The following is a 72,089-nucleotide window of genomic DNA, read 5'->3' as shown; positions in this document are numbered from 1 at the left end:
AAAAAAGATGTCCTTTTCATTATAGGGGACTGGAATGCAAAAGTAGGAAGTCAAGAAACACCTGAAGTAACAGGCAAATTTGGCCTTGGGGTACAGAATGAAGCAGGGCAAAGACTAATAGAGTTTTGCCAAGAGGACACACTGGTCATAGCAAACACCCTCTTCCAACAACACAAGAGAAGACTCTATGCGTGGACATCACCAGATGGTCAACAACAAAATCAGATTGATTATATTCTTTGCAGCCAAAGATGGAGAAGCTCTATACAGTCAGCAAAAACAAGACCAGGAGCTGACTGTGACTCAGATCAGGAACTCCTTATTGCCAAATTCAGATTTTAATTGAAGAAAATAGGGAAAACCACTAGATCATTCAGGTGTGACCTAAATCAAATCCCTTATGAATATACAGTGGAAATGAGAAATAGATTCAAAGGACTAGATCTGATAGACAGAGAGCCCAATGAACTATGGATAGAGGTTTGTGACATTGTACAGGAAACAGGGATCAAAACCATCCCCATGGAAATGAAATGCAAAAAGGCAAAATGGATGTCTGAGGAGGACTTACAAATAGCTGTGAAAAGAAGAGAAGGGAAAAGAAAAGGAGAAAAGGAAAGATATTCCCATCTGAATGCAGAGTTCCAAAGAATAGCAAGGAGAGATAAGAAAGCTTTCCTCAGTGATCAATGCAAAGAAATAGAGGAAAGCAACAGAATGGGAAAGACTAGAGATCACTTCAAGAAAATTAGAAATACCAAGGGGACAGTTCATGCAAAGATGGGTTCAACAAAGGCCAGAAATGGTATGGACCTAACAGAAGTAGAAGATATTAAGAGGTGGCAAGAATACACAGAAGAATTGTACAAAAAAGATCTTCATGACCCAGATGATCTCAATGGTGTGATCACTCATGTAGAGCCAGACATCCTGGAATGTGAAGTCAAGTGGGCCTTAGAAAGCATCACTATGAACTAATCTAGTGGAGGTCATGGAATTCCGGTTGAGCTATTTCAAATCCTGAAAGATGATGCTGTGAAAGTGTTGCACTAAATATGCCAGAAAATTTGGAAAACTCAGCAGTAGTCACAGGACTGGAAAAGGCCCGTTTTCATTCCAATCCCAAAGAAAGGCAATCCCAAAAAATGCTCAAACCACTGCACAATTGAATTCATCTCACAGGCTAGTAAAGTAATGCTCAAAATTCTCCAAGCCAGGCTTCATCAATACGTGAACCGTGAACTTCCAGATGTTCAAGCTGGTTTTAGGAAAAGCAGAGGAACCAGAGACCAAATTGCCAACATCCATGGAATCATCAAAAAAAGCAAGACAGTTCCACAAAAACCATCTATTTCTGCTTTATTGACTATGCCAAAGCCTTTGACTGTGTGGATCACAACAAACTGTGGAGAATTCTTCAAGAGATGGGAATACCAGACGACCTGACCTGCCTCTTGAGAAACCTATATGCAGGTCAGGAAGCAACAATTAGAACTGGACATGGAACAACAGACTGGTTCCAAATAGGAAAAGGAGTACATCAAGGCTGTATATTGTCACCCTGCTTATTTAACTTCTATGCAGAGTACATCATGTGAAACACTGGGCTGGAAGAAGCACAAGCTGGAATCAAGATTGCTGGGAGAAATAATAATCTCATATATGAAGATGATACCACCCTTATGGCAGAAAGTGAAGAGGAACTAAAATGCCTCTTGATGAAAGTGGAAAAGGAGAGTGAAAAAAGTTTGCTTAAAGCTTAACATTTAGAAAACTAAGATCATGGCATCTGGTCCCATCACCTCATGGGAAATAGATGGGGAGACAGTGGATACAGTGAGAGACTTCATTTTTGGGGTCTCCAAAATCACTGCAGATGGTGATTAGAGCCATGAATTTAAAAGATGCTTAATCCTTGGAAGAAAAGTTATGACCAACCTAGACAGCATATTAAAAAGCAGAGACATTACTTTGTCAAGAAAGGTCTGTTCAGTTAAGGCTATGGTTTTTCCAGTTGTCATGTATGGATGTGAGAGTTGGACTGTAAAGAAAGCTGAGTGCGGAAGAATTCATGCCTTTGAACTATGGTGTTGGAGAAGACTCTTGAGAGTCTCTTGGACTGCAGGGAGATCCAACCAGTCCATCCTAAAGGAGATCAGTCCTGGGTGTTCATTGAAAGGACTAATGCTAAAGCTGAAACTCCAATATTTTGGTCACCTGATGTGAAGAGTTCACTCATTGGAAAAGACCCTGATGTTGGCAGGGATTGGGGGCAGGAGGAGAAGGGGACAACAGAGGATGAGATGGCTGGATGGCATCACCGACTCAATGGACATGAGTTTGAGTAAACTCTGGGAGTTGGTGATGGACAGGGAGGCCTGGCGTGCTGCGATTCATGGGGTCTCAAATAGTCAGACACAACTGAGAGACTGAACTGAACTGAACTGAACGATGTCCCTACTATAATCGAGACAGCAAAAGAGACACAGATATAAAGAACATATTTTTGGACTGTGTGGGAGAAGGCAAGGGTGGGATGATTTGACAGAATAGCATTGAAGCATGTATATCACCATATGTGAAATAGATCACCAGTTCAGGTTTGATGCATGGAATAGCGCACTCAAAGCTGGTGCACTGTGATGACCCTGAGGGTTGGGATGGGGAGGGAGCTGGGAGGGGCATTCAGGATGGGGGACACATGTACACCCATGGCTGATTCATGTCAATGTATGGCAAAAACCACTACAATATTTTAAAGTAATTAGCCTCCAATTAAAGTAAATTAATTAATTTTAAAAATAAAATAAAATGTCAAGTGCAAGAGGAACCTCAAGAAAAGGAACATTTTCAATTGTTCTTTCTTAAATAAATAAGAAACTTGGCTTCAGGCCAAATCCTACGTGTGATTTTTCAGGCAAGGCTTTACCTGCAAAGTGTCATGAGGAAAGGCTACCTTCCCCCCATAGAACTGGCCAGCAACTGGTGCATCTCAGACTCTGAATGTTGCTGCAGTAAAGCACTCAGGCACGCTGGTTGACTGTGCTCAGAAGCATAGCCATTTTGCTACCCCAGTGCCTCCACTAGAGGCTACTTGCAAGGCCTTTCTATTGAGGCCTCCCCATTTGCCTCTGCTAACACTTCATTGTGGGGATACAGCAATGCCTTGAGGACACTTTTTTGCACTCTTAGTAGTCAGTGTTTTTCCACCCTAGACATTCCTCTTCATCCTCCTCCCTGCTCTTAGGGGGTTCATAGAAGAGCAGGAGCCTTTTACTCAGTACTCCTCTGGCAGTGAGATGATTGCTCCTACCACACATGATATGTCCCCAGTGGAGAAAAACAGAACATTGGCAGAGTGGCTGCATTCTTTCTGGCATCTTGCTTACATTGTTATAGTCAGTAAATAAACCCATAACTATTGCTTTCATTTTGGCTAGCTGTATTAATCAACCAACTCTCTCTAGCTAAGCTCTTGATAATGAGTGGAAATAAGAGCACAGGTCAGGATGGACATGGATTATCTGGAGAGAGGTTCAATCCACTAAAGACAGGAAGTTAATACAGTATAAACCCTAATTAAAGTTAATTACATAATACTCCATCAGGAGAGGCCAATTAAAAACATAAACAGTGTACATTAACATTCCTTTAGACATTCATAACCTAATAACCTTGCATAAGCACTGGCCTCAGGATGAATAACTTTATCGCCAATCTCCATCTAATGAAAGAGGAAAGGTGTGCCATTTTTTGCTATGACATAGAGTGCTTATAAAATGTATTTTATGTGAACAAAAGGGGAAAACTCTTTAATGTTAATTTCATTTTCTAATATATGTTATATTTACTAATTATTAGCACCTTATTTCATTTTCTAAAATAGAGATGTATTTAAGTTCAAAGAGAATTTCTTGTTAACTTTCCAGCTCTCTGGTGGTCAGCTCGTTGTACAATACATTCAGTTCAGTTCAATTACTCAGTCTTGTATGACTCTTTGCAACCTTATAGACTGCAGCACGCCATGCCTCCCTGTCCATCACCAACTCCTGGAGGCTGCTCAAACTGATTTCCATCGAGTAGGTGATGCCATCCAACCATCTCATCCTCAGTTTTCCCCTTCTCCTCCTTCTTTCAATATTTCCCACATCAGGGTCTTTTTCAATGAGTCAGTACTTCTCATCAGGTGGCCAAATTATTGGAGTTTCAGTCTCAGTATCAGTTCCTCCAATGAATATTCACGACTGATTCCCTTCAGGATAGACTGGTTGGATCTCCTTACAGTCCAAGGGACTCTCAAGAGTCTTCTCCAACACCACAGTTAAAAATCATCAATTTTTTTGCACTTAGCTTTCTTTATAGTCCAACTCTCACATCCATACATGACTACTTAAAAAGCCATGGCTTTGACAAGATGGACATTTGTTGGCAATATAATGTCTCTGCATTTTATTAAGCTGTCTAGTTTGGTTACAGCTTTTCTTCCAAGGAGCAAGTGCCTTTTAATTTCATGGCTGCAGTCACCATCTGCAGTGATTTTGGAACCCCCCAAAATTAAATGTGTCACTGTTTCCACTGTTTCCCCATCTATTTTTCATGAAGTGATGGGGCCTAATGCCATGATCTTCATTTCCTGAATGTTGACTTTTAAGCCAACTTTTTTATTCTCCTTTTTCACTTTCATCAAGAGGTTCTTTCGTTCCTCTTCATTTTATGCCATAGGGTGGGGTCATCTGTGTATCTGAGGTTATTGATGTTTCTCCCCACAATCTTGATTCCAGCTTGTGCTTCTTCCAGCCCAGAATTCTGCATGATGTACTCTGCATAGAAATTAAATAAACAGGGTGACAATATACAGTCTTGTCATACTCCTTTCCCAATTTGGAACCAGTCTGTTGTTTCATGTTCAGTTCTAACTGTTGATTCTTGACATGTATATACATTTCTCAGGAGGCAGGTCTGGTTGTCTGGTATTGCCATTTCTTTAAGAATTTCCCACAGTTTGATTTGATTCACACAGTCAACGGCTTTGGCATGGTCAATATAGCAGAAATAGATGTTTTTCTGGAACTCTCTTGTTTTATAATCCAGTGGATGTTGGCAATTTGATCTCTGGTTCCTCTGCCTTTTCTAAATCCAACTTGAACATCTGCAAGTTCCTAGTTCACGTACTGTTGAAGCCTGGCTTGGAGAACTTTGAGCAATAATTTGTTAGCGTTTGAGATGAGTGCAATTGTGTTGTAGTTTGAACATTCTTTAGCACTTCCTTCCTTTGGGATTGGAAAGAAAACCTACATTTTCTAGTCTTGTGGCCACTGCCAAGTTTTCCATATTCATTGGCATATTCAGTACAGCACTTTCACAGCATCATCTTTTAGGATTTGAAGTAGTTCAACTGGAATTCCATCACCTCCACTAGCTTTGTTCGAAGGGATGCTTCCTAAGGCCCACTTGACTTCACATTCCAGCATGTCTGGTTTAGGTGAGTGATCACACCATCATGTGATCTGGGTCATGAAGATCTTTCTTGAATAGTTCTTCTGTGTATTCTGGCCAACCATCCTTAAGGTCTTCTGCTTGTATTAGGTTCATATCATTTCTGTCCTTGATTGTGCTCATTTTGCATGAAATATTCCCTTGCCATCTCTAATTTTCTTAAAGAGATCTCTAATGTTTCCCATTCTATGGTTTCCCTCTATTTCTAGGCATTAATCACTGAGGAAGGTTTTCTTATATTTCCTTGCTATTCTTTGGAACTCTGCATTCAAATGGGTTTCTCTTTCCTTTTCTCCTTTGCCTTTCACTTTTCTTCTTTCCACAGCTATTTGTAAGGCCTACTCATACACCCATTTTGCCTCTTTGCAACCTCTTTGGAGATGGTCTTGACTGCTTCCTTCTGTACAATGTCATGAACCTCCGTCCATAGTTCTTCAGTCACTGTGTTAATCAGATCTAATCCCTTGAATCTATTTCTCACTTCCATTGTATAATCGTAAGATATCTGATTTAGGTCATACCTATAAGTTCTAGAGGTTTTCCCTAATTTCTTCAATTTATGTCTGAATTTGGCAATAGGGAGTTCATTATATAAGCCACAGTCTGCACCTGGTCTTGTTTTTGCTGACTCTATAAAGCTTCTCTATCTTTGGCTGCAAAGAATATAATCAATCTCGTTTCAGTGTTGGCCATCTGGTGATGTCTGTGTGTAGTCTTCTCTTATGTTGTTGGAAGAGGGTGTTTGCTTTGACCATTGTGTTCTCTTGGTAAAACTGTTAGCCTTTGCCCGGCTTCATTTGCACTCCAAGGCCAAATTTGCCTGTTACCCCAGGTATCTCTTGACTTTCCATTTTTTCATTCCAGTCCCCAATAAACAAAAATACATCTTTTTGGGTGTGAGTTCTAGAAGGTCTTGTAGGGCTTCATAGAACTATTAAACTTCAGCTTCTTCAGCAGCACTGGTTGGGACATAGACTTGGCTTACTGTGATATTGGATGGTTTCCCTTAGGAATGAAGAGAGATCATTATGTCACCTTTGAGATTGCACCCAAGTACTGCTGACTCTTGTTGGCTATGATGCTACTCCATTTCTTCTACCATCACCAGCCACATCCACGACTGGATGCTATTATTATTATTATTATTATTATCATTACTATTAATTTTTTACCTTTGGCTCCATCTCATCATTCTTTCTGGAGCTATTTCTCCACTCATCTCCAGTAGCATATTGGGCACCTACCGACCTGAGGACTTCATCTTTCAGTGTCCGATCTTTTTGCCTTTTCATACTGTTTGTGGGGTTCTCAAGGCAAGAACACTGAAGTGTTTTGTCATTTCCTTTTCCAGTGCACCACACTTTGTCACAACACTCCACCATTACCCATCCATCTTGGGTGGCCCTTTACAGCATAGCTCGTAGTTACACTGAATTAAACAAGGCTGTGGTCCATATGATCAAATTGATTAGTTTTCTGTGATTGTGGTTTTAACTCTATCTGATCTCTGATGGAGACGAGTAAGAGGCTTATGGAAGCTTCCTGATTGGAGATACTGACTGAGGGGGCCATAGTTTACCGACTGAAGGCCAGCATAGTTTGGCCTCAGGTAAATAACAGGGAGGGAACACAACCCCACCCGTCAACAGAAAATTGGATTAAATATTTCATGGCCCTGTCCATCAGAACAAGATCCAGTTTCCCCCTCAGTCAGTCTCTCCCATCAGGAAGCTTCCATAAGCCTCTTATACTTCTCCATCAAAGGCAGACAGATTGAAAATGACAATCACAGGAAACTAACCAATCTGATCACATGGACTAAAGCCTTGTCTAACTCAGTGAAATTTTGAGTCAAGCTGTGAAGGGCCACCCAAGACAGATGGGTCATTGTGGGGTGTTGTGACAAAAAGTGGTGCAGTGGAAAAGGGAATGGCAAACCACGTTGGTATTCTTGCTTTGAGAACCCCATGAACAGTATGAAAAGGCAAAAAGATCGGACACTGAAAGATGAACTCTGCAGGTCAGTAGGTGCCCAATATGCTACTGGAGGTCAGTGGAGAATTAACTCCAGAAAAATGAAGAGGAGGAGCCAAAGCAAAAAGAACACCCAGTTATGGATGTGACTGGTGATGAAAGTAAATTTCGATGCTGTAAAGAGCAGTATTGTATAGAAACTTGGAATTTTAGGTCCATGAAACAAGGTAAATTGGAAGTGGTGAAACAGGAGATGGTAAATGTGAACATCGACATTTTAGGAATCAGCAAATTAAAATAAACTGGAATGGGTGAATTTAACTCATGACCATCATATCTACTACTGTGGGCAAGAATCCCTTAGAAGAAATGGAGTAGCCATCATAGTCAAAAAAAGAGTTCCAAATGAAGTACTTGGATGCAATCTCAAAAATGACAGAATGTTCTTGGATTATTTCCAAGGAAAACCATTCATATCCTAGTAATCCAAGTCTATGCCCCAGCCAGTCATGCTGAAGAAGCTGAAGTTGAACGGTTCTAGGAATACCTACAAGACCTTCTAGAACTAACACACACACAAAAGATAACCTCTTCATTATAGGGGGCTGCAATGCAAAACTAGGAAGTCAAGAGATACCTGGTATAACAGACAAATTTGATACAAAATGAAGCAGGTCAAAAGCTAACAGAGTTTTCAAGAGAGCACACTGGTCATAGCAAACATCCTCTTCCAACAACACGAGAAAAGACTCTACACATGGATATAACCAAATGGTCAACATCAAAATCATATTGATTACATCCTTTGCAGCAAAGATGGAGAAACTTCACACAGTCAGTAAAAACAAGACCAGGAGCAGACTGTGGCTCAGATCATAACCTCCTTATTGCCCAATTCAGACTTAAATTGAATAAACTATGGAAAGCCACCAGACCATTTAGATATGATCTTAAACAAATTCCTCAGGATTATACAGTGGAAGTGAGAAACAGATTCAAGGGATTAGATCTGATAGAGCGCCTGAAGAACTATGGACAGATGTTTGTGAAATTGTACAGGAGGCAGTGATCAAGACAATACCAAAGAAAAATAAATACAAAGAGGCAAAATGGTTGTCTGAGGAGGCCATGCAAATACTTAAGAAAAGAAAAGACACAAAAGGTAAAGAGAAAAGGAAAGAGATACCCACTTGAATGCAGAGTTCCAAAGAATAGCAAGACGAAATAAGAAAACCTTCCTCAGTTATCAATGCCTAAATATAGAGGAAAACCATAGAATGTGAAAGACTAGATATCTCTTCAAGAAAATTAGAGATACCAAGGGAATATTTCATGCAAAGATGGACTCGATAAAGAACAGAAATTGTATGAACCTAACAGAAGAAGAAGATATAAAGAAGACGTGGCAAGAATACTCAGAAGAACTAAACAGAAAAGATCTTTATGAATCAGATAACCATGATGCTGTCGTCACCCACATATAGCCAGTCATCCTGGAATGTGAAGTCCAATGGGCCTTAGAAATCATCACATCAAACATAGCTACTGGAGGTGATGGAATTTCAGTAGAGCTATTTCAAATCCTAAAAGGTGATGCTGTGAAAGTGCTGCACTCAATATGCCAGCAAATTTGGAAAACTCAGCAGTGGCCACGGACTGGAAAAGGTCAACTTTCAATCCCAGAAAGGGAATGTCAAAGAATGTTAAAACTACTGCACAATTGTACTCATTTCACATGCTAGAAAAGTAATGCTCAAAATTCTCCAAGATAGGCTTCAACAGAACATGAACTGTGAACTTCCAGATGTTCAAGCTTGATTTAAAAAGGCAGGTTAACTGGAGATCAAATTATCAACATTCGTTGGATCATCAGTAAAGCAAGAGTTCCAAAACACACACACACACACACACACACACACACACACACATCTACTTCTATTTCATTGACTATGCCAAAGCTTTTTACTGTGTGGATCACACAGACTGTGGAAAATTCTTAAAGAGATGGAAATACCAGACTACTTGATTTGCCTCCTGAGTAATCTGTATGCAGGTCAAGAAGCAACAGTTAGAACTGGACATGGAACAACAGACTGGTTCCAAATCGGGAAAGGAGTATGTCAAGGCTGTATAATGTCACCCTGCTTATTTAACTTATATGCAGATTACATCATGAGAAAAGCTGGACTGGATGAAATACAAGCTGGAATCAAGATTGCTGGAAAATATCAATAGCCACATACATGTAGATCATACCAACTTTATGGCAGAAAATGAAGAAATAAAGAGCTTCTTGATCAATGTGAAAGAGGAGAGTGAAAAAGTTGGCTTAAAACTCAACATTCAGAAAACTAAGATCATAGCATCTGGTCCCTTCACTTCATGGCAAACAGGTGGGGAAACAATGGAAACTATGTCAGAGTTTATTCTTTTGGTCTCCAAAATCACTGCAGATGGTGACTGCAGCCATAAAATTAAAAGACCCCAGCTCCTTGGAAGAAAAGCTATGACCAACCTAGACAGCATATTAAAAATCAGAGACATTACTTTGCCAAAAAATGTCAATCTTTTCAAAGCTATGTTCTTTCCAGTAGTCATGTATGGATATGAGAGTTGGACTGTAAAGAAAGCTGAGAGCTGAAGAATTTATGCTTTTGAGCTATGGTATTGGAGAAGACTCTTGAGAGCCCCTTGCAATATCAGGAGATCCAACCAGTCCATCCTAAAGGAAATCAGTCCTGGATATCCATTGGAAGGACTAATGCTGAAGTTGAAACTCCAATACTTTGGCCACCTAATGTGAAGAATTTACTCAATTGAAAAGACCCTATTGCTGGAAAAGATTGGAGGCAGGAGAAATGTATGACATAGGATGAGATTGTTGGATGGTATCACCAACTCGATGGACATGAGATTGAGTAAGCTCTGGGAGTTGGTGTCGACAGTGAAGCCTGACGTGGTGCAGTCCATGGGGTTGCAAAGAGTTGGACATGACTGAGCAACCGACTTGAACTTACTGAACTACATATCTAACTTATATTCTCCTTTTACAATATAGTAAGTTTGCACATTAAAGTAACTTTATTCATTCTTCAAACCACTCTATCCATGCTTATTTTTACAATACATAAATAAAACATAATTTTAAAACCAATTCTCATTACTAAATACTAAACTTTTGAATGTCAGTATTTTATAATCATTTCATCATTTTAATGTAAAGTCTACATACAATGTAATGATTTTCTGTCAAACATGAAGCTAAGCATTATAGGCAACATCTCTATAATGGCACAAAAATTGAGACGAAATCATTGACTTTCTTGCTGATAAGGAATCTGAGATTCTTTGAGTTTAGATTTGCTTCATCCACACACTCTTTGTTTTTTAATGTTAAACCAAACTTGTTCAATAGCATTTATAACAGTGAATCTTTATATGTAGTCATTGTTTGCATTTTGCTTTCTTACTAGCTTAACTATTTGAGTCTTCACTATCCATATGCCATATTTGTGGTAAAGATCCATAGTTTTGATTTGGGGATTAAAATCTCAACCATTCTAATGGAATAAGGGATTTGAGTGGAACTTCACCTCTGCACGTGTAAAAACATGTGATTGCAGATTTTAAAATTGTTGTCTTTGTTCACAGGAGCTCATGGTTGGAATATGATTCAAACCTTATCAACCAGGTTGTTTGCAGCCATAATTGCATGTTTTAAGGGAATCTTTGGGTTTGAACCTGAGAACGTGTGAAGCTGAGGGTGCTACAGTGATCCTGTTACCCTGTGGAAATGGGAGTAAAACAAACATAGGAATCATTGAGCTGAGACAGAAACAAAGCACCCCTTGCACTGATGATGGAGCCAAAGTCAGTCAGTTCAGTTCAGTTCAGTTCAGTCACTCAGTCGTGTCCAACTCTTTGTGACCCCCATGGTCTGCAGCACACCAGGCTTCTCTGTCCATCACCAACTCCCAGAGATTACTCAAACTCATGTCCATTGATTTGGGGATGTCATACAACAATCTCATCCTCTGTCATAACCTTCTCCTCCCGCCTTCCATCTTTCCCAAAATCAGGGTCTTTACAAATAAGTCAGTTCTTCACATCAGGTGGCCAAAGTATTGGAGTTTTAGCTTCAGCATCAGCCCTTCCAATAAACACCCAGGACTGATATCCTTTAGGATGGACTGGTTTGATCTCCTTGCAGTCCAAGGGACTCTCAAAAATCTTTTCCAGCACCACAATTCAAAAGCATCAATTATTTGGTGTTCCGCTTTCTTTATAGTCCAACTCTCACATCCATACATGACTACTGGAAAAACCATAGCTTTGACTAGATGGACCTTTCTTGACAAAGTAATGTATCTGCTTCTTAATATGCTGTCTAGGTTGGTCATAATTTTTCTTCCAAGGAGCAGGAGTCTTTTAGTTTCATAACTAAAAGTTATGTCACCATCTGTGGTGATTTTGGAGCACAAAAAAATAAACTCTGTCACTGTTTCCATTTTTTCCCCATCTATTTGCCATAAAGTGATGGGCCCAGATGCCATTATCTTAGTTTTCTGAATTTTGAGTTTTAACCCAACTTTTTCACTCTCCTCTTTCACTTTCATCAAGAGGCTCTTCAGTTCTTCACTTTCTGCCATAAGTGTGATGTCATCTGCATATCTGAGGTTATTGATATTTCTCCTGGCAATCTTGATTCAAGCCTGTGCTTCATCCAGTCCAGCGTTTCTCATGATGTACTCTGCATAAGTTAAATAAGAAGGGTGAAAATATATAGCCCTGAAGCATTCCTTTGCCGATTTAGAACCAGTCTGTTGTTTCAGGTACAGTTCTAACTGTTGCTTCTTAACCTGGGTACAGATTTCTCAGGAGGCAGATGAGGTGGTCTGGTATTCCCATCTCTTTGAGAATTTTCCACAGTTTTTTTATGATCCACACAAAGACTTTTGCACAGTCAATAAAGCAGAAATAGTTTTGTTTGTTTTTTTTTTTTTTTTCTGGAATTCTCTTGCTTTTTTGATGATCCAATGGATGCTAGTAATTTGCTCTCTTTTTCCTTTGCCTTTTCTAAATCCAGCTTGAACATCTGAAAGTTCATGGTTCACATACTGTCGAAGCCTGACTTGGAGAATTTTGAGCATTACTTTTCTAGCATGTGAGTGAGTGAGTGAAGTCACTCAGTCATGTCCAACTCTTTGTGACCCCATGGACTACCATGCTCCTCTGTCCATGAGATTTTCCAGGCAAGAATACTGGAGTGGGTTGCCATTTCCCTCTCCAGAGGATCTTTCTGACCCAGGGATCGAACCTGTGTCCTTCCACATTGTGAGATGAGTGTAATTGCATGGTAGTTTGAGCAATTTCCTTTCTTTGGGATTGGAATGAAAGTTGACTTTTCCAGCCCTGTAGCCACAGCTGAGTTTTCCAAATTTGCTGACATATTGTGTGCAGCGCTTTCACAGCATCATCTTTTAGGATTTGAAATAGATCCACTGGAATTCCATCACCTTCACTAGCTTTGTTTGTAGTGATGCTTCCTAAGACCCACCTGACTTCTCATTCCAGGATGTCTGGGCCTAGGTGAGTGATCACACCATTGTAATTATCTGGGTCATGCAGATCTTTTCTGTATAGTTCTGTGTATTCCTGCCACTGTGTCCACCAAAAGTTCCTTTTAAAGATAACCTATTAATAGCTAATTTTTTACACTGAGCTTTTTCTCCTGCTATAGTAATTTTTTTTAATAACCAAACCAATCTTGTGACATAAATGTAATGCTCTTTCCATTTAAGAAATAAGGAAAATAAGGTCCAAATATTTTTTTTTATAATATGTAAATTTTCAGAATTCAGTTAAATGATGCAATCATGATTAGCAGTCAGAACACAGGGTCCAATATTAATCTCCACTGGTTCTTTTTTTGCAACTGTGATTTGCATACCTCTTCTGATGATCAAAAATGTCCTTGTGGATATAGAAATAAAATGTCATTATCTTTCTTTATAATCTACTTTATTGTTTTTTGATACTCCATTTTAATTTATACTTTTGGCTGATTCATGTTAATGTGTGACGGAAACCACCACAATATTGTATTTATCCTCCATTTAAAAAGAAAATTGAATTTAAAAACTCAATAAAAATAAAAAGAACACATTTGCCTAGTGCTTAATATACAGATCATCTTTGTGCTTTAATTTGTGACCTTTCTCATGGTATAGAATATGGTGATGATTGAAACCAAATTAAAGTTAATATGGAAAGCAGTTATACTTCTCATTATTTACATTTTTTGTGAAATAGCATTTCTTGGATATATTAACGTTTGTTATAAATAAAATATAATAAAATATTAAATCTTCCCCTCATCAAATGGACATATAAACTAGCCTGTAATAATGAAGCTAGCTAAAACAACAACAAAAGCAACAACAACAAAAATAATGAAGATAGCTATGCTGAGGATATGTTTAGATGTAAAATGTAAGTTGAACATTGATGACAATTTTTTGCAGTATTAGTAGTTTTGAATTACCTGTAGATTTTTTTCCTACTACTTAAAAATGTTGTAATTGCTTTAGTTTTTTTTCTGTCTTCACACACTTTTGTAAAGTTTTAGTTGATAATTTTAGGACTTACAAGGTAAATATTTTATATTAATAAAATGTTAGCTTTAGTAGAAAGAATCTCTATTCAAAATTCTTCCAAAGCAACATTTAACTACAAGTCACAAGTAAATTCATAACAAAGTTTTAAAACAAACCTTTGACATATAAAGAAATAAAATATAGAATCTGAATGAAATACAAGAATACATTTTCTTGTGTGATGATAGTGTAATATAGCTGTAATTTGCTTTGCAGTAAAGGATAGTATCGTCCTGCCACAGATATAATATTTTGTGCTTTTTGATAAGAAATATAAAGCTTAAAATACTTTCTTCTAAATTGAACCACTTAGAAAACATGCTGTGGAGAATCACACAAGTTTTGTAATAATTTATGTCTTGTATATCCCGAGATATTATTATTGAGAACAATAAAATGTACAATTGTAAGATCAATGAGGGTTGAGATCACTGTATTCTCATAAGCTAAAAAAGACAATCATTATGATAATTAGAGTATGTTAATTACTCTCTACCAACAACAACAAATGCAAATGATATACAGCAGGAAATTAACGGCAGTTACTACTCAACATTGCATGACTTTTCCATTAAGAATAGTATGAGATGCTGTTAAATTATAGAAAATGAGAATAATGATGATAGAATATTAAAGAGCTTTGGGTTTCCGGTCTGACTGTGCAGGAAATCATTAGGAATGATTCTAAGCAAGTGCTTCATTCTGTGTGAGTTCAGCAAGCTTGTAGAGTACAATAGGGAAATGTTCGTGTATGCTTTTGTTTTTACAAGATAAAACAAGACTGGGTATTCTGGCTCAGCTAGAAGAAGTTCAGTAATCTTTCATGAACAATACACTTGCCAAAATCTGTTAACACCATTTCACCCTTCTCTTTGAATATCTTGGACAGATGGAAGAATGAATATAATTTTCCAAGATCCCAGAACAATCTGAAGAGTTGATAGTCTTTGTAAATGCAAATCATTTTTAAAGAAAGGAAAATGATTATATGACTAAGAGTTAGATGAAACATAAACATGGTAAGAAACAAAGAAACTTTAACTTCTTCCTATGTGCTGCAAAGAAAGAATCATATTAACTTTTTTTTGGAAAGTTTTAATATGAAAGGAAACTGCTTTATAATAGACCATTTAATACACCATTATCTCTGTGTAATTCAGTCTGTCAAATGTGGTACAATTACAGCAAGAATGAAATCTAGAAAGGGTGATATTAAACATATTTGAAATAATGTATAATTGTAAAATATATGCTATGTTCTGTGGAGATTAGTCTGCTCACAAAGATGAAACTGTATTAATTTATTCAAGCAAGAGGATATAATTTAGTGTAACAAAGTTACATGAAAATAGAAATGTTTGGACAAGGGAAAAAGGAGAGTATAAGGACAAACAGGATATTTGTATCATTTTTACTTTTATCTATTTTGAAATTTTAAACAACTAATTGGATACATTTTTCCTTTGTGACGCAGATGCTCAAGAATCTGCCTACAATGCAGGTGACCCAGGTTGGTACCCAGGAAGATATCCTGGAGAAGGGAATGGCAACTCACTTCAGCATTCTTGCCTGGAGAATTCCATGGACAGAAGAGCCCAGTGGGCTATAAGTCCATGATATGGCCAAGAGTGGGACCTGACTGAGCAACAAGCATTTTCACTTTTAACTGGATGCATTAATATAAAAAGTAATCTTGGCTCCAAATAGGAAAATGAGTATGTCAAGGCTGTACATTGTCACCCTGCTTATTTAACTTATATGCAGAATACTTCATGAGAAATGCTGGGCTGGAAGAAACACAAGCTGGAATCAAGATTGCCAGGAGAAATATCAACAACCTCAGCTATGCAGATGACACCACCCTTATGGCAGAAAGTGAGGAGGAAATAAAAAGTCTCTTGATGAAAGTGAAAGAGGAGAGTGAAGAAGTTGGCTTAAAGCTCAACATTCAGAAAAGTAAGATCATGGCATGTGGTCCCATCACCTCTTGGGAAATAGATGGGGAAACAGTGGAAACAGTGTCAGACTTTATTTTTTTGGGCTCCAAAATCACTGCAGATGGTGATTGCAGCCATGAAATTAAAAGACACTTACTCCTTGGAAGGGAAGTTATGACCAACCTAGATAGCATATTAAAAAGCAGACATTACATTGCCAACAAAGGTCCATCTAATTAAGGCTATGGTTTTTCCAGTGGTCATGTATGGATGTGAGCGTTGGACTGTGAAGAAAGTTGAGCACCGAGAACAGAGGATGAGATGGTTGGATGGCATCACTGACTCAGTGGACATGAGTTTGGGTGAACTCCGGGAGGTGGTGATGGACAAGGAGGTCTGGCGTGCTGCAATTCATGGGGTCGCAAAGAGTCAGACATGACTGAGTGACTGAACTGAACTGAATCTTGATATATGTACTGATTATTTTGCTTAATCTAATAGAATATTTTACTCATTGTATTCTTAATCTGAAATGTTGTCTTTAAAGGTTTTTTTCCTAAAATTCCAGCACAAAATTAATATCCATTCATAGTGCTTTTATTCACTTTATCTGAGATCACTATATGCATTAGATAATACACATATTTTAATCTATAGAGCAGAGTTTGAAGTTTAACTTTTCACAGTGTTTAGGGACCTCATTTACATTATGAGAAATGCTGGACTGGAAGAAGCACAAGCTGGAATCAAGATTGCCAGGAGAAATATCAGTAACCTCAGATATACAAATGACACCACCTTTATGGCAGAAAGTGAAGAGGAACTAAAGAGCCTCTTGATGAAAGTGAAAGAGGAGAGTGAAAAAGTTGGCTTAAAGCTCAACATTCAGAAAAGTAAGATCATGGCATGTGGTCCCATCACCTCATGGGAAATAGATGGGGAAACAGTGGAAACAGTGTCAGGCTTTATTTTTCTGGGCTCCAAAACCACTGCAGATGGTGATTGCAGCCATGAAATTAAAAGACGCTTACTCTTTGGAAGGAAAGTTATGACCAACCTAGATAGCATATTAAAAAACAGAGACATTACTTTGCCAAAAAAGGTCCGTCTGGTCAAGGCTATGGTTTTTCCAGTGGTCGTGTATGGATGTGAAAGTTGGACTGTGAAGAAAGCTGAGTGCCAAAAAATTGATGCTTTTGAACTGTGGTGTTGGAGAAGACTCTTGAGAGTCCCTTGGACTTCAAGGAGGTCCAACCAGTCCATCCTAAAGGAGATCAGCCCTGGGTGTTCATTGGAAGGACTGATGCTAAAGCTGAAACTCCAGTACTTTGGCCACCTCATGCAAAGAGTTGACTCATTGGAAAAGACACTGATGCTGGGAAGGATTGGGGGCAGGAGGAGAGGGGGACAATAGAGGATGAGATGCCTGGATGACATCACTGACTCGATGGACATGGGTTTGAGTGAACTCTGGGAGTTTGTGATGGACAGGGAGGCCTGGCTTGCTGCGATTCATGGGGTCATAAAGAGTCAGACACGACTGAGTGACTGAACTGAACTGAAGTGAACTTTTACACTATTTAGGGTCCTCTTGTCCCTATGAAAACTTTTTTGTTTGTTCAAACAAACTAAGTTTTCCTAATTTAGTGCTGAGCTAATATCACAATCTCCTCCTTTGCCTGTTTTCCTGTTAATGCCTATTTGTTAGAGCCTGCTTTGTGGCTTCATTTGTGGAAAGACATTTTTTGCCTCTATTTGATTTGATTTGATTCTAATTGAAGTATAGTTGATTTACAATGTTGTGTTAGTTTGCAACAAAGTGATTTATGTTATTTTTCTTTATCGGTTGTTTCATGATATTAAATATAATTCCCTATGCTATATAGTAGGTCCTATAATTTCTCCACATACATAGAGGTGCATATATGTTAGTCCCAAACTCCTGATTTATCTCTCCATTCCTCTTCCCTTTGGTAACCATAAATTTATTCTCTATGTCTATGAGACTGTTTCTGTCTTGTAAATAAGTTTATTTGTATCCTTTCTAAAAATCCACAAATAAGTTATTTCACATATTTGTCTTTCTCTAACTTACTTCATTCAATATGGTAATCTGGGTTCATCCATGTTGCTGCATATGGCATTATTTCAAACTTTTTATGGCTGCATAATAGTCCATTGTACATAAATACCACATCTTCTTTATCCATTCAACTGTTGATGGGCATTAACAGATAAGTTGCTTTCATTTCTTGTCACTATTGTAGTGTTTCTGGGAACATTAGGGTGGATATATATTTTGGAATTATAATTTTCTCCAGATATATGCTCAAGAGCAAAATTGCTGGACCTTACTTTTAGTTTTTTAAGAACCTCTCTGTACTGTTATCTGTGGTGATTGTGTCAATTTATATTCCCACCAACAGTGTAGGAGAGTTCTCTTTTCTACACACCCACTCCAGCATTTACTATTTGTAAAATTTTAACTAAGGCTATTCTGACTGGTGAGGTATGAAACCTAATTGTAGTTTTGATATGCATTTCTCTAATAATTCGCAATGTTGAGCATCTTTTCCTGTGCCTATTGGCCATCTGTATATCTTCTTTGGAGGAATGTGTATTTAGGTCTTCTGCCCATTTTTTTTTTTTTTAATTAAGGTGCATGAGGTGTTTGCTTATTTTGGCAATCAATCCCTTGTCAGTCATATTGTTTGCAAAATTGTTCCCATCCTGTAGGTGGTCTTTCTGTTTTGTTTATGGTTTTGTTGGAAGGAATTTTAAAAGCATCTTGTGAAGTATCACATCAATAACACTATTCCATAACAAAGTTATTTTCATAGATAGACATACCCTAGCTAAATACAAGCTGCTGCTCACTACGCACAAGCAAGCTTACTTATTTTTCACAAAGTATCATTGCACTCCAGGTAGGCAATTCATTGCTTTGGAAATGTCTCAGAAACAAGCCCTTAAAATGTTTATTGCCCAGTAAACATACATTTCACTCCTGAGTGCCTTGTAGTTGTTTCACTCTAGCAGATTAAAAGCATTTTTTCTAAAATCAATATGGTACTATTTCAAAACTGTAGAATTTGTGTGTGTGTGTGTGTATGTGTGTGTTTTACAAAACTAAACATATCTCTTGATAGATGATCCAGCAATTATGAGTATTGGTATTTACCCAGATTAATTGAAATTTTTGTTCACATGAAAGTTTTTATATAATGTTTATAACAATTTTATTCATAATTGGCAAAACCTGGAAATGACCACAATGTCTTTAAGTAGATGGATGCATAAATAAGCTATGGTACATTGAGACAATAGAAAATTCAGTGCTAAAAATAAAGAACTGTCAAACCACAAAAAAACATGGAGGAAATATTCATGCATACTATTAAGTGAAAGAAGCCAATCTGAATGAGCTATATACCATATGGTTCCAAGCAATATGACATTATGGAAAAGGAAAAATTATGATAACAGTAAAAATAAAAGTGGGGGAAAAAGAAAGAGGTCAAAAACAAAGCAGAGTAAAAAATCTACCTTTATCTCTGACCTTTAATATACAAACAGTAAAACATCCACAACTCAATAAAGGTGCCTCGGCCCGACACAGTAGAAGGCAAGAAAACTCCCAATATCTGTATATCAGAAGAGGCAGATCTGAGGGACCAGCAGAAATGGTGTCTGAAGTTCATGCCCTCAGACCACAGCAGCAGAGCCCCTAGCTTCAGAGAATGCAGCGACTGAGAAAAATCAGCACAACTCCGGCTGTTTGATGCACCAGTGCCCATGGTCACAGGTAATGAGGCAGTAGCAGCAGACGGGTCTGGGGCCTGTCCTTCCAGCCTCTGAGACTCCCACAACCCTGAACCCACCCTCCCCATCCACAGGGGTGAAACTTGTATCTCAGAGAATCCAAGACACAATGAAAGTGAAAGCAAAAGTTGCTCAGTCTTGTCCCACTCTTTGTGACCTCATGGACTACACAATCCCTGGAACACTCCAGGCCAGAATACTGGAGAGGATAGCCTTTCCCTTCTTCAGGGGATCTTCCCAACCCAGGGATCCAACACAGGTCTCCCCCATTGCAGGCAGATTCTTTACCAGCTGAGCCACAAGGGAAGCCCTAAGTCACAACTGAAGATCCCTCCATTTCTATGACAAGAGTGGCTCTGGCAAAAGCAAGGCAGCAGCACGCCTGGTGGCCCAAGAAACAATGACAAGGGCACAGAGCCACACCTCTCATAGACAGTGGCTGCAGGGAAGTGCAACTCACAAACATAAACAGAGGCATCTCTGATAAGAGAAAAGAAAGACTTGTACGATAATGTCACTGTCAGAAAGCAAAAGTTGTTTTTCATTTATTCAGTCTTGTCTAACTTGTTGAGACTCCAAGGTGTACCTGCCCTTCACTATCTCACCCAGGGTTTGCCCAGGCTCATGTTCAATGAGTTGATGATGCCATCCAACCATCTCATCCTCTGTCCCCACTTCGCCTCCTGCCCTCAATCTTTTCCAGCATCAGGGGCTTTTCCAATGAGTTGGCTCTGCACATAAAGTGGCCAAAATATTGTTGCTTCAGCTTTAGCATCAGTCCTTTCAATGAATATTCAGGTTGATCTCATTTAGGATTGACTGGTTTAATCTGTTTGCTGTCCAAGGGACTCTCAAGAGTCTTCTCTAGCACCACAGTTCAAAAGCATGACTTTTTCAGGATTCAGCCTTCTATATGGTCCAAATTTCACATCCATCTATGACTACTGGAAAAACCATAGCTTTGACTAGATGGACCTTTGTTGGCAAAGTGATATTTCTGCTTTGTAATAAATTGTCTAGGTTTGTCATAACTTTGCTTCCAAGGAGCAAGCCTCTTTTAATTTCATGTCTGCAGTCACTGTCAACAGCAATTTTGGAGCCCAAGAAAATAAAGTCTATAATTGTTTCTTCCCCCCCCCCCCCCATATATTTGCCATGAAGTAGTAAGACTGAATATCATGATCTTAGATTTTTGAATGTTGAATTTTAAAACAACTTTTTCACTCTCATCTTTCACCTTCATCAAAAGGATCATTAGTTACTCTTTGCTTTCTGCCACTTGGCTAACCTGGTAGCTCAGCTGTTAAAGAATCTGCCTGCAATGTAGGAGACCCCAGGTAAATTCCTGGATCAGGAAGATCCTCTGGAGAAGGGATAGGCTGCCCACTCCAGTATTCTTGGGCTTCCCTGGTGGCTCAGCTGGTAAAGAATCCATCTGCAGTGTGGGACATCTGGGTTCAATCCTGGGTTGGTAATATCCCCTGGAGAAGGGAACAGTTACCTGCTCCAGTATTGCGGCCTGGAGAATTTCATGACTACAGTCCATGAGGTCGCAAAGAGTTGTACAAGGCTGAGTGACTTTCACTTTTTGCCATTAGGGTGGTTCATATCCATATCTGAGGATACTGATATTTCTCCCAGAATTCTTGATTAAAGCTTTTGCTTCATCCAGCCTGGCATTTTGTATGATGTGCTCTGCATAGAGATTAAATAAGCAGGGTGAAAATATACAACCTTGACATAACTCCTTTCCCAATTTTGAAAAACTCCATTGTTCCATGTCTGATTCTAACTGTTGCTTCTTAACCTGCATACATGTTTCTCTGGAGGCAGAAAAAGTGGTTTGGCACTTCCATTTCTAAGAATTTTCCATAGTTTGGTGTGATCCACCTAGTCAATGGCTTTCTCATAGTCAGTGAAGAAGAATTGGATGCTTTTCAGAATTCCTTTTTTTTTTTTTTCTATTTTCCAATGGCTATTGGCAATTTGATCTCTGGCTTCACTGCCTTTTCTGAATCCAGCTTATACGTCTGGAAGTTCTTGGCTCACATATTATTGAAGTCTAGCTTGAGAAACTTTGAACATTACCTTGCTAGCCTGTGAAATGAGTGCAATTGTGCAGTAGTTTGAACATTCTTTGGCATTTCCCTTCTTTGGAATTAAAACTGACATTTTCCAGTCTTGTGGCCACTGCTGAGTTTTCCAAATTTGCTGGCATATTGAGTGCAGCACTGTGACAGCATCATCTCTTAGGATTTGAAATAGCTCAGCTGGAATTCCATCACTTCCACTAATTTGTTTGTAGTAATGATTCCTAAGACCCACTTGACTTCAGACTCCAGGATGTCTGACTCTAGTTGAGTGACCACACCATCATGGTTATCTTGGTCATTAAGACCTTTTATGTATAGTTCTTCTGTGTATTCCTGCTGTCACTTGTTAAACTCTTCTGCTTCTGTTAGGTCCTTACTGTTTCTGTCTTTTATTGTACCCATACTTGTATGAAATACTCTCTTGGTATCTCTAATTTTCTCAAAGAGATCTCTAGTCTGTCCCAGTCTACTGTTTTCACCTATTTCTTTGCACTGTTCATTTAAGAAAGCTTTCTTACCTCTCATTGCTATTCTTTTGAACTCTGCATTCAGCTGGGTATATCTTTTCCATTCTCCTTTGATTTCCACTTCTCTTCTTTTCTCTACTATTTGATAAGCATCTTCAGACAACCATTTTGCTTTGTTGTAACTCTTTTACTCTGGGATGATTTTAGTCACTGCCTCCTTTGTTACAAACCTCTGTCCATAGTTCTTCAGGCACCAGATCTAATCCCTTGAATCTATTCATCACCTCCACTGTATAATCATATGGAATTTGATTTAGGTTATAGCTGAATGACCTAGTGGTTTTCTCTACTTTCTTCCATTTACATCTGAATTTTACAATAAGGTGCTCATGATATGAGCCACAACCAGCTCCAGTTTTTGTTTTTGCTGACTGTTTAGAGATTCTTCATCCTCGGTTACAAAGAATATAATAAATTTGATATCAGAATTGACCGTCTGGTTATGTCCATGTGTAGAGCCATCTCTTTTATTGTTGGAAGATGGTGTTTTCTATGAGAAATGTGTTCTCTTGGTCAAAGCTAACTCGGTTAGCTTTTGCCCTGCTTCATTTTGTACCACAAAGCCAAACTTTCCTATTACTTCAGGTAACTCTTGACTTCATACTTTTGCATTCTAAACCCTTATGATGAAAAGAAAATCCTTTCATGGTGTTAGTTCTAGAAGGTCTTGTTAGTCTTCATAAACTTTAGCTTCTTTAGCTTTAATGGTTGGTGAATACACTTCTATTACTATGCTGTGGGATGGTTTGTCTTGGAACTGAAGTGAGGGCATTCTCTCATTTTTGAGATTGCACCCAAGTACTGCCTTTTGGGCTCTGTGGATGTTTGTAGATCTTCTCCATTTCCTCTTGTTGATTTATAGTCTCATACCGTTATGCTCAGAAAAAATAATTTTCATGATTTAAATTTTCTTAATTTGCTCAGGTTTATTTTCTGTCCTTTTATATGATCCTGGGGAATATTCTGTTTGGTAGAATTTTCTATGTGTCTGTTAACCCCTTTTGTTTATTCTTGACAGTTGAGGACTGGATAGTTTGAATAATTTCAGTAGGCGTTGGGCTATAGGGGTGGACCCTCGCTGCCTGGTACCCGCATTGGTATGATTAAGGCAGAAAGTGTTTCCTCTTGGGGTTCACAGGCCAGATACAGCAGGTATGGTTCTGGATCAGTTAGCTTGAATGTTAAAGGATGGCTTTGGCTGAGACTTTTGCTGTCTTTAATAACTAGCCAGTCCCAGGCAGTTTCTCTGGGGCCAGAAAATTTTCTTTTAATATGAAGAAATTATGAAATGAAAAAGAATTTAAAAATGATGACTACAGTATCCTTCGTACATATATATGCATGCATGTGTGCTAAGTCACTTCGGTCGTGTCCCAGTCTTTGCAACGCTATGGACTGTAGCTTGCCAGGCTCCTCTGTCCATAATATTCTCCAGTCAAGAATACTGGAGTGGTTTGCCACTCCTCCAGGGGATCTTCCTGACCCAGGGATCTAACCTGTGTGTCCTGTGGCTCCTGCCTTGCAGGCAGATTCTTTACCACTTAGACATGAGGGAAGCCCACACATGTATATACATGTATGTATGTATACACACCTATATGTGTGTTTATGTGTGTGTATTACTTAAGTATCTATATATGCATACCTACCTGTGTGTGTGAGTATGTATATTCAGGTCATTATGTTCACAACACACCCTTTTCTTTCCATCTTCTCTATTGTCTCATATTTTCTTTTCCTTACTGATTAATTCATCAATGAATTGATATTTCATTTATTCTTCAAGTTTTACCACTAATAATATATGACCTTTACCAATGCCACCAAAATTGGTTTACTCCATCTTCTATGAATGCATAGAACTTCATCACATCTTCATGCAACTGGTTTGACAATCTGATTTGAACAGGTGTGATTATGCCTATGTTGCCAGATAGATTTTGAGATCCATGAAAATGGTGGGTCTTGTAGGATTTCATTACTTTACTTATAGCTAAATCAATTATTCTGTTTGTTTCATGTCATGTTCATTGGGATTATCTGTTGATTTTGTTTAACCTACAAAAGCCTTGACCTCACCCAGGATATATCCCAGCCCCTCTAAGGACAGGTGTGGAAATATGAATTTTAATCAATATCTCTGCTGATAGTTTGACACACTATATTTTTAGAGCCATTGTTTAAGCCATTCATTATAAATTAAATAGTATAAACCCAAGTTATACCATACTTTTACTGGTCTATGTAACATATTTAATAAATTAGAAAATATAGCTCAAATTTTATTTCTAACCAGCACATATACCAAATGATTTTCTTATCTCTCTGCATATATTATTTTATTGAAGCCATAGTATAATCCACTGAAGTATTTACTATTACTAATCATTTTACAGATGAAGGTAATGAAAGCATAAAATATGAAGCAATTTGCCACAGAATATGTATCTTTTAAATTTGGTCTCTTACTGTGTTTTTAAATATAGTTTAAGCTTAAAGAAAAAGCTTGAAGAAGAAGAGTTCAATTTGCACATGTCCACTTATACATGGATTTTTTTTTTTTTTTTTTTTTAATTTCAAATACTACAGTACTATGGACAGGGAGGCCTGGAGTGCTGCAGTTCATGGGGTTGCAAAGAGTCAGACACGACTGAGCGACTGAAATGACTGACTGACTGACTGACTGACTGATACAATTCAGACTTGGTTGAATCTTTGAATGTGAAATTTAAGGATCAACACAGATACAGGGGGCCAACTCTAAAGTTATACTCAGATTTTCTACTGTGCAAAGGATCTACTGAAATGTTGGTCGAAGATCATCAGTACTATCTATCTTTTAGTGCAGAGGTCCTCACCTCCTGGGCCACAGACCTGTGGGGTGGTGTGTTAGGATTTGGGCCACACAGCAGGAGGTGAGCAGGAGGCTAAGGAGCGAAGCTGCAACTGTGTTTACAGCTGCTCCCCTTGCTTGCATTATCTCCTGGGCTCTGCCTTCTGTTACATCCGGAATGGCATAATAGATGAAATATGCTTGAATCATCCTGAAACTATCACCAACTTCTCCTTTCCCACCATGTGGAAAAACTGGTCCCTGGTGCCAAAAAAGGTGGGTACTGCTGCTATACTGTATAGAAACTATATAGATGATTCATAGGTAGATGCTAAAGATAGCTAGGTAAATAGATAAATTATATTACCTGAAATGTGAAAAGTGATCAAAATTATAGCAGAACAAATAAAGGGCATGAAGTGTCAGTCATGTGAAAAAAAAATGCACTGTCTTCAGTCTTTTAGCTAATCCACAGACATACACATACTACTGTATAAAATAGATAATCAACAAGGATCTACTGTATAGCACCGGGAAGTCTGCTTAACACTCTGTGATAATTTACATGAGAAAATAATCTAAAAAGAAGGAATATATGGATACATATATATAACTGAATCACTTTGGTGTACATCTGAAGCAAATCCATCATTGTAAATAGAAAAAAAATCATTACTTCTTAGTAATAAAAAGCCTACTTATTTACAATAAAACCCAAACTACTAGTTATATATATATATAGCACTATATATATATATATAGTTATATAACTAGCACTATATATATAGTGCTTTCTCTAAATATTTCTGAGAATTAGATCTAAAATACTTCTAACTACTAATAGTTTCTATATTAATTAAACTAGGGAAAATTCTAAAGACAAATCTGGTCATAAATCATACTCATTGGCAGTTTATTTGGAAATTTTAATATTGAGGAGCTTATTCAAGATAGCTTTAATGTCTAATTCTGGATATGAACTCAGTCTCCAATGAATGTACAAGAAAATGACCAAGCTGTTCAGTATCTTATCTGAAAAATAATTTAATCTGAAGACTCAGCTATGCAAGTTTTAAAAACTTCCTTATTGGTAAAAATTACAATAAACTCTGGCTTGAATTCATTTTACTTTCTACAAGCAAAGCATTTCATATACATTATCACATATAAGCATCATAACAAACTGAAAAAATTAATAGTATCTAGAGATGAATATGCCAAAACTCAGAAAGTGGGAGTGGAAAAGAAATTATTGCCTTTGGCCTACATTTGGACACAAACAATATTAAAATCATAAAAATAATGCAATATTTCTTGCCCATTTGAATTTCGACAGAACATTTTCCTTTTTGGTATGTAGATGCCAGTCATTGTACCAGAGAAGCTATAGTCCAGATATGAACAATAACACTTTAAACATAAAAAGTATTATGCTCTTACTCCTCTAAAACAAGTCTAGATGGACACTTAAAATAAAATAACATGACTTGAAGAATAAAGAAACAGTAGGTGTGAATTCACCCAATTTCAAAATGTTATCCTAAGCACAAAAAGAAGATATCTATAGAAAAGTTGGCACAGAATATACCTAGAAAGACTACAAACTATTATTATCAGCATGAGATATGAAGTTTAGCCCTTCTGCTGACTTCAGTCATCAAACCCTGTTTGGATAGTGCATTCAATATTGATGTATATATTTCTCTTTCATGAACTATCCTGTCTACAATGTACTTTTAGATCTTGAGCTAACAAGTATCGTGAAAGCTGAACTTAAAATCTAGGGCAGGTTGGACAAATCTATTATATACAGAGACACAGAAAGCTCTTTGCTTCCAAGGGAAAAAAAATACATGATTTTATTTCATATGGCAAAAGAGATCTCTAAATGACTTTTACAAATGGGCCAAGGGGGTGAGCATATATATATATATATATATATATATATATATATATTTTTTTTTTTTTTTCCCCACTCTTTAGGTTTCAAGGTAATTGCTAGACAGCCTGAGGAAATAGGCTAAGCTGTTGTTTTATCTATTTACCTTAACTGGCATCCTCATGGATTCTGATATAAATAAGAAGGCCACTAGAGAGAAATAGATGAAAATAAGTGATATAAGAACTGTCAGCAGGAACTTCTGAGACTGCCTGAAAAACTCAGCTGTCAAGTTACTTGCATGTGAAAACAAGCAACTTCTGTAGGACTTTTGCTCTAAATATTTATAAGAATGCAGGTTCTTACTTGATGAAAGCAAAATAATAGGTCTTGTGCAAGACTGGAGAGAGAGAAAAAATCTTTTATATTTATTAATTATTCTAATATGAATGCTGAAAATTAGAAATAGAAGAACAAGATTTTTAGTGAAGTTTTGATAGGGTACATACTGATAGAGAAGGGCTTCCCAGGGGATGCCAGTAGCAAAGAATCTGACTGCAATGCAGGTGACTTTGGAGACTTTGAGTTCAATCCCTGGATAGGGAAGATCCCCTGAAGGTGGACATGGCAAACCAGTCCAGTAGTCTTGCCTGGAGAATCCCATGGACAAAGCACCCTGGTGGGCTACAGTCCATAGCCCTGCAAGGAGTTAGACATGACTGAGCGACTTAGCACATATGATGATAGAGATAACCACAAGGGCAGAAAACAGAGCCAAGGAAATGAAATACCTGTAAAACTGCTACCCAGATGGCCAGAAACATGAAATGGTTTCAATATAATGTTGAGGAAAGCTCATAGAACAAAATATGATGTACATTACAGGAGACAAAAGTAATGACACAAAACAGTAATTTTACAGAGCATTTCATAATATCTATGAGATTTTCTATAAACAATGGATTAAAAGTATGGTGGTAAAATATTCTTATAAATACTATGTCCAACAATGATTGTTGGTGTTTAGATTATGGCCTAAATGACTTATGTATATATTTATGTATTTGACTAAATTATTAAAGCTAGTCATTAAGCATCTTCTGGATATATATGTGGATTATGCTTTTAGATGCCCTTCAGTATGGAAATGTTTTTAATCATCTCAAGCAATCAACATTATGGAAAAATGTCAATAAAAGCCATTGAAGAAAAGCATTGCATTTATTAAAGCAATATATTTATTATCAAATATAGTGCTTAGCAAAAGAACCCAAAGCAAAGAAATATAGTATTAGTTTAGTATGCAGGGAATCAAAAAGTTGATGGCTGAATTTTTTCATAGTACTGTGCAATTATAATTTAACTTTATAATCATAACAAAATATTTTACTACTTTCTTCAGGAAATACAGACGGACTTGCAAAAATCTCTCAGTTTAGTACTGTATTTATTAACAACATGAAACATGATAATATAAAAATGTTATTTTATTATATGAATATTCTGGTGATATTGAGTTGACAAACAAAATATTCCATTTCTTATCATTTCAAGGCATTCTTTTATTTATTTAATTATAATAGCTGAAATAGAAATAAGATTGTAGAAAACATATATGCTAGTTAAGTATATGTTTCTACTTCACACAAGAAAAAAGCCAAGTTAAGTATAAAGTTTATAACTTGTAAATTTGTAATTTCCAACTGATAATTTTTAGTTTTATATATATTAGCAATTTATAGATTTAGCAAAAAACATTCACCCATAAATATTGCTTACCTTCTAAAATGTCATTTGTTAATTATTTTGAAAATAACTGTTGTTCCTAAAAATATCAAAGCACATTATTAATTGTTTTTATACGTCTTGTTAGAATAATAAAATATGCATCCTTATTTTATAGCACAAATCTTCTGAAACCTGATTCTAAAATATTACTAACTTTACTTCTTTTTATTATCTAAGTAATACTGAAATTGGGACTTCCCTGGTGGTTCAGTGGTTAAGATGCCACAATCTCAATGCAAGAGGCGTGGGTTCAGGCCTTGGTCAGGGAACTAAGATACTGCAACCTGCATGGTGAAGGCAAAAATAAAGAAAAAAAAATAATAAAAATTATCCTTTAATGATTTTAAAAGGAATATTTATATTAACAGACCACCAATAAAAGCTTAATATTATAATTATTGACTGGATTAAATAAAACAGATAAAAGTATATTAACAAATTGATATTTGCAAATTATTGTTGCAAGAAATCAAAAATTTTATATGCTTTATTTATTTATTTATTTTAATTTTCATCTCATTTCTTTTTCTGAGCAATTTTAGTTGCACAAAAAATTGAAAATTTCAGAGATTACTCATATATACTACCTTCCTCTAAACATGTATAGCTTCCCTTGTCATCTGGATAATTTATAAGAGTGATACATGTTTATAAAGAATAATTACTATTATGCAAATCCCATAGTTAATAATAGGGTTGGCTATTGGTGTTATGTGTTCTATGATCTTGACCAAATGTGAAATGACATATATCCATCATTACAATCTCATACAGAGATCTAATCTGTCTATTCATCATCCCTTCCTACTCCCAGTCCCTGGAAATTACTGGTCTTTTTACTGTCTCCAAAACTTTGGAAAAATTTTGTCTTTTCCAAAATGTCATATCATTTGAATTATATTTATATTCTTACATATACTTATAGCCTTCTCATACTGACTCATTTTGCATAGTAATAGGCATTTAAGATTCCTCCATGTCTTTTTTGTGTCTTGAAACCTCATTTCCTTTTAGGGTTCAGTAATATTTCATTGCCTGGATGTACCAGAATTTATACATTTAGTCACTGAAGGACATCTTATGTCTTCCAAGTTTGGGAAATTTTAAATAAGTCACTGTGAACATCATGTACAGGGTTTTGCAGTAAGGTAGAAAGTTTTCAAATCTTTTGAGTAAATATCAAGGAGCATAATAACTGGATCATATGGTCAAAGTTTATTTAGTTTTCTAAGAAACTGCCAAAATGTCTTCCGAATTTTCTGTACCATTTTGCATTCCTACCAGCAACAAATGAGAGTTCCACAACTCTGTCAGCACTAGATGTTCTCAGTGTTCCAGATTTTGGCTATTCTAGTAGGTATGCACACTGTCACATAACCATTTTAATTTCTATTTCTCTGATTTCATATGATGTGGAGAATCTTTTAGTATATTTATATACTTCTCTGCCATCTGTGTGTCTTCTTTGGTGAGGTATCTACTAAGGTCTCAGGCTCATTTATAATAGGGAAATTTGATGCTGACATTTCAGACTTCTTTGTATATCACTGACTCAATAGACATGAGTTTGAGTAGACTCTGGGAGTCAGTGATGGATAGGGAGGCCTGGCATGCTGCAGTCCATTGGGTCACAAAGAGTCGGACATGACTGAGTGACTGAACTGAACTGAACTGTATATTTTGGGTAACAGTATTTTATCAGATGTATCTATTCCAAATATATTATTTCTTATTTTTCTATTATGTGTATTTTATAACTTTGGTAGTTGTCCCACAGTCCTTAGGTATTCTGTTCTGTTTCATTTTTAACTTTATTCTCTTTGCTTTTCAGTTTCCAAGGATTCTACTTATATATCCTCTAGCTGGTAGATTATTTTATCAGTTAAGTCCAGTCTGCTAGTAAACTCATCAAAGGCATGCTTCAATTCTACAGTAATTGTAATTTGTTGGATTTCTTCCTCTCTCTTTCTTAAAATTTCCATCACTCTGTTTACATTTCCATCTTCTCTTGCATGATATCCACATTTTCCATCAGAGTCTTTTGCATACTAACCATCAATTCAGTTCACTTCAACTGCTTAGTTGTCTCCAACACTTTGTGACCCATGAACTACAGCACGCCAGGCTACCTTTTCAACATCAGCTCCCTGAGCTGGCTCAAACTCATGTCCATAGAGTCGGTGAGGTCCTTCAACCATCTTATCCTCAGTCACCCCCTTCTCCTCCTGTCTTCAATCTTTCCCAGAATCAGGGTCTTTTCCAGAGAGTCAGTTTTTCACATGAGGAGGCCAAATTATCGGAGCTTCAGATTCAGCATCACTCATTCCAATGAATATCCAGGCCTGATTTCTTTAGGATTGACTGGTTTGATCTCCTTGCAGTCCAAGGGATTCTCAAGAGTACTCAGGAACACCACAGGTCAAAAGCATCAATTCATTGGTGTTCAGCTTTATTTATGGTCCAAATCACACATTCCTATATGATGACTGGAAAGACCAAATTTTTGACAAGACAGAACTTTGTCGGAAAAGTAATGTTTCTGCTTTTTAATATGCTGTCTAGGTTAGTCATCACTTTTCTTCCAAAGAGTAAGCATCTTCTTTTTCCATGGCTGCAGTCACCATCTGCAGTGATTTTGGAGCCCAAGAAAATAAACCCTCTCACTGTTTTCATTATTTCTCAATCTATGCCATGAAGTGATGAGACTGGATGCCATGATCTTAGTTTTTTGAACATTGAGTTTTAAGACAACTTTTTCCACTCTCCTCTTTGAATTTTGTAAAGAGGCTCTTCAGTTCCTCTTTGCTTTCTGCCATAAGGATGGTGTCATCTGCATATCTGAGGTTGTTTATATATTTCCTGGCAATCTTGATTCCAGCTTGTGCTTTATCCAGCCTGGCATTTCGAATGATGTACTCTGCATATAAGTTTAAAAAACAGGGTGACAATATACAGCCTTGGTGTACTCCTTTCCCAGTTTGGAACCAGTCCATTGTTCCATGTCCAGTTCTAACTGTTGCTTCTTTTTCTTCATACAGATTTCCCAGGAGGCAGGTAAATGTGGTCTGATATTCCCATCTCTTTAAGAATTTCTCACGTTTTGTGTGTGTGTGTGTGTGTGTGTGTGTGTGTGACTTACACAGTTAAGGTCTGGTATATTCAACAAAGTAAAGTAGATATTTTTATGGAACTCTCTTGCTTTTATTTTATCCAAAGAATGTTGACAATTTTATCTCTGGTTCCGCTGACTTTTATAAATCCAGCTTAAACATCTGAAAGTTCTCATTTCACATACTGTTGAAGCCTCACTTGGAGAATTTTGACCATCATTTTGTTAGCATGTGAGATGAGTAAAATTGTTTGAACATTCTTTGGCATTGTTTTTCTGTGGGATTGGAATGAAAATTGACATTTTCTAGTCCTGTGTCCACTGTTTAGTTTTCCAAATTAGCTGGTATGTTGAATGCAGTACAAATCATATTTTAGGATTTGAAGTAGCTCAACTGGAATTCCATCACCTCCACTAGCTTTGTTCATAGTGATGCTTCTTAAGACCCACTTGACTTTGCATTCCATGATGTCTTGCTCTAGGTGAGTGATCACACCATCCTGGTTATCTGGGTCATGAACATATTTTCTATATAGTTCTTCTCTGTATTCTTGCTACCTCTTCTTAATATCTTCTGCTTCTATTGGATCCATACAATTTTTGTCCTTTATTGTGCCCATCTTTGCATGAAATATTCCTTTGGCATCTCTTATTTTCTTGAAGAGTTCTCTAGCCTTTCCCATTCTATTGTTTTCCTCTATTTCTTTACAATGATCACTGAGGAAGGCTTTCGTATCTCTTCTTGCTATCCTTTGGAACTCTGCATTCAGATGGCCACATCTCTCCATTTCTCCTTTGCCTTTAACCTCTCTTCTTTTCTCAGTTACTGTAAGGCTTCCTCAGACAACCAGTTTGTCCCTTTTCCTTTCTTTTTCTTGGGATGGTCTTGATCACTGCTTCCTGTGCAATTTCATGAACCTCTATCCCTGGTTCTTCAGGCACTCTGTCTATCAGGTCAAATCCCTTGAATCTATCTGTCACTTCCACTGTGTAATCATAAGGTATTTGATTTAGATCTTACATGAGTGGTCTAGCGGTGTTCCTACTTGAGCCACAGTCAGTTCCCAGTCTTCTTTTTGCTGACAGTATAGAGCTTCTCCATCATTGGCTGAAAATAGTATAATCAATGTGATTTCAATATTGACCATCTGGTGATGTCCATGTATAGAGTAGTCTCTTGTGTTATTGGAAGAGGGTGTTTACTATGACCAGTGTGTTCTCTTGGCAAAGCTCTATTAGCATTTGCCCTGCTTCATTTTGTACTCCAAGACCAAACTTGCCTGTTACTCCAGCTATCTCTTGACTTCCTACTTTTCCATTCCAGTCACCTATGATGAAAAGCACATCTTTTTTTTTTTTTTTTGGTGTTATTTCAAGAAGGTCTTATAGGTCATAATAGAACCATTTAACTTCAGCTTCGTTGGCATTGTTTGGTACATAGACTTGGATTACTGTGATACTGAATGGTTTGCCTTGGAAACGAACAAAAATCATTCAGTCATTATTGAGACTGTACCCAAATATTGCACTTTGGACTTCTTTGTTGATTATGAGGGCTACCCCACTTCTTCTAAGAGGTTCTTGCTCACAGTAGTAGATATAATGGTCATCTGAGTTCAATACACCCATTCCAGTCCATTTTAGTTCAGTGATTTCTAAAATATTGATTTTCACTCTTGCCATCTCCTGTTTGACCACATCCAATTTACTTTGATTCATGAACCTAACATTCCAGGTTCCTATGTAACATTGTCCTTTGCAAAGTTCTTCAGCATTGAACTTTGCTTCCATCACCAGTTGCATCTATGACTGGTCATTGTTTTCACTTTGGTTCCATCTCTTCATTCTTTCTGGAGTTATTTCTCCACTCTACTCCAGTAGCCTATTGTAAAACTACTGATCTGGGGAGTTAATCTTTCAGTGTCCTATCTTTTTTCCTTTTCATACTGTTCATAGGTTTCTCAAGGCAATAATATTGAAGTGGTTTGCCATTCCCTTCCCCAGTTGACCATGTTTTGTTAAACTCTCTACCATGACCCATCCATCTTGGGTGGCCCTACATGGCATGGCTCATAGTTTCTTTGAGTTAGACAAGCCTGTGGTCTGTGTTATTAGTTTGGTCAGCTTTCTGTGATTTTTTGTTTTCATTCTGTCTGCCCTCTGATGAATAAAGATAAGAGATTTATGGAAACTCCCTGAGGGGAGAGACTGACTTGGGGGAAACTGGGTCTTGTTCTGATGGGTTGGACCATGGTTAGTAAATCTTTATTCCGGTTTTTTTTTTGTTGATGGGTGAGCCTGTATTCCCTCTGTGTTTTTTGGCCTGAGGTCAAACTATTGACCCAAGCCTCCACTGAAGACTCCTGGACACTCACAGGTAAGTCTGACTCAGTCTCTAGTGGGGACATTGCTCCTTTCTCCTGGTTTCTGGTGCATACAAGGAATTGTGTGTGTGTGTGTGTGTGTGTGTGTGTGCGCGCACACACACGCCCTCTGAGAGTCTTTTTCCCCAGTTCTGTGTAAATTCTGTGATCAAATCCCACTGGCCTCCAAAGTTCAAATTCGCTGTCCCTTTGCTGAATCCACAGGCTGAGAAATCAGTTTTTGGTTCTAGAATTTTCTTAACAGTGTGAGAATGTCTTTGGTATAATTGTTCTGCAGATTGTGGGTTGTCTGCTCTCTCTATGTGGGGCTAATCACAACCTCCTCCAAGAGGGTTTATGCCACACACTATGTGACCAAGGTCTATTGCAGCCGGAGCCCCTGTCTCTCTGGCAGGCCACTGCTGAGCCATGCCTCCACAGAATACACTCAGACACTCAAAGACAGGTCTGGTTCGGTCTCTTTGGGGCCTCTGGGTCGTGGTGAGCATAAGGTTTTGTTTGAGTCCTCTGAGTGTCTCTGAGGGGTATGAGGTTTGATTCTGAACACAATTTTCACCCACCTACCGTCTTGTTGGGGCTTATCCTTTGCCCTTGTATGTGAGGTATCTATTTTTGGTGGAATCCAACATTCTTCTCTTGATGGTTGTTCAGCAGAGAGTTGCAATTTTGGGGTTCTCACAGAAGAAGATGAGCCCATGTCCTTCTATTCTGCCAATTGTTTTAAATTCCTAGTCTGATAATTCCAACATCCTTATTATGTCTGATTGTGATGTCTTCAAATCGTGCTCTTTGTCTTTATATATATATATTCAATTTATTAAATAAATTTAATAATAAAATAAATAAAATAATATTTAAAAAAAATATATATATATATATATATATATATATATATATATATATTTTTTTCCTGGTAGTCAGGCAACTTGTACCAGCTACAAGAACTTGCTATGAATAGACCTTTAATAACAGGGTGATGAGATGTGGGGGGAAATAAGGTATTCTATAGTCCTATAGTTGGATTCCATCTTTCAGTGAGCCTATGCCTCTGAACTGAGAACTTCCAAAGTATTTCTTAGATTTTTCTTCTCTTTAGGTAGGACACAACAGATAGAGTGGCTGAAGTTAGGTATTCCCTAATTGCTCTGGTTATTTACACTCTGGTAATCCCTAACAGATAACCAGGGCTCTGGGCCATCTAGCTTCCCTGAAGTCAGTTATTAAGAAGAATGTAGCAGGTTGTCATATTTCAAAATGGTTCCTCTTCCTTCTTCCTACATGACGGAATTTTTCTCCTGTATTTACTGGGGAAACCTGGTTGAGTTTCTGGAGGTAAATCTCATAATATTCAATCCTCCGTTGTTTTTGTTTTTTCCTAACTCTAATGGATAGCTTCTAAACATTCACAGATATGCTTACTTGTTACTGTGCCTCCTGGTGACTCAGATGGCAAAGATCCTGCCTACAATGTGGGAAACCCAGGTTTGATCTCTGGGTTGGGAAGATTCCCTGGAGAAGGGAATAGCAACCTACTTTAGTATCCTTGTCTGGATAATTTCACTGGCAGGCTCAAGTCCGGGGGTCACAATGAGTCAGACAGGACTGAGTGACTAACACTTTCACTTTCACTTTCTGTAGGAATGAGGTAAGCATATATAAAACTTAGAAAGTTAAAGACATTTAGCCTTTAAAATTTTTGCTAAAAAATTAAATTTTTTAGCATAACACTTTTGATGTGTTCAACTGTATCTGACATAAATTTGGGAGTGTTATGCTGTAGTGGTTGTTTGTGCATGTGTCTTCTACCTTTAGTAAATCTACATTTTTTTCACTTTATTATTTTCTTTAGTGAATTAACATCTGACTTTGCCGATCTCTACATTTTATATTTGCTTTCTATTACTTTATTTCCTGCTGTTATATGTATTATTTCTTCTTCAGCATTATTTGGGTTAATTCTAAAGTTAGTTGCTTTATTCATTAATTTTTGTATGCAACATTTATAATATAAAGCATTTGGCTGCATCCCATAAGTGGGCTAAATTAATGTAACCACTTTCATCCCATAAATTTCAATTTACTTCTAACTGTGAACTAGTAGTTTTACTCTTAAATATACGTCTTAAAGAAATATTTGCACACAGGCACTAAGAAACATTTTAAATAGTATCCATAGAATAATTGTTATTAATTATCAATGTGTGTATGTCTCTCTTTATATATTTTACAAAGTTATATATATATATATACACATATGTATATATATACATATATATTTTACAAAGTTTTATATATGTGTGTGTGTGTGTGTGTGTGTGTATAATATATGAGAGAGAGAGGTTTTTTAAAAGGAACTGGTTCACACAGTTATAGAAGCTACAAAGTCCAAAATCTACAGTGTGAGCTTGCAGGCTGGATACCCAGGGAAGAACCAATATTGTGGTTCAAGACCAAAGACTGCTGTTTTTAACAAACTCTTGATAGGATAAGGTCAGTAATTCATTCTTTTCAGGCCTTCAACAGGTTGGAGTTACCCACACTAGGGAGGGTGAACTGTTTCACTTAAAGTGCACCAATTTAGATGTTAAACTTACATACAAAGACCTTAACAGAAACATACAGCATAATAATTGATCTGGGCACCATGGTCCAGCAAAACTGATACATAAAATTAATCATCATACAAAAGATAGAAGGAAGAATGTATTCACTTATTATCACTTCCAATGACCTGCTAGAAGTCCTTGTACTTCCTGTCTCTAAAACTTTGAAAGGTACAGGTGTGTATACTCTGATTCCTATAAACTGGTCCACTTTTGCTGTGTCATAGCAAGAACCTCAGTGAATTATGAACTATGGCTTCTTCCTGGTATTTTGGGCTACTAGTATCAAAGAAAGAGGCAGAAACAAGTCTTTATCATATCATGACTGTCTTCAGCCATCAGCAGAGAGGCTGTTAAACAAGAGAGGAATAATATGTGCGGGACCCAGAAAAAAAAAAAACAAACAAAAAAGGCATTTAATTAGGAGTATCTTGATAATTCCTTACTCCATGTTGTGTTTCACAGGCTTATTAAACACAGCTTCAGAGAGTAAGCTGGCATAGGTTTAGATCACTGGTGATGAGGATTTGGGTTCTATCATCAGTTAAAACCATGTCATGGGAGGGCAAGGGGAACTTAGAATAAATACTAGGAAGGAGAGATGAGGAATATCAATTGCAGCATTGAGTTGAAGTCTATTTTATAGGATAAAACTCTAGTCTGTGCAGCTAACATCTTGCTTCTAAGTAATCCATGTAATGAAAGACCTCTCAAACTCCAAGAACTGTCTTTGTATATCACTTCAACTCAGTTGCTTAGTCATGTCTGACTCTTTGCAGACTCATGGATTGCAGCACACCGGGCCTCTCTGTCCATCACCAACTCCCCGAGTGTACTCAAACTCATGTCCATTGAGCCAGTGATGCCATCCAAACATCTGATACTCTGTTGTCGCCTTCTCCTCCCACCTTCAATCTTTCCCAGCATCAGGTTCTTTTCAAATGAGTCAGTTCTTCACATCAGGTGGCCAAAGTATTGGAGTTTCAGCTTCAGCATCAGTCCTTCCAATGAATATTTAGGACTGACTTCCTTTAAGATGGACTGGTTGGATCTCCTTGCTGTCCAAGGGACTCTCAAGAGTCTCCTTCAACACCACGGTTCAAAAGCATCAATTCTTCAGTGCTCAGCTTTCTGTTAGTCCAACTCTCACATCCATACATGAATACTAGAAAAACATAGCTTTGACTGGACAGAACTTTGTTGGCAAAGTAATGTCTCTGCTTTTTAATATGCTGTCTAGGTTGGTCATAACTTTTCTTCCAAGAAGCAAGCATCTTTTAATTTCATGGCTGCAGTCACCATCTACAGTGATTTTGGAGCCCCCCAAAATAAAGTCTGTCACTGTTCCCATTGTTTCCCCATCTAGTTGACATGAAGTGATAAGACCAGATACCATGATAATTTTTATGAATGTTGAGTTTTAAGCCAAATTTTTCACTCCCCTCTTTCACTTTCATCAAGAGGCTCTTTAGTTCTTCTTCACTCTCTGCCATAAGGATGGTGTCATCTGCATATATGAGGTTATTGATATTTCTCCTGGAAATCTTGATTCCAGCTTGTCCTTCATCCAATCCAGTGTATCTTATGATGTACTCTGCATATAAGTTAAATAAACAGGGTGACAATATACAGCCTTGACATACTCCTTTCTCGATTTGGAACCAGTCTGTTGGTCGATGTCCAGTTCTAACTGTTGCTTCCTGACCTGAATGCAGATTTCTCAGGAGACAGGTCAGGTGGTCTAGTATTCCCATCTCTTTAAGAATTTTCCATAGTTTGTTGTGATCCACACAGTCAAAGACTTTGGCATAGTCAATAAAGCAAAAATAGATGTTTTTCTGGAACTCTCTTGCTTTTCTGATGATTCAACCACTGTTGGCAGTTTGATCTCTTTGTGTGTGTGTGTGTGTGTGTGTGTGTGTATGTATATATATATATATACACTGAATGATGTGCTTCTTACTTTCTCCATTAAGGAAGGGTGTTTTGTCAGTTGTAAGTAGTGTGGTCAGCAGAAAGCATATACCTGTCAGCTCTTTCAGTCTGCCTCAGAGAGCCAGCACATCCAATAAATGTCTTTCTAGGGAGGTCCACATTCTGAGACTTAGCAAGGTGGAGGCTTAATAGGCTGAATATTTTAGGCTAAGAGGGGATGACCCTGAAGAATAATTCTTATTCTGGAGCTCTCTGCCAGGTTGTCTGACATTTCAATCAGGCTACATAGCAATTTAATTTCTTTCTTTGCCCAATCTGCTTTCCCCATATTCCACAACATCTTCTTACAGAAATCTGAATGGTGTACAGAAATTATAAATAAGGGTATAAAGCACAGCATAGGAAACTTTCTACACAACAGAAATAGATGTATTTGTTCAAACTTGCAATAGAACATACACCATTTAAGTATTTTGAAGACGATACTACTAATATGGCTTGAAAACATCTCATCTGATAATAAAACTATTTTAAAAACTGAATTAAAGGCTTAATTGTCTTCAAAATTAGGACAAGATTTGGGACTTTATAATCAGTTCTAATATTAGTTTGATTTTGAGGAGAAAATTATGATGAGCAATTTTTTCAAGATTAAACTGATGCACATCAGTTCAGTTCAGTCACTCAGTCGTGTCTGACTCTTTGAAACCCCATGAATCGCAGCACGCCAGGCCTCCCTGTCCATCACCAACTCCCAGAGTTTACTCAAACTCATGCCCATCGAGTCGGTGATGCCATCCAGGCATCTCATCCTCTGTCATCCCCTTCTCCTCTTGCCCCCAATCCCTCTCAGCATCAGGGTCTTTTCCAACGAGTCAACTCTTTGCATGAGGTGGACAAAGTATTGGAGTTTCAGCTTCAGCATCAGTCCTTCCAATGAACACCCAGGACTGATCTCCTTCAGGATGGACTGGTTGGATCTCCTTGCAGTCCAAGGGACTCCTAAGAGTCTTCTCTAACACCATAGTGCAAAAGCATCAATTTTTCAGCCTCAGCTTTCTTCGCAGTCCAACTCTTACATCCATACATGACCACTGGAAAAACCATAGCCTTGACCAGATGGACATTTGTTGGCAAAATAATGTCTCTGCTTTTTAATATACTGTCTAGGTTGGTCATAACTTTCCTTCCAAGGAGTAAGCATCTTTTAATTTCTTGGTTGCACATTAGTAGTATTCTATGACAAGTTTTACATGGACAGTTCATGACAAAACATGACAGCTCCCCTATTTTTACATTGAATGTGCATAATGAAACTAAAATTCTGGATTTCTTGGAGAACATGTACACTCAGGCACATACATGTGTGAACACACACTCACATCTTTTATTATTGAAACTACCGTGTAATACTTGACATCTAAAAACTTAAGCTAAGTCATCAAGAATGTGTGTCAGACTAAAAGGTAGTCACACTTGTGAAACTAAATAGCTCCAACTTGGAGTGGAAAGAGAGTTGAGAATTAGAGAGGTCCATTTGGTCCATCATGTGTTGTTAATAGAATTCATTGTCATATAATTGTGTGACATTGGTCATACAAATGTATCAGAATAGCTTGTATAGGTATGGAATATCTTCTTCCTTCCTAAAATACATATTTTTTTGAATTTCTACCACCAAATAAATGGTCGATGCGTGATTTGAATTAAAAAAAAAAATCAAAGTTAGGTTTCCTGCCTTGTGAATATAATCCACAAATTACTCCTGAGGACAAACTCTTTTCAGCTCCATAAGGAAGTTGCCCCCTGAAAGACTTGTAACTTCTCAACTTTCATTATTTCAGCCTATGGGCATATTTGTGTTTCTTTTGTATCACTTAAAAATCTTTAAAAACAAAATCTTGTGCCCATAATTTGTCTTGAAAATACAGTATAGTTGTATTGTGTAAAATATCCACAGCTGAGTGTAGTTTTCACTTTGGCTCCATCTCTTCATTCTTTCTAGAGTTATTTCTCCACTTTTCTCCAGTAGTAAATTGGGCACCTGGGGAGTTCATCTTTCAGTATCACATCTTGTTTCCTTTTTTTTTTTTAAATGACTGCTCATAAGGTTCTCAAGGTAAGAACACTGAAGTGGTTTGTCATTCCATTCTCCAGTGGACCACATTTTGTCAGAACTCTCCACTATGACCCATCAGTCTTTGGTAACCCTACATGGAATGGCTTATTGTTTCATTGAGTTAGACATGGGTATGGTCCATATGATCGGTTTGGTTAGTCTTCTCTGGTTCCAATTTTGATCGACATCCTTTCATAAGTGCAACCCTTGTCATCTAGGTGGTCAAGACCAGTGCCCATCACTGGTCCCATGGTAGTTCCCAACCTGTAGATGCCTCATCCCCTGGCAGATCAGCAGCAGCAGCACAAGCTATTTCCATCGCCATGGAGCAGTAAGGAGTATCAGTAGTGGATGAAGACCTTGGTTGGCTGGACTGTATAACAGTTGCCATCTCCTGGCCAGATTTCCTAGTGATTTGGGGACTTCCTCTTGGGTCTCTGGCTTGCCCTGCTTACTGTGCAGGTTCGTTCTTCTCTTCATCTTGAGTGGCATGCAGATCTGCTGCAGAATTAGAGATTTAGAGATTGGGGTGGTTGGGGACACCATCAATATCAGAACAGGTGTTCTGGTTTCTAGATCCATTTCAGGCTCTGGGTCTGCCTGAATCTTGCACATGATGTAGAAACACGGACGGCCTACTGTGCCAGTGCTGGAAGAGATGCTTCAAGCCTTGGCCAATCACATTAATGTCCTCCAAAGCATTGTGGGTCATTTTGGACAACTTCTGTTCTGATTCTGTTTTCTTTCTGGCTTCTGCATCTTGCGATTTGCCTCCAGGATCGGGGTCCTCAAATCACTGTTCACTTCTCAAAGGCTCCTCAATAGACTTAATACACTTATTTTCAAACTCAGAATTGCTTTAACACACCAAATCTGTCAAATTAGGTAGACATTGCTTTGATACTAACTACATAAGCAGGTGTGAGAGGAAGGCTTCATGCCTATCTTTATCACTGTTCCTCAAGCACTTGTAAGGTGTTCTGGAATCCTTTTAGGGAAAGCTGATCATTTACCTTCAAAATTGCCAAGGCCATTAAAGACAAGGGACATTTGACATATTGCCTCAATCTTGGACATATCACCTCAACCAAGAGGACCTAGGGAGACATGACTATTAAACACAATGTGCCATCCTGAATTTTTGAACTATGATGTTGGAGAACATTCTTGAGAGTTGACTCATGTCCAAGATGGAAGGCAGGAGGAGAAAGGGACAACAGAGGATGAGATGGTTGAATGGAATCACTGACTAAATGGACATAAGTTTGAGCAAGCTCCAGGAGTTGGTGGTGGACAGGGAAACCTGGCGTGCTGCAGCCCATGAGGTTGTGAAGAGTCAGACATGACTAAGCAACTGACCTGATGTCCACTGAGTCGGTGATGTCATCCAACCAACTCATCCTCCTTTCTCCATCCGTCGCCCCTTCCTCCTCTTGCCTTCAAACTTTCCCAGCATTTGGGCCTTTTCCAACGAGTCAGCTCTTTGCATCAGGTTACCAAAGTATTGGAGCTTCAGTGTCAGCCCTTCCAATGAATATTCAGGGTTTATTTCCTTTAGAATTGACTGGTTTGATCTCCTTGCTGTCCAAGTGACTCTCAAGAGTCTTCTCCAGCACCACAGTTCAAAAGCATCAATTCTTCAGTGTTCTGCCTTCTTTATCCAAACATAGCTACTGGAAAAACTCTAGCTTTGACTATACAGACTTTTTAATATATTACATTAGTTTAATTACTTTAATATATTACACACAGTTGTTTCCCTACCCCTAATGTACTATAGAAAAAGGGCCTACTTACATTTGCTCTTTTTTACTTCAACAAATTGCTGCCCAAGGTCTCTTCATTTCTAAAGATTATTCCATTTATATTGCAGTTACCTGTTCAAAATAAATCATTAATAAGAACCACTTTATTTTTCTTCAAAGTGAATAAGGAATAAGTTAGGAATTTTACCAGAGAAGACAAAATCAAATTCTTTTCTGATTTCTTAAATTAAAATGATAGGCTCTGTGTGTGCTTCTTCATAGAATTGTTAGTTTGAAAGGGAAATTTTCTTTGATGTGATGCTAAGTACCATAATAAAGTCTTCTTACAGGGTTGTCATGGTAACATCCATGCATCATTTGTCCTGCTCACATTTAGAATTTGTTTCCTAATATCTTCCATATGTGTGTTTTCTTTTTAAGGTTTATATAGCCTTTGCTACATTTGGACAATATTCATCAAGTGTAGATTACAACTAAATGCAATAGTTAAATTAATTGACTTGCAAACGTATTCATAAGAATTTACTGAGTTCATAGAAATAAACTTGAAGGGGAAAAAAAGCAATTAACACTGCATACTGTAGTACGAGGTGGCAAACTTTTAAAAATATGTATCTTTCATTTGTTTAATTCACTTCTGTTGTGGTAAATTTATTTACATACAGTAAAGTAGTAAAAATGATGTCTGCTAGGAGAGACTGCTTACAAGTAAATCAGGGCAACCTTGTTGCTTCTTCTATAGCTATTCTTATGTAAACCACCACCACTGCTACTATAAATATGTAAGCTATTTAATGCTTACTGTATGTGATGTATGTGTGTTAAGCATCTTACATGTTCTTGTTTTATGAGTAAAGCTATTCTGTGCCATTAGCATTGCCTTTTTTGTTTGTTTGTTTTGTTTTAGTGGAAAAAGTTTCAAGGTTTAAGTTCCTGCCAAATTTGGAATACAAAACAAGCCTAAATTCCAAAATGTATGTTTTTAACATAGTGTTACACTTCCTTTTCAGACAATTACTTGTGGAAATTTATTATGAAAGAAAGCAAGCATTGAGTTAGAAACCAAGAAATTCATACTTCTCTCAGAAATGCTATTAACAAAAAGTGTAAAAAAGAAAATGCCATGTCCAACTGAAGAAGCTGTGTCTTGAATATTTTATTAGGTCATGTTTTGAGTCATGAGAATGTTAATAAACATTATAAAGTATATATGGCATGTAAGTAATTTCAACTTGTATACTGAAAATTTCCTTGATGCATAATGTAATGTTAATTTCTCTTTGAACAAAAAAATTATGCCTAGCATTCAAAAAGTGCATGTGTCACAAAATCATCTTCCACTCAACCTCATTCTGTCTCAACCTGATCTTTCTGGTCACAAGAGACTTCTTGCTTCTCTTTTTTCCTCTCTGAAATACTTGTCACTTTCTAACATACCTCGTTCCTTCAGAGAATACTGCAGTGTTCTACCTAATGTGTCTTCAGGTACAGTAAGATACTCATTGCCTAGCTACTAGAAATTTCAGCTGCATGTTGATTATGGTTTAAAATGTCATGAGAAATGCTTTGGTCAAAGCTAAACCTAAAGATACATCCCCACTCACCAATCAAGCCGTGTTCAGTGATCTAGAAATTCAAAGGTAAGCAGGCTTACTTCTATTTGGAACAACTCTGAGTAGCGTACCTAACTCCAAAACATTTTGTGTGATTGTCTGAGCCTCGTGTGTAATCTATTACAGCACTTCATACTACTGCTGTCCACAAGCATTCACAGTCATATAGTCTCCTAGAGGACTGTCTGACAGACTTCTGAATGAAATATTTTATCTTAGAGTAGGATATTTTTATACAAATATAGCTATGGAGCAGGTAAACCCATTTGTTTTCCCTTGACACTGTAAAGAAATCTACTATTCTTCTCAATTCACGTGTGCAGCAAGCCACAGTAGGATCTAACCTAGACCATCCAACCAGTAACCACTGAATGAGACAGGTTATCACAGCCAAATAAGTCAGAGATCAGTATCATCTACAGTATCATCCACAATTATCAGTGTCATCTACAAGTATGTCCATGATCGTCAGCCTGCCTCAACAGAAGGACTCATATATAGGTCACCATTGAGCATATACCTTAGGTCGCAAGAAGGGCGTAATGCTCTTGAGACGGATGGGATACTTCCTACATAAAGCTACTTCCCCCAAATTGGGGAATAACACAATCAACCTAATAGTTAGAAACAAACATAGAGTACTAGGCAAAATGGGAGACAGGTAAACATATTGCAAGAGAAGGAACCACACAAGACCACAGAAGAACTAAGTGCAGGTTAGAAATTTACTGCAGGAGGAGTTCAAGGTAATAATCACAAAGGTTACTCAACATACCTGAGAGGAGAATAGATGAACACATTTGCTTATCAAATAATTAGATAATATAAAAAGAAGAGCAAAACAGAGCTGAAGATTAACATAAATAAAATGGAAAAAAACATGTGTTAGAAGGAATCAACAAAATGTTAGATGATACAGAGAAATAGATCAGTGAACTGGAAAACAAAGTGTTGGGGGAGTGTATAATTTCCTCTGTTCTGTCTTGCTGCAGCAAAAATTTGAAGCAATGGGTGGACCAGTGTTACACCTCAGTTTTGTTTGGAAATCAAAGGAAAATACATCCTCAAGGCATGAGGGTGGGCTGACCCAAAAGACATGAAGAGAAGAGAGAGAAAAAGATCAATTTTGGCTCTCCTTCTTATATGTATTTTCTCCTCCCCCTGTGCCTGCCCTATGTAAATTGGGCTAGCCAGGAGGGCTGTTTGTTTCACCTGAGGTTTTCACTCCAGTTCTTGGACCATCCTTTGTTCTCTTTCTGTGGGCTTGTCCCTTCTTTTTCTTTTAGACACCACAATTCTGGACTCTTTTCCTATTCTAACTACCTAATACCCCACCCCCAAGAGATGAGAAGTCCAATTATTTGGGAATAGGGGTGTTGAGGTCTCTCTGGCTACTTCCTGCTGAACTGGGACAGAAAGGGTCATAGGACCTCCCTGATTTGCTAGTCTCAAGCATAAGAGTCTTTATAGCAGTGTCCATCTAAGGTTGAGTGATATTTTCTGTGGTCAGGTATAGTTTTATATATTCTTGTTGAACTGGCACTGCGTGTTCTAGCTTTTTGATCTGGGCAGAGACAAACAGGTTAGACAATTGATAATGCATGGAACAATCATAAGCAGTATCAATATGGAAATAACTAATCAACAGGGGTTAGTAGGGGCATTCAGTTCAGTTCAGTTGCTCAGTCGTGTCTGACTCTTTGTGACCCCATGAATCGCAGCATGCCAGGCCTCCCTGTCCATCACCAACTCCCAGAGTTTACTCAAACTCATGCCCATCGAGTCGGTGATGCCATCCAGCCATCTCATCCTCTGTCTTCCCCTTCTCCTCCTGCCCCCAGTCCCTCCCAGCATCAAGGTCTTTTCCAGTGAGTCAACTCTTCACATAAGGTGGCCAAAGTATTGGAGTTTCAGCTTAAGTATCAGTCCTTCCAATGAACACACAGGACTTATCTCCTTTTGAATGGACTGGTTGGATTTCTTTGCAGTCTGAGGGACTCTCAAGAGTCTTCTCCAACACCACAGTTCAAAAGCATCAATTCTTTGGTGCTCGGCTTTCTTCACAGTCCAACTATCACATCCATACATGACCACTGGAAAAACCATGGCCTTGACAAGACGGACCTTTGTTGGCAAAGCAATGTCTCTGATTTTAATATGCTACCTAGGTTGGTCATAACTTTCCTTCCAAGGAGTAAGCGTCTTTTAATTTCATGGCTGCAATCACCTTCTGCAGTGATTTTGGAACCCCCCAAAATAAGATCTGACACTGTTTCCACTGTCTCCCCATCTATTTCCCATGAAATGATGGGACCAGATGCCATGATCTTACTTTTCTGAATGTTAAGCTTTAAGCCAACTTTTTCACTCTCCTCTTTCACTTTCATTAAGAGGCTTTTAAGTTCCTCTTCACTCTCTGCCATAAGGATGCTGTCATCTGCATATCTGAGGTTATTGATATTTCTCCCGGCAATCTTGATTCCAGCTTGTGCTTCTTCCAGCCCAGCGTTTCTCATGATATACTCTGCATATAAGTTAAATTAGCAGGGTGACAATATACAGCCTTGACGTACTCCTTTTCCTATTTGGAACCAGTCTGTTGTTCCATGTCCAGTTCTAACTGTTGCTTCCTGACCTGCATACAGGTTTCTCAAGAGGCAGGTCAGGTGGTCTGGTATTCCCATGTCTTTCAGAATTTTCCACATTTTATTGTGATCCACACAGTCGTAGGTTTTGGCGTAGTCAATAAAGGAGAAATAGATGTGTTTTTCTGGAACTTTAAGCTCCTTGGGGATTGTTTAATTGGCAAGTGGGACAAGAGGAGAGCATTTGTCTTATACTAGTTTGGAGGCCTGTTCCTCTGAAGGACCTTTCTAGCAACGTTTGGAGGGCATTTTCCCCTATATGAGTGGTGGCATATAAGGAGTCAACCACCCTCCACTGGAGGTTCCCAGGCAGAAAAAGGAGTCCCTCCTTTTGGAACCACCCCATATGATCTTCTTGAAAGCCCTCACTTTTAGCTTTAAGAGTCTCACCTTTAGTATATGAAGGAGTTTATGGCAAATTTATCTGTGGGACTAAGGTGACAACCCCTATTAGGTCATTGTTCTGTAATGCTGCTCTCTTATCTGCATGATCAGCTGCTTGGTTCCATCGTGCCACTTCCCTGTTGCCGTTTCGGTGTCCTTTGCAATGGGAGACTGAAACCTCAGTGGGTAGATGGGCTGTTTCCAGGAGCCTAAGAATTTGATCACCATACTTGATTGAGGACACTCGAGTGGTCAAGTGGCATCTTTCTTTCCAAATAACAGCATGTGCATGTAGCCCCAGAAAAGCATACTTCGAGTCGGTATAAAGGGATACTCTTTTTCCTTTTCCCAGCTCTAAATCTCAAGTCAGGACTATGAGCTCATTTAATTGAGCTGAAGTACCTGGTGGCAAAGGTTTAGCCTCTGTGGTCTCAAAATTGGAGACTACTGCATATCTGGCTCTTATTTTTCCATCAAAGTTGATTCCATCAATGTACCAGATTTCCTCAGGATTGATTAGAGGATCTTCTGACAATCCCTCTCGCAATTTTGTCCAGGATTTCAAAGTTTCTAGGCTAGAGTGAAAGGGGAGAGAGTCCTCAGGGGTAGGTAGAAGGGTAGCTGGGTTAAGAAGCTCACAAGAGGATATAGCCAGGCCTGGATTTTCCATCAGCACTACTTGATATATGAAGATTCTTTGATGAGACATCCATAAATGGCCTCTCCCATTCAGGAGTTGTTTCACTTGGTGGCTGGTAAAAATAGCTAATTTGTCTCCAAGAGAGAGTTTTAAAGCATCTTCTATCAGGACTGCAGTAGCTGCAAGCTTTCAAAGGCAAGGAAAAGTCTCTTCCAAAAAAGGGAGTAGGACGCTCAGGGACCACCAGAAACTGGTGGGAAAATATTTATCCATCTCAGTAACAAAGTACTTGGGTTAATCTTTTTGTAATTGTTTTTCCTGTAGCACCCAAAATGGTACAGGTTGGGAGAAGAATTCTCTGGAGTAGAAGGTCAGGAGAGAGTAACCAGCCCCTGTGTGAACCTAGAAATTCTCAGACCTACCTGCCACATCCAGGTTCAGCCTTGGCTCCAGCCCCATGATTGTAATCTGTGGCAGGTGGGGTGGCTGGTGTCGGCTGCTCCAGTCCTATTGAACCATCATGAGGGAAGGTTTGGCACTTGACCTTTAGGCTCTCTGGTCCTGAGGTCAGAGTGCTGCCCAATGTCCCAATTGGTGACATTTGTATCAAGCTGTTTTAGGAGACTTGTCACATTTTGGACACTCTTTGGCCCCAAAGGGTCTGACGTCCAGCCTGTCTACAGATTAGGCATTTGCCTCCTACCTTGTCCTTTAAGGACTCGGGGTTTGCCATAGGACTTCCCTGGAGGCAGCCAGCATCTGGCCATGTCTTTTCTCTTTCCTTTACTTCCTTTCCTGAGCCTTGGCCTACCTCTCCTGTTCTCTGTTATAAAAGTTATCAGTGGCTGTCTGGACCATCTCATCTAAAGAGGCAGCAGAGTCCTGCTGATGTAGCTGTGGTAACTTTATCCTGATGTCTGATGCACATTGAGACAGGAATTTGTCCTTTAAAATAGCCTGTCCCTCGTAAGAGTCTAAGTCCAGATTGGTAAACTTTGGAGGGTTTCTTTTATCCTTTCCAGAAAGGTAAAGGAGTTCTCACTGGACTCCTGAGTTATTGCTGAGACTGGGCACAGTCCCATAGCTAATAGGTTTCCTTCTATTTTCATGGGTGGACTTCCTTAAGGGAGAGTCTTTCTGAATCTTACCCTGTCCAGTACTGTAGCAACCTGAGAGCCATGCATCCCTGGGTCAGGGTGCAGATTCCCAGGCAGGCTAAAGCATGACAGCCTGCTAGAGATCAAATCCCCAGACAGGTCAAGGCAGTTTGGCCTCCCAAGAATTGGGTCTCTGGGCAAGTCGAGCCATGTCGACCTCCTGGGACCCCTGGACTGGTGGATCCCAAGCAGGTTGAGGTGTGAAAACCTTCTGAGGACAAAGTCTCTAGGCAGGTCGAGGCAAGTCTACCTTCTGGGACCTCCAGGCTGGAGTTGGCCATTCCCATGGTCTCCAGCATGACCAATGCTGGATAGGATTAAGGTGCTGCATTCTTAACTCATTGCTGGTTTGTCCACCACAGATGGGAATAGATATCATGATGTAAAGCAATCCGAGCCCGTACCCTGAGACAGGGAACCTGGTCAAAATAGCCATAAGCCTTATTGTCTTATTGTTGTGAGGGAATGTAAGTCACTGATTTCCTCTTCTAGTCCTCCATAAGAGTAGTTTAGGGTGTCTCCAACGGTAAACATTTCATTGTCATAGACCCACTTTAGGCAATAACAGAAGTAATGACAAAGGAGTGGGCTATCTGGTCTTGTTAGGGCCATTAATAATATTTTAAAAATAAGCAGAGTGTAGTGATATTGCCTACATGGGGGCAGTGTCCTGGTTGTAGGAGTTAGTAAGTGGCTTAAGAACAAATTGATCAGAAGCAACAGACAAAATGTTTCATAAAAGTGGAGTTGAGGTTTGATCCATGGGTATGTTTATAACTTTAGGAGAAGAGTGGCAATGTTTGGGCCCAAACAGCCTGCAGGGAAAACTTCCAAAGTGGCAAACATTATTCCTGGAAGTCCAATTGCCCTTGAAGGGATGCCACCAACAGATGGACTTCTAGCAGGCTTCATGTGCTTGTCACTCACACTAACGGGTTCACTGAAAGGTGCTGTTCTTGCACATGTTGTAGGAAACGTAGAAGATGAAGGCCTGAATCTCTAGAGGGATTGGATATTATACAGTATTTCCCTCCCAAGAGCTAGCTATTTTCTGGTTGTCCCTCCAGAAGATTGTAGAGGCAACCTTGTGGGCCCAGACGGGTCTCAGGAGAAGAGCATGAAACAGGAGGGGAGAGGGGCAGGGAACAACTTTTGAAAGAATGGCATAGCCCAAGGGCATAACATAAACTGATTAAAATTAAATGGGTCCAAGATGACAAGTCAAATTCAACTAAAACTTGATCCTCAATCTGCAAGCAAAATGACACACCCAGAGGTTCCAGGACTGTCCCAAGGCACTGGCAAAAGCCTGAGGAGTGGGTGGTTCCCCAGTTGTTGGAATGATCCTCCCACTCACTAGCATATGAAATCACTCAGCTCCTGGAAACTAACCAGCCCACATTCCATGCCCACTGCACTTCCCTCTGTGATGGCCCACACTCTTGGAGTTGTGCTTCTTTCTCAGTCCAAGCAAATCTACCTCTCACCTATCGCTGTGTCTCTCACTGAATGTTTTGCAAGGAGACATCAAGAGCCTGAGCTTCTTTAGGTCCTCAAACTAGGCACCGTGGGTTTTGGCCAGGCTCAAGTCCTGCAAGAGAGGACCTGAAGTTTGGGAAGAAAAAGCAGTGGGAAAAAAGTGCTGAGGAATCCCTTTCATAACCTGTCAGAAACTCTGCTAAATACCTGACCTGCACTCACAGTTCTCATATGCCTGATCCTTGGCACAAGAAGATTAAGGACAAAAGAATCAACACTCGTTTGGGCAACATCTCCTAAGTAGCCCCTGCCTGAGTCCCTCAATTGCACCCACTGCCACTTCCCTATTCACAGAGGGTGTTGAGGAAATAAGAAATTGTAAAGGAATTAAGATTTTCTTAGTTGTATGTACTTCCAGTCATACGATCAAGGACCTACTTCCTACCTTAACCAGAGGTCTTCTGGAATCTGAAACTGAGCCACGTGAGCTTTTGGCAGAGTGTGCTTTAGCTGCCCTGGTTTCCAGCATGCTGGGCTTCTTGTCACTTCTATTACACTGGCTTTTCTTAGCATCCTACTTCCACCATGGGAGCTTTCACTGAGTTGAGCTTCTACTGTGCTTGGCCTCCACCTCGTGGGGGCTGAGCCAAGGTTGTTTCAGCCAAGTTAAATCTGAGAAATGACACCATATATGTCAGGAGAGTGTGTAATTTCTCCAGTTCTGTCTCACCACAGCAAAAATTTGAAGTGATGGACAGACCAGTGTTACAGCTCAGTTTTATTTGGCAAGCAAAGGAAAATACATCCTAGAGGCATAAGGGTGGGCCAACCCAAACGATGCAAAGAGGAGAAAGAAAGAAAAAGCTCAATTTTGGCTCCTCATTTTATATGTTTTTTCTCCTCCCTTGAGCCTGCCTTATGTAAATTGGGCTAGCCAGGAGAACTGTTTGTCTCACCTGAGGTCCTCACTCTGGTCCTTAGACCTTCCTTTGTTCAATTTTTGCAGACTTTTCCCTTCTTTGTCTTTCAGCCATCAGCATTCTGGACTCCTTTTCCTATTCTAACTACTGAACAGGAAAAAAAAAAAAAAGAATAATTTAAAAAATGAGGATAGTTTAAGAGACTTCTGGGATAATATCAATCATACAGACGTCTGCATTAAAGGGTCACAGAAGGAGAAGAAAAAAGAGAACAAAGAACTTATTTGAAGAAATAACTGAAAAATCCCCAAATCTGAGGGAAGAAACAGATATCCCATGCAGGTCTAGAAAGCAGAGTTCCAAAGAAGATAAACTCAAAGAGGTCCAACCAAGACATTGTAATTAATATGACAAAATTTTAAAAAAATATATATTTTATAATAGACATTGTAATTAATATGACAAAATTTTAAAAATATATATTTTATAATATTAAAGATAAATATTGAATACAACAAGGGGAAAGCAAACAATTTTATGCAAGGAAAACATATAAAACTATTAGACAATTTTTCAACCTAAATTTTGCAAGTGAGTAGTTAATAGACTGATATATTTAAAGTGATTTAAAAAAAAACCAAAAAACTACAATGAGGACTACTCTACCTGGAATGCTGATATCATTCTGATTTGAAGGACAGACAAAAATTTTTATAGACAAATAAAATCTAAAAGTGTTCAACACCACTAAATTGGATTTATGAGAAATGTTAAAAGGACTTCTCTAAGCAGAAAAGACCACAAGTAGATCTATAAAAATTATGAAAGGAAAGTGTCACTGGTAAAGGGAAATATACAGTAAATGTAGAAGACCAACTATTTATAAAATTACTAGGGAAGCTTAAAAACAAAAGTAGCACCATCATCAACATATACATCAACCTCATGGTAACCACAAACCATAAATCTACAATAGATGCACACACAAATAAGAGCAAGGAGTCCAGACATCGTATCGTGCTCAGGTCATTTTCAAATCACAAAGAAATCTATCAAAAGAAGACAGAAGCCAGAAGGAAAAAAAAAAAAAAAAAACAGCTACAACAAAATGACAAAATGGCTATAGGTACATAATCAATAAATACTTGAAATATAAATGGATTAAATGCTTTAATCTAAAAGCATAGAGTGGCTGAATGGATACAAAGACTCATATTTATGCTGCCTACAAGAGACTCAGTTCAGATATAAAAAAACAGGCAACTAAATTGAGGGGGTGGGTAACAAAAGACTGTTTATGCAAATGGAAAGACAAAGAGAAGTGTGATACTAATAATCATATCAGACAAGATAGACTTTAAAACAAGGGCTACAATGAAAGAAAAGGAAGGTCATTACATAATGACAAGGGACTAAATTAAGAAGATAAAACGATTGAAAAGATATAACAATTGTAAAGATATATGCCTGCAATATAGGAGAGGTCTTCCCCAATGGCTCAGCAGGTAAAGAATCTGTCTATACTGCAGCATATACAGGAGACAGGAGTTCAGTTCCTGGGTTGGGAATATCCCCTGGAGGAGGGCATGGAAACCCACTCTAATATTCTGGCTGGAAATATCCTATGGACAAAAGAGCCTGGTAAGCTGTAGTTCATGGGTTCACAAAGAGTTGGATATGAGTGAAGTGAGTGAGCAAATCATAGAACCTAAATACATGAAGCACATATTATTAAATATAAAGGAGAAAAATGAGAGTAGTACACTAGCAGTAAGGGATTTTAACACCTGACACCAAAGGACTGATCATCCAGACAGAAAACAAAGAAACACTGGTCTTAAATAAAAGTTTAAATCAGACCAACCTGATAGATTCTTGTCATTAAACCACTAAGTCATGTCCGACTCTTTGTGACCCCATGGACAGCAGCATGACAGATTTCCCTGTCTTTCACCATCTCCCAGAGTTTGCTCAAACTTATGTCCATTGAGTTGGTAGTGCTATCCAGCCATCTCATCCTCTGTTATCCACTTCTCCGCCTGCCTTCAATTGTTCCCACCATCAGCACCGGTACCAGTGAGTTGGCTCTTTACATCAGGTAGCCAAAGTATTGGAGCTTCAGCTTCAGCATCAGCCCTTCCAATGAATATTAAGAATTGATTTCCTTTATGATTGATTTGTTTGATCTCCTTACTGTCCAAGGAACTCTCAAAAGCCTCCTTCTCCAACAACACAGTTTGTAAGCATCAATTATTTGATGTTCAGCCAACTCTCATATCCATACATGACTTCTGGAAAAGCCATAGCTTTGACTGTATGAACTTCTGTTGTCAAAGTGATGTCTTTGCTTTTTAATACACTGTCTAGGTTCATCATAGCTTTTCTTCCAAGGAGCAAGAGTGCTTTAAATTCATGACCTTCAGAAAGCAGCAGAATTCTTTTTTTTAAGTTTCCATGGGACATGATCAAGGATAGATCATATTCTCAGCCACAAAGTAAGTCATAGCAAATTTATGAAAATTGAAATCAAGTCAAACATCTTTTCTGACTGCAGTGCTATGAGGCTACATCAAGTACAAGAAAAACAAAACTACAAAAATCATAACCACATGGAGGATAAACAATATACTCCTGAATAATTAAAGGGTCCCTGAAGAAATCAAAAAGGAAATAAAGTATCTGGACATGAATAAAAATTAAAACAATTCAAAATTTATGGTACACAGCAAAAGCAATTCTGAAAGAAAGGTTAGAGTGATACAAGCTTACCTCAGGAAACAAGAAAAATATCAAATACGTAACCTAATATTATATCTAAGCAAGCTAGAAAAATAACAAAGAAAATCCAAAATTAGTAGAAATGTCATAAAAATCAGAGCAGAAATTGACAAAATAAGCACTAAGAAAAACAATGAGAAGATCAATGAAACTAAGAACTGATTCTTTGAAATATAAACAAAAATATCAGCCTTTAATTAGCCTCCTCAGTAAGAAAAAAAAAAAAAAAGAGAGTCTACATAAATAAAATAAGAAATAAAAATGCAATGCTACAATCACAGAAATACTAAGAAGCATATCAAAGTATATACCAATAAAATGAACAGTGTAGAAGAAATTGACACATCCTTAAAAATGTACAATCTCCCAAGACTTTAAGAAGAAATAGAAAATACGAACAAATTACCCATAATGACATTGAATCAGTATTAATAATAATAATAAAACTCCCAACAAATGAAAGCTCAGGACATGATATCTCCACAGATGAATTCTATTGGATATTTAAATTATTGATAACTTTTTCTCAGGATATTCTAAAATATTGAAAAAGTAATACTGCCAAACTCATTCTATGAAGCCAGCATTATCCTGATACCTAAGCTAGATAAAGATAGCACAAAGGAAAAACATAGCAGGCCAATATCCCTGACAAATATAGATGTAAAAATCCTCAACAAAACATTAGCAAAACAAATTTGACAATACATAAAAATTATGCATCATGATTACGTGGAATTTGTTTTAAGGAGGCAAGGATGACTCAATATTGTCAAATTAATCAAAGTGATACATTCATTTAGGAAAACAAAATATAATAATTACATGATCATCTCAACAAATACAGAGAAAACATTTGATCAGATTAAGCATCTATACATGATAAAACCTGTCAACAAAGTTAGCATAGAAGAAACAAACATTAAGTTAATACACTTATTTATTACCAAATTACGACTAACATTATACTCAAAGGTGAAAAGCTCATCTTCCAAGATGAGAAAGAAGACATGACCACTCTTGTCACTTCTATTTAACATGCTGCTGGAAATTCCAGCTTTCACAATCAAAGAAAAAATAAATAAAAGGCATCAAAATTGGAAGGAAACAGTAAAACTTCACTGTTTACCGAAAATAATACTATATCTAGAAAACACTAACAATAGCATAAAAAAACTGTTAGAACTAATTCATTAATTCAGTAAATATTCAGGATACACAATACATATATAGAAACACTGAATTTTAAACACTAATAATAAATTAGAAAAAAAAATCAATCCCTTTTGCAATCATAAAAAAGGATAAAATGCCTAAGAAAAATTTAAACAAGAATATAAAAGATTTATACTGTGAAAACTATAACATTCAAGAAGAAAAGAGATGAAGACACAAATAAAGGGCAGGATATTTTGTGTCATGTTTTGAAAGAATTATTATTGTTAAAAGATCCATCTACAAATTTGATGTAATCCCTATCAAAATACAGAGGATATGTTTCTCAGAACTAGAACAATCTTGATATTTTGAGGTAAACACAAAGAATCCTGTATAGACAAAGCAATCTTGAGAAGAGAAAGATCAAAGTTTTGAAACTTCAGTTATACTACAAAACTACAGCAAGGAAAATAGCATGTTTAGTTCAGTTCAGTTGCTCAGTTGTGTCCAATTCTTTGTGACCCCATGAACCGCAGCATGCCAGGCCTCCCTGTCCATCACCAACTCCTGGAGTCCACCCAAACCCATGTCCTTCGAGTTGGTGATGCCATCCAACCATCTCATCCCCTGTCGTCCCCTACTTCTCCTGCCCTCAATCTTTCCCAGCATTAGGGTCTTTTCAAATGAGTCAGTCCTTCAAATCAGGTGGCCAAAGTATTGGAGTTTCAGCTTCAGCATCAGTCCTTCCAATGAACACCCAGAACTGATCTCCTTGAGGATGGACTGCTTGGATCTCCTTGCAGTCTAAGGGACTCTCAAGAGTCTTCTCCAACACCACAGTTCAAAAGCATCAATTCTTTGGCGCTCAGCTTTCTTCACAGTCCATCTCTCACATCCATACATGACCACCAGAAAAACCATAGCCTTGACTAGACAGACCTTTGTTGGCAAAGTAATGTCTCTGCTTTTTAATATGCTGCCTGCGTTGGTCGTAATTTTCCTTCCAAGGAGTAAGCATCTTTTAATATCATGGATGCAATCACCATCTGCAGTGATTTTGGAGCCCAGAAAAACAAAGTCAGTCACTGTTTCCACTGTCTCCCCATCTATTTGCCATGAAGTGATGGGACCAGATGCCATCATCTTAGTCTTCTGAATGCTGAGCTTTAAGCCAACTTTTTCACTCTCTTCTTTCACTTTCATCAAGCTGCTCTTTAATTCTTCTTCACTTTCTGCCTTAAGGGTGGTGTCATCTGTTTATCTGAGTTTATTGATATTTCTCCTGGCAATCTTGATTCCAGCTTGTGCTTCCTCCAGCCCAGCGTTTCTCATGATGTACACTGCATATAAGTTATCATCCTCTAGACTGTGTTTATATTGCTTGTTCATATAAGAACAAGCTTTGTTTCAGGATAGTGCTTTGAAGTCTCTGCAAATATTACCAGAATATTTAATATCTTACACATGTATTGATGTCTTGTATTCCTGGGGGATGCCTGTTCAAATCCTATGCACATTTTTATATTTAAATATTCATTTATTTCCCATTTAACTAACCAAATATGTATATGTATGTATGTGTGTGTATATATATATGTGTGTGTGTGTGTGTGTGTGTGTATGTGTGTGCAATTTGTCCACCAATTTTAAATGTTGTTTGTTTTTTTTTTTGCTTGAGAAAAAATTAGACTTTGAATCAATATTTTTGTGAGTAGTTCAGAAATGCCTTGTCCATGTCAAATACTAACTTTACTCACTTTTATAGTATTTATTGCTTTCATTGTTTTATTTTAGAAAATAATAATGCTTGTAATATTTTTTCTGACTGTTCTTTATGCTTAATCTTCATTAGTTTCCAAGTAACACTCTATAAAGAAGAGTTTTGACTTTGACTTTTTAATACAATTAAACTTACTTAAATTTATTTTCATAAAGTACTGAGAAAAGTCTCATATTTTCAGTTGAGTGTCCTCATAAACAACTTTATATAGCTTAAATTTATTCAAATCTTTTAAAATCACCTTGACAAATTTGTTCTTTAATATCAAATATCTGTCTTCTTGAGAATAGAAATATAGCTTCAATAGATGAGGAGTGAGGTATTTTCAATAAATATTTGTTAAATGAATGACTTTATTGGCATATTAATATAAAAATGGAAAATTTTGTGCACTGATCCAGATACCTTGACCTGAGTGTATTCTGTTTAGAACATGGAGACAAGGAAGAAATATTGAAAAAAAAGTTGTATTTACTGAACATAAAGCAGAGTGCTCCAGCTTCTACTATATTTATCATTTAATTTCTAAAACTATAGAGTCAAGGTTGTTATTTCCATTTGTTTTATGAACAAAGATAATCTTTAATCCAATTAAATATTATCAGAGAAATGTGTTCAACCTATATCTGATTTCAAAGTCAAACCTCTTTCATATACAGCAATAAAGATCAGGTTTTTTAGATTTATATTAACCTTGTCCATATTTGGTTCACAAACGCAATTTCAGATGGGAAGTAAAATAAATTCTATTTTTATTTTAAAATTAGCAACAACTCTCTCACTGACATTTACACAGTCCTTAACATAATTATCCAATATGTTCCTTTCTGTCCCACTAGTTCATGTTGTCTCCTAGCAAAATTTTGTTTTTGCAATAGATCAATATGCATTAAATGGCTGACAAAGAAACAAGAGATGCTGCAGAAATTTTTTTAATTTGAATTATTTACTAATTAAGTACATATTAAATCTATGGCTCTACAGGTTGACCTTTGAAAACGGAAGCTCTAATATCCAAGTGCCCCAGTTCAAATTTCAATTCTTCAAGTCACTAGTTGCAGACTTGGAGAATGTGTTGTTTAGCTTTTCTAAATATTAAATGACTCCTACTAAGTTAAAAATAAAAAATAACATTAGCTACCTTGAGGATACAAAGAGTAAATGGGATAATGTATATGGGGATTCTTTTACATCATTGGCAATGAGTACATTTTAAACATGATGAGTAGTAATTGAAATGCAGTGATCTTACAGGCAGAATCTTGAAGAGCACCACAGGCTGTCTACTATTTTCCAGTGAAGGGCAAAATCAGTGTTCAAGTAAAGTTGCTTATTGAATAAAGTTACCAAATTTGAGCAAAAAACAACATGAATTTCATAGGAGCAAAAAGGTTCAAAGTAGTAGATGCAGGGAAAATTTATTCCTAATCTATACATATATATTAAAAAAAAAAAAAAAAAAAGCCTCCACACATATCATTATATCCTTTGCTGTTAAATTAAGACCTTTGAAGGAACAATCCAGAAACAAAAGAGAGAAGGATTGAGGTCATTTGATACTTACACCTAAAGATGTCACATCTAAACTTTGCATCTCTGCATTTAGTGAGTACTATAATCTGTGATTTTTAATACATTTGGAAATAAATTTCATCATTTGTTATATGGCAATTTTAAAGTTATACAGTCTTTAGATTTATTTGAATCCTTCCAGAGATTTTTCCTTGGGCTTTATTCTGATAGTTCTCAAAACGTTAGTGTTTTATTACTGTTAGGTAGGAAGTTAGGCATGAACAATGAGTTATGGCCTAGCTGAATAAGATTCAAGCTGATCTCTAAATCCCTCCCCAGACACACCCCAGTGCTGCCCAGAAAAGCTAACAGATATGCTACAAAACCACCAGAGGCTTTTCCAACTCTGGTGCATGTGCCCTAGGCACACAGTGAATACAAACTAACCGCAGAGGCTTCTCCAACTCTGGCATAGGTGCCTTTGATGTTCAACTGTGTTCTCAGTGATCTTAGGTAGTCAGGAGTCCATTAAGAGTTCATAAATATTCTATACATACATGCATCTGATTAAAACAGGCTGAATTATGGGAAATTTAAAAAAAAAAAAAACATATGCAATGGGATCTGTTTCTATGTCAATCAACTTGCAACTGTGAATCAAAACTGTCAGTGCACAACCTTCTAAATGAATATGTAACAGCCCTGTCTTTAAAACACCCATACCTCATCATTTGGGGCCAGAGCCTCTATGACTTGGCCCATCCCTCCTTTTCTTTTCTTTCTGTTCTTTCCTTAATGAACTTGTTTTTGCCATGGGTAATATCTCAGATTCTTTGTGGCCTTACCAAGAACCAAGGCCCATGAGTAAGGGTCCTTCTTGACCTTCCCTACCAGATAAAATTACCTTTATCATTATCCAAGGAATCAATACACTAAAGATAAGTACAGCTTATGGTTAAACTTGGTGTTTCCAGGGACATGACAAGTAAATGTTGAGGAAGAGCAAATTAATAACATTTATTCAGATTATCTTAATTCTGTATGGAATAAAACTTATTCCAGTGACTTATACTTTAACTTAGTTACCAGTTAATATTAAGCTATTCTTTTTTCTTTCAAAGTTCTATTAAGTCTACTAGAAGAACAAACTGTGACTTTAACTACTATCTAAAGAGATGTTTGTTCTTTCAGTCAGTTCAGTTCAGTTCAGTCACTCAGTCATGTCAGACTCTTTGTGACTCCATGGACTACAGCATGCCAGGCCTCCCTGTCATCACCAACTATTGGAATTTACTCAAACTCATCAACATTGAGTCAGTGATACCATCCAACCATCTCAGCCTCTTTCATCCCCTTTTCCTGCTGCCATCAACCTTTCCCAGTCTCAGGGTCTTTTTAAAATGAGTCAGTTCTTCACATCTGGTGGCCAAAGTACTGGAGTTTCAGCTTCAGCATCAGTCCTTCCAATAACTATTCAGGACTGATTTCCTTTAGGATTGACTTGTCGAATATCCCTCAGTGCAAGGGACTTTCAAGAGTCTTCTCCAACATCACAGCTCAAAAGCATCAATTCTTCAGCGCTCAGCTTTCTTTATAGTCCAACTCTCACATCTATGCATGACCACTGGAAAAACCATAGCCTTGACTAGATAGACCTTTGTTGGCAAAGTAATATCTCTGCTTTTTAATATACTGTCTAGGTTGGTCATAACTTTTCTTCCAGGGAGCAAGTATCTTTTAATTCCACAGCTGCAGTCACCATCTGCAGTGATTTGGGAGCCTAAAAAAATAAAGTCTGCCAATGTTTCAACTGTTTTCCCATATATTTGCCATGAAAAGCCATGATCTTAGTTTTTTGAATGTTGAGTTTTAAACCAACTTTTGCATTTTCCTCTTTCACATTCATCAAGAGGCTCTTTAGTTCTTCTTCACTTTCTGCCATAATGGTGGTGTCATCTGCCTATCTGAGGTTAATGATATTTCTCCTGGAAATCTTGATTCTGGCTTGTGATTCATCTAGTCCAGTGTTTCTCATGATGTACTCTGCATATAAGTTAAATAAAGAGGGTGACAGTATACAACCTTGACATACTACTTTCCCTATTTGGAACCAGTCTGTTATTCCACGTCCAGTTCTAGCTGTTGCTTCCTGACCTGCATACAGATTTCTCAAGAGGCAGGCCAGGTGGTCTGGTATTCCCATCTCTTTAAGGATTTTCCAGAGCTTGTTGTGATCCACACAGTCAAAGGCTTGGTATAGTTAATAAAGCAGAAATAGGTATTTTTCTGGAACTCTCTTGCTTTTTTGATGATCTAACTGATGTTGGAAATTTGCTCTCTGGTTCTTCTGCCATTTCTAAAACCAGCTTGAATATCTGGAAGTTCACAGTTCACGTACTGTTGAAGCCTGGCTTGGAGAATTTTGAGCATTTGTGTACTAGCATGTGAGATGAATGCAATTGTGTGGTAGTTTGAGAATTATTTGGCATTGTCTTTCTTTGGAATTGGAATGAAAACTGACATTTTCCAGTCATGTGGCCACTGCTGAGTTTTCCAAATTTGCTGGCATATTGAGTGCAGTGCTTTAACAGCATCATCTTCCAGGATTCGAAATAGCTTCTCTGGAATTCCATCACATCCACTAGCTTTGTTCGTCATGATTTTTCCTAAGGTCCACTTGACTTCACATTCTAGGATGTCTGGATCTAGGTGAGTGATCATACCATCGTGCTTATCAGGGTCGTGAAGATCTTTTTTTGTATAGTTCTTCTATGTATTCTTGCCACCTCTTCTTAATATCTTCTGCTTCTGTTAGATCCATACCATTGCTATACTTTATTGAGTCCATCTTTGCATGAAATATTACTTTGGTATCTCTAATTTTCTTGAAGACATCTCTAGTCTTTCCATTCTATTGTTTTCTTCAATTTCTTTGCACTGATCACTGAGGAAGGCTTTCTTAGCTCTCCTGCTATTCTTTCAAACTCTGCATTCAAATGGCTATATTTGAATATCTTCCCTTTTCTCCTTTGCCCTTCACTTCTTTTCTCAGCTATTTGTAAGGCCTCCTCAGACAGCCGTTTTGTTTTCTTGCATTTATTTTTCTTGGGATTGGTCCTGTCTCCAGTACTATGTCACAAACCTCCATCCATAGTTCATCAGGCACTCTGTCTATCAGATCTAATCCTTGAATCTGTGTCTCACTTCCACTGTATACTCGTAAGGGATTTGTTTTAGGTCATACATGAATGGTATGGTTTTCCACCTAGTGGTTTTCCCTCCTTTCTTCAATTTCAGTCTGAATTTGCCAATAAGGAACTCATGGTCTGAGCCACAGTCCATCCCCAGTCTTGTTTTTGCTGACTGTGTAGAGCTTCTCCCCCTTTGGATGCAAAGAATATGATCAATCTGATTTCATTATTGACCATCTGGTGATGTCCATATGTGGAGTCTTCTCTTGTGTTGTTGGTAGAGGGTTCTTGCTATGACCAGTGCATTCTCTTGGCAGAACTCTATTAGTCTTTGCCCTACTTCATTCTCTAATCCAAGGCCAAATTAGCCTGTTATTCCAGGTGTTTCTTGAATTCCTACTTTTGCACCCCAGTCCCCTATAATGAAAAGGGCATCTTTTTTGGGTATTAGTTATAGAAGGTCTTGGAGGTCTTCACAGGACCATTCGACTTCAGATTCTTCAGCATTACTGGTCACAGTATAGACTTAGATTACTGTGATATTGAATGGTTTGCCTTGGAAATGGACATAGGTTATTCTGTTATTTTTGAGATTGCACCTGGTAATGAATCTTGGGCTCTTTTGTTGACTATGATGGCTATTCTGTTTCTTCTAAGGGATTCTTGCCCACAGTAGTAGATATAATGGTCATCTGAATTAAATTCACCCATTCCAGTCCATTTTGGTTCACTGATTCCTAAAACATCAACCTTCACTCTTGCCATCTTCTGTTTGACCACTTCCAATTTACTTTGATTCTTGGACCTAACATTCCAGGTTCCTATGCAATATTGCTCTTTACAGCATTGGGCTTTAATTTTATCACCAGTCACATCCACAACTGGGTATTGTTTTTGCTTTGGCTCCATCTCTTCATTCTTTCTGGGGTTATTTCTCCACTGATCTGCAGTAGCATATTGGGCACCTACTGACCTGATGAGTTCATCTTTCAGTGTCCTATTTGGTAAGTAGTATAGAAGCATTATGTGACGGAAGTAAGAAGGGTAAGTATGTTCTGTGTGATAATGTTGGACTACAGGAAGGAGCAAGGTGTTTTGTAGAGAATGCACAGATGAATGAGAAAGATTCCAAATGGCTAAGCCTAAAGGACATCAGTTCAGGTCAGTCACTCAGTCATGTCCAAATCTTTGAGACCCCATGGACTGCAGGATGCCAGGCTCCCCTGCCCAGCACTGACCACTGGAGCTTGCTCACATTTATATTTGTTCTTTACTTTTACTTATTTTCATTTTTCTATTTGAAAGGTAAAGAGAATTATAATAACAAAAGTAAAATTATGCAAACATGAGGAAATAAACATATTCAAGGAAAACCATCTGGAATACAGAAAACTAATCCTCTACAACTATAAAATCTGGAGGACGTTCTTATGCAGACTGTTGTTATTTTTAAAGGAATTAACCTCTCTGCATTTGTTTAGCGCTCCCCCCAAACTGGGAAGTAGTATAGAAGCAAAAGGCAAAGCATGGCAAAGCATGAAGGACATCAGTTCAGTTCAGTCACTTAGTCATATCCAACTCTTTGCGACCCCATGGACTGCAGCATGCCAGGCTTCCTTGTCCATCACCAGCTCTTGAGCTTGCTCAAATTTCATGTCCATTGAGTCAGTAATGCTATCCAACTATCTCATTCTCTGCCCTCCCCTTCTCCTCTTGCCTTCATTTTTTCCCAGCATCACAGTCTTTTCTTTGCATCAGTTCTTTGCATCAGATCTCCAAAGTATTGGAGCTTCAGCTTCAGTATGGATATAAAACTGTCATTGCTCCAAAAAGTTCTTACCTGATGCCTAGTCAAGAAATTATCACATAAGTTTAGACAGAAATAACAAATATGAGAGGAAATGAGGGCAAAATTTCTCCTCTGTTAAAATGTGTGTATAATATATGACATGTTTACATAAGTTTTATATATATCAATCCCTCCCATATAATGTTATAGCTTGTGAAGGTTAAATTTTAAAGAGAGATATTATATATATGTTGAATATGTTGTCATACCTAAGGAAGTCAAGAAACACCTGCAATAACAGGCAAATTTGGCCTTGGAGTACAGAATGAAGCAGGGCAAAGGCAAATAGAGTTCTACAAAGAGAATGCATTGGTAATAGCAAACACCCTCTTCTGACAACACAAGATAAGACTCTACACATGGACATCACCAAATGGCCAACTCCGAAATCAGACTGATTATATTATTTGGAGCCAAAGATGGAGGAGCTTTTTATAGTCAGCAAAAACAAGACCAGGAGCTGACTGTGGCTCAGATCATGAACTCTTTATTGCCAAATTCAGACAGAAATTGAAAGTAGAGAAAACCACTAGACCATTCAGGTATGAACTAAATCAAATCCCTATGACTATATAGCAGAAGTGAGAAGTAGATTTAAGGGACTAGATCTGACAGAGAGAGCACCTGATGATCTATGGACAGAGATTCGCAACATTGTACAGCAGACAGGGATCAAGACCATTCCCAAGAAAAAGAAAAGCAAAAAAAGCAAAATGACTCTCTGAGGAGGCCTTACAAATAGCTGTGAAAAGAAGGGAAGTGAAAAGCAAAGGAGAAAAGGAAAGCTATACCCATTTGAATGCAGAGTTCCAAAGAATAGCCAGGAGAGATAAGAAAGACTTCCTCAGCGATCAAGGCAAAGAAATAGAGGAAAGCAGTAGAATGGGAAAGAATAGAGATTTCTTCAAGAAAATTAGAGTTACCAAAGGAACATTTCATGCAAAGATGAGCTCAATAAAGGACAGAAATGGTACGAACCTAACAGAAGCAGAAGATATTAAGAAGAGGTGACAGGAATACACAGAAGAACTGTACAAAAAAGATCTTTATGACCCAGATAATCACGATGGTGTGATCACTCACCTAGAGCCAGATATCTTGGTATGTGATGTGAAGTGGGCCTTAGGAATAATCACTACGAACAAAGCTAGTTAAGGTGGGGGAATTCTTGTTGAGCTATTTCATTCCTGGAAGACGATGCTGTGAAAGTTCTGTGAAAAGCAATATGTCAGCAAATTTGGAAAACTCAGCAGTGGCCACAGGACTGGAAAAGGTCAGTTTTCATTCCAATCCCAGAGAAAGGCAATGCCAAAAAATGCTCAAACTACCGCACAATTGAACTCATCTCACACACTATTAAAGTAATGCTCAAAATTCTCCAAGACAGGCTTCAACAGTACGTGAACTGTGAACTTCGACATGTTCAAGCTGGTTTTAGAAAAGGATGAGGAACCAGAGATCAAATTGCCAGCATCCGCTGGGTCATCAAAACAGCAAGAGAGTTCCAGAAAAGCACCCATTTCTGCTTTATTGACTATGCTAAATCTTTTGAATGTGTGGATCACAATAAATTCTAGAAAATTCTTAAAGAGATGGGAATGCCAGACCACCTGACCTGCCTCTTGAGAAACCTGTATGCAGGTCAGGAAGCAACACTTAGAACTGAACATGGAACAACAGACTGGTTACAAATAGGAAAAGGAGTATGTCATGGCTGTATATTGTCACCCTGCTTATGTAACTTATATGCAGAGTACATCATGAGAAACGCTGAGCTGGAAGAAGCACAAGCTGGAATCAAGATTGCTGGGAAAAATATCAATAACCTCAGATACACAGGTGACACCACCCTTATGGTAGAAAGTGAAGAGGAACTAAAAAGCCTCTTGATGAAAGTGAAAGAGGAGAATGAAAAAGTTGGCTTAAATCTCAACATTCAGAAAACCAAGATCGTGGCATCTGGTCCCATCACTTCATGGGAAATAGATGGGGAAACAGTGGAAACAGTGGCTGACTTTTTTGGGGCTCCAAAATCACTGCATATGGTGATTGCAGCCATGAAATTAAAAGATGCTTACTCCTTGGAAGGACACTTATGACCAACCTAGACAGCATATTAAAAAGCAGGGCCATTACTTTGCCAACAATGGTCCGTCTAGTCAAGGCTATGGTTTTTCCAGTGGTCATGTATGGATGTGAGAGTTGGACTGTGAAGAAAGCTGACAGCTAAAAAATTGATGCTTTTGAACTGTGGTGTTGGAGAAGACTCCTGAGAGTCCCTTGGACTGCAAGAAGATCCAACCAGTCCATCCTAAAGGAGATCAGTCCTGGGTGTTCATTGGAAGGACTGATGCTGAAGTTGAAACTCCAGTACTTTGGCCACCTCAAACGAAGAGTTGACTCATCGGAAAAGACCTTGATGCTGGGAGGGATTGGGGGCAGAAGAGAAGGGGATGACAGAGGATGAAATGGCTGGATGGCGTCACCGACTTGATGGACATGAGTTTGAGCAGACTCTGGGAGCTGGTGATGGACAGGGAGGCCTGGCGTGCTGCGATTCATGTGGTTGCAAAGAGTCGGACGCAACTGAGGGACTGAACTGAACTGAGACATGATATAGACTGAAAAGTTCTCAAAGAAAAGCTCAGATTTTCATACTCTCCTCTTCCTGTGTATTTCAACATATACTGTCACGTCTCTCAATTTGCTGTACATATTGAAAGGCCAAAACAGCTGTGAGTACCAGTCTTATTTTTCCTTCACAAACTAAATAGGATTAGGTATTTCACATCAGTGCCAATTTATCTTATTATTATTCTATTACTTTTATGTGCCTTTTTTTTTTTGCATCTTAATGCATAAATGCATTTTTGAACCAGTATTTCTCAGAGGATAAGAAATATTCTTAATGACCGTATTTTTTCTTGTCTTGAGAATTAGAGTGTTAGATTAAATTATCTCTCTTGTGCCTGAGAATATAGGAAGATCTCTGAAAGACTGCACACTTAAAAGTTTTGGGGAAATAAAAAATGCATTAGTAATTGGTAGTAATCCAAGTCTGACTTAATGATATAAGATTTCAGAGACATACCTTGCTCTGATCAAATTGGATTAAAATATTGCAAACTTAGCAGAATTCTGCCAGTTCTGAACTAGAGTAACCTTGAAAATGTTGGTTTTCTGGTATGCATTCAATGTAAATTATTTAAGAAAAATTTCAAATAATTTTATTAAAGTGAATTAAATTATAAGGAAATTATTATGCTTACATAAAGTGATCATAATTAACTCAAAACATTTATATTTATAGTTATCATAGGACAACCTAGAAAATATAACTGATTTTCAAATCAAAATTTTTGAAGGATAAATGTGAACATTCATAGAAGTCAATAGTATTGATTTAGATTTTATCCATGGTAGCAGGGCATAATAATTAATAAATTTACTTATATTACTAAAGTTAATTTTATACCAATAATTCTTTATTTTTAACACTTTCTATCTAATCCCGGATTTCTCTGCTGAGTTACAGATTTGAAGCCACTTCTTTATTTTCATATGTGTTTAAATGCATTTTAATCATTTGGAAGACAAGACAAAAGAAATTCTAGGAAAGTCCTCACCCCAAAATTTTTGGAAATCTCTTAAGAACTTGAACAGGCTTGTATCATTAGGACACTATGGGGTCTGTCAGGGACTTTTATTCCAACACTTTTCTAAGTTTATCTTCATTTAATTATCCTGAAGCAGTGTTAATTTTTATTAACTTCTAATGCTTTGCCTTCCTGTTTTTCTCATTTTCAATTCTATATTCATATCTGCTTAATAATGTTTTACACATGGTGCCTTGAGTTTTTAGAAATAAATTTATTCCTAAGAAAATTTAATAAATAAATGTAAGAATAAATATGTAGACATGCAATCACAATGTTATAAAAATCCATGTTATATGACTTTATATTTAAACATATGAAAATGAGAGTAATATAAAAATGAGTGTAATAAAAATGAGGTGGGAGGGGGGTTCAGGATGGGGAACACCTGTAAATCCATGGCTGTTTCAATTCAATGTATGGCAAAAACTATTACAATATTGTGAATTAATTAGCTTCCAACTAATAAAAATAAAGGAAAAAAAATGAGTGTAATATTAAATATATTCTGAAGTCAGTAACAAATAGTAGGAAAATTTTTCCCTTCTCATGTATATTTCAAACTTTGTCACTAGAATAGATTAATGATATGATAATTTCTGTCCTGTATTAAATTTTGTCATAAGGAATGAAGCACCAGAATTTTTATACCCCCAAATATTTAACAGTTATTGAGCCTGATTTTCCCAATGTAAACTTTACTCCTTAGAGCTAATGTCAGATATACTAGCTGAAACAACCAAAATGCAGTTTATCAGATGTGTTTCATCATTTTCCTAGTATAGGTGATCACAGTCTATCTACTTATACATTGCTTCTGTTATCTCCTCCGTGGTCAGTGTAGATATTGTTTACTTTGATTGTTTTAAATCTGCCCATGGATTTCCATAACAATCTATTCAATTGCTCTATTTCTGGTTCTTTCAGTCAAATAAAACTACAGTATAGCTATATATTCAGCACTATGTTTTAAGGTAATTTCTAAATCTTTACTTTGCAATTACTAAATGATTTCCCCTGTGCAAAACAGTTACATCAATCAGGCTATTTTGTGGATTATTTTAACAAGTAATTAAATATATATTTCTGGTTTTCTCTGTTCATCTATGAGGAAAAGAGGAAATTATCTGAGAAAAAGATAAATTTAAGCCCAAAACCTGTTTGTTGTAGTTCAGTTGCTAAGCCCTATCTTACTCTTTGTGATCCCATGGGTGGTAGTCAGGATTTTCTGTCCATGGGATTTCCCAAGCAAGGACACTGGAGTGGAATGTTTCTCCAGGGGTTCTTCCTGACCCAGGGATTGAACCTATGTCTCCCGCTTTGTCAGGCAGATTCCTTACCACTGAGCCACCAGGGAAGTATATCCATAAGTGGATATAGTTATAGGTAACCTTAGAAATTATAACTCAATATCACTTAAAATACTATTCTATTTTGTTATTCATTTTTTAAACTGCATGGCCTTTATTTATTTATTTTTTTCCATTTATTTTAATTAGTTAATTACTAATTACTTCACAACATTGCAGTGGGTTTTGTCATACATTGACATGAATCAGCCATGGAGTTACATGTATTCCCCATCCCGATCCCCCCTCCCACCTCCCTCTCCACCCGATTCCTCTGGGTCTTCCCAGGGCACCAGGCCCAAGCACTTGTCTCATGCATCCCACCTGGGCTGGTGATCTGTTTCACTTTAGATAATATACATGCTGTTCTCTCGAAACATCCCACCCTCGCCTTCTCCCACAGAGTCCAAAAGTCTGTTCTGTACATCTGTGTCTCTTTTTCTGTTTTGCATATAGGGTTATCATTACCATCTTTCTAAATTCCATATATATGTGTTAGTATGCTGTAATGTTCTTTATCTTTCTGGCTTACTTCACTCTGTATAAGGGGCTCCAGTTTCATCCATCTCATTAGAACTGATTCAAATGAATTCTTTTTAATGGCTGAGTAATATTCCATGGTGTATATGTACCACAGCTTCCTTATCCATTCGTCTGCTGATGGGCATCTAGGTTGCTTCCATGTCCTGGCTATTATAAACAGTGCTGTGATGAACATTGGGGTGCATGTGTCTCTTTCAGATCTGGTTTCCTCAGTGTGTATGCCCAGAAGTGGTATTGCTGAGTCATATGGCATTTCTATTTCCAGTTTTCTAAGAAATCTCCACACTGTTCTCCATAGTGGCTGTACTAGTTTGCATTCCCACAAACAGCGTAAGAGGGTTCCCTTTTCTCCACATCCTCTCCAGCATTTATTGCTTGTAGACTTTTGGATATCAGCCATCCTGACTGGCGTGTAATGGTACCTCATTGTGGTTTTGATTTGCATTTCTCTGATAATGAGTGATGTTGAGCATCTTTTCATGTGTTTCAAAGAAGACATACAGATGGCTAAACTCCATGGCCTTTAAATTACTAGGCAACATTCAGAGAAACAGCTCTCACAAATGTGATACTATTTCAAAAAGATAAAATATTACATACTCATGCACACAAATTTAACATCTCTTTCCTATAGAACTCATACTGGCTTAAAGTCAAGTTTAAGTGTTTCTTCTCTGAAATGCAAGATTTGAAGTATGCAGGGTGAACAGTCTAAATTATTTAATGTATTTACATACTTATTCCTATGCTATGCACAGATTAATGCTAAACATTTATTAATTGATTATAATTGCTAATGTCACATATCCTGTCTGAGTTAAGAATCTAAAATAAAATAAACGTTTTTAAAGTCTCTTCACACATCAGTATACTGGCATAGTCAATCAAATTCTAAATTATTTTGTTTGTGTGATTTCTCAAGATTGTACTGTGAACTTAGAAAATTTGCAATATAATGACTTTATCTTTCACCATGTTTAACTCTAACTTCTCTCAATGGAAGAGTAGAAATCCCAAGTCTTGAATTTTCGTATGCTGTTTAAGATCTCAAATCATTTCTCTTTTCTAATTGATTTTTTCTAATTAAAGCTTAATTGTGCATATCCTTTTTATACTTTCAGTTAAAGAAATTGCCATCTGTTACTTTTTATTCTCTTTTTCAAGGCAACTTGTTTAGAAAGTGTGAATAGTGTACCACATTTATTATAATTAACTGGAAGTAAAATTTAGCAACTTCTCTTTCAAGAATTTAAAGGACTTAAAAAATATAAGCATCACTATTTGATATAATCCATAAATATTTCATGCCAGTAATACTTGTCAGAAAATATTTTGCAGAGATCAGGACAATGGCATTAAGAAAAAAAAAAAGCTGATTATGGTTAATTTCTAATAATGTTTTGTGCTAAGATTGATCAGTTATTGATATATTTTTTTGTGAAATTTAAGTATTAAAATGCATATTGACTTACTTTCTTGTATTACAGAAGTCAAGATTTAATTTTCTCCAATAATGAAAGTCATTATAGAATTTGGTAGTGCCAATTAAGGGTGAGAAATATTCTATTCCTGGCTAATCTGAAAAATGACTTCTAATGCATTTCAAAAACAAATAATATTCTGATAATTTTCAAAGAAAATGTCTTTCTGTTAAGATCTGAGAAGTTAATATAAATACAATAGTGAAGGGCTTCTCAGGTAGCACTAGTGGTAATAAACCTGCCTGCCAATTCAGGAGACATAAAAGACAGGGATTTGATCCTTGGGTCTGGAAGACCCCCTAGAGGAGGGAATGGCAAACCACTTGAGTATCCTTGCCTGAAGAACTCCATGGACAGAGGAGCCTGGTGGGCTACAGTCCACTGGGTCACAAAAGAGTCAAGTTAGCATTCATGCCTGCACAACAGTGAAGTCTATATCATATAAACCAATGCTGATACTTGTGTATCAATGATCATCAGACACATATTTATATTGTTTTAATATGTTCCTTCAAAATCAGTTTTTTATATTTGACTCATTTCCCCTAGACCTATTATATCTTTGTTATTTGGATTTTCTGTGATATTGGAAACTTTGCCTTGTTCTGCGATATTGCATTCTCATACTCTATCAGGGGCAGTGACCATGTAGAATTTGGAAAGGACACAGACAGTGTAAAGCTGCTTTGACGATTCCTGATGATGCCAATAACTGAGAAATTCACACCTCATTTCACTCCCCATGCTGTCCACTGTCTGACTTCCTATATTTTCATCAACTCAGGAGGGCCTCTGACCCCATTCTCCACTCTTCCCATGTGAATGTGTTATTGCATGTAAGTGACAGGAAATTCAGTTCTGTAAATCTTGTTGCAAGTTTCATTGACCCTTTCCCTTATTTGTTACTGTGAAATCCCCTTACCTCCACAAACACGTGAAGTTTTTATTGGACTGTCATGTGCATTTTTTATATCTGCTAATAAGCGAGTTTGCTGCTCTGTGTGTGGCACCTTCCATGTGCTGCCCTCTGTGC

The sequence above is a fragment of the Cervus canadensis genome, chromosome 20 (genome assembly GCF_019320065.1).
Source record: "Cervus canadensis isolate Bull #8, Minnesota chromosome 20, ASM1932006v1, whole genome shotgun sequence".
Taxonomy (NCBI): domain Eukaryota; kingdom Metazoa; phylum Chordata; class Mammalia; order Artiodactyla; family Cervidae; genus Cervus; species Cervus canadensis.
The sequence above is the reverse complement of the archived record's forward strand: the minus strand, read 5'-3'. Positions refer to the sequence as shown.